At 40.6% G+C, this 60,948-nt stretch overlaps 3 protein-coding genes across 7 annotated transcripts; 1 reads left to right on the top strand and 2 right to left on the bottom strand.

The window, feature by feature from the left end:
* Positions 1-5,270: 5,270 nt before the first annotated feature.
* Positions 5,271-13,182, bottom strand: LOC124278608 (glutathione peroxidase-like). Of its 2 annotated transcripts, none has more exons than XM_046714360.1 (3): positions 12,777-13,182; positions 6,441-6,578; positions 5,271-5,739 (listed from the first exon to the last, which is right to left on the bottom strand). In XM_046714360.1, the coding sequence occupies exons 1-3, from the start codon at positions 13,086-13,088 to the stop codon at positions 5,527-5,529; spliced, it is 663 nt and encodes a 220-aa protein (XP_046570316.1). In that variant the 5' UTR covers positions 13,089-13,182; the 3' UTR covers positions 5,271-5,526. The 2 variants fall into 2 exon arrangements, with proteins under 2 accessions (XP_046570316.1, XP_046570315.1); XM_046714359.1 differs by lacking the exon at positions 12,777-13,182 and adding an exon at positions 7,083-7,434.
* Positions 13,183-14,725: 1,543 nt separating this feature from the next.
* On the bottom strand, positions 14,726-34,225 carry LOC124278607 (tax1-binding protein 1 homolog B-like). 3 transcript variants are annotated; one of them, XM_046714354.1, is made up of 17 exons: positions 34,079-34,225; positions 28,454-28,751; positions 26,178-26,404; positions 25,566-25,775; positions 25,045-25,188; positions 24,060-24,290; positions 23,787-23,924; positions 23,435-23,563; positions 22,950-23,123; positions 22,150-22,294; positions 21,772-21,852; positions 21,163-21,434; positions 20,790-20,855; positions 19,547-19,895; positions 18,948-19,047; positions 18,460-18,501; positions 14,726-17,890 (listed from the first exon to the last, which is right to left on the bottom strand). In XM_046714354.1, the coding sequence occupies exons 2-17, from the start codon at positions 28,746-28,748 to the stop codon at positions 17,683-17,685; spliced, it is 2,811 nt and encodes a 936-aa protein (XP_046570310.1). In that variant the 5' UTR covers positions 28,749-28,751; positions 34,079-34,225; the 3' UTR covers positions 14,726-17,682. The 3 variants fall into 3 exon arrangements, with proteins under 3 accessions (XP_046570310.1, XP_046570313.1, XP_046570314.1); XM_046714357.1 differs by lacking the exon at positions 34,079-34,225 and adding an exon at positions 33,866-33,947; XM_046714358.1 differs by lacking the exon at positions 34,079-34,225 and adding an exon at positions 31,374-31,507.
* An 8,139-nt stretch (positions 34,226-42,364) lies between these two features.
* LOC124278606 (glycerol-3-phosphate dehydrogenase [NAD(+)], cytoplasmic-like) lies at positions 42,365-59,104 on the top strand. 2 transcript variants are annotated; one of them, XM_046714352.1, is made up of 9 exons: positions 42,365-42,695; positions 50,031-50,211; positions 50,480-50,620; positions 52,166-52,304; positions 55,167-55,279; positions 55,616-55,736; positions 56,117-56,226; positions 56,618-56,724; positions 57,447-59,104. In XM_046714352.1, the coding sequence occupies exons 1-9, from the start codon at positions 42,544-42,546 to the stop codon at positions 57,541-57,543; spliced, it is 1,161 nt and encodes a 386-aa protein (XP_046570308.1). In that variant the 5' UTR covers positions 42,365-42,543; the 3' UTR covers positions 57,544-59,104. The 2 variants fall into 2 exon arrangements, with proteins under 2 accessions (XP_046570308.1, XP_046570309.1); XM_046714353.1 differs by lacking the exon at positions 42,365-42,695 and adding an exon at positions 42,774-42,836.
* The last annotated feature ends 1,844 nt before the right edge of the window (positions 59,105-60,948 follow it).

The following is a 60,948-nucleotide window of genomic DNA, read 5'->3' as shown; positions in this document are numbered from 1 at the left end:
GACTGTCTATACTACACCTTCTACAGTGATAGTCCATATAACACCTTCTAAAGTGACTGTCTCTACAACACCTTCTACAGTGACTGTCCATACAACACCTTCTACCGTGTGACTGTCCATACAACACCTTCTACAGTGACTGTCTATACTGCTACACCTTCTACAGTGACTGTCTATACTACACCTTCTACAGTGACAGTCCACACACTACCTTCAACAGAAACTGTCCATACAACATCTTCAACAGTGACAGTCCACACACCACCTTCTACAGTGACTGTCTATACTACACCTTCTACAGTGATAGTCCATACAACACCTTCTACAGTGACTGTCTATACTACACCTTCTATGGTGACAGTCCACACACACCCTTCAACAGAATCTGTCAATACAACACCTTCAACAGTGACAGTCCACACACCACCTTCTACAGTGACTGTCTATACTACACCTTCAACAGTGACTGTCCATACAACACCTTCTACAGTGACTGTCCATACAACACCTTCAACAGTGATAGTCCATACAACACCTTCAACAGTGACTGTCCACACAACACTTTCTACAGTGACTGCGCTTACAACACCTTCTACAGTTACTGTCCATACAACACCTTCAACGACTGTCCATACAACACCTTCTACAGTGATTGTCCATACAACACCTCCTACATTGACTGTCCATACAACACCTTCTAAAGTGACTGTCTATACTACACCTTCTACAGTGATAGTCCATACAACACCTTCAACAGTGACTGCCCATACAACACCTTCAACAGTGATAGTCCATACAACACCTTCTACAGTGACTGTGCATACAACACCTTCTACAGTGACTGTCTATACTACACCTTCTACAGTGATAGTCCATATAACACCTTGTAAAGTGACTGTCTATACTACACCTTCTACAGTGACTGTCCATACAACACCTTCTACTGTGACTGTCCATACAACACCTTCTACAGTGACTGTCTATACTACACCTTCTACAGTGACTGTCTATACTACACCTTCTACAGTGACAGTCCACACACCACCTTCAACAGAAAATGTCCATACAACACCTTCAACAGTGACAGTCCACACACCACCTTCTACAGTGACTGTCTATACTACACCTTCTATAGTGACAGTTCACACACCACCTTCAACAGAATCTGTCCATACAACACCTTCAACAGTGACAGTCCACACACCACCTTCTACAGTGACTGTCTATACTACACCTTCTACAGTGATAGTCCATACAACACCTTCTACAGTGACTGTCTATACTACACCTTCTACAGTGACTGTCCATACAACACCTTCTACAGTGACTGTCTATACTACACCTTCTACAGTGAGTGTCCATACAACACCTTCAACAGTGACTGCCCATACAACACCTTCAACAGTGATAGTCCATACAACACCTTCTACAGTGACTGTGCATACAACACCTTCTACAGTGACTGTCTATACTACACCTTCTACAGTGATAGTCCATATAACACCTTGTAAAGTGACTGTCTATACTACACCTTCTACAGTGACTGTCCATACAACACCTTCTACTGTGACTGTCCATACAACACCTTCTACAGTGACTGTCTATACTACACCTTCTACAGTGACTGTCTATACTACACCTTCTACAGTGACAGTCCACACACCACCTTCAACAGAAAATGTCCATACAACACCTTCAACAGTGACAGTCCACACACCACCTTCTACAGTGACTGTCTATACTACACCTTCTATAGTGACAGTTCACACACCACCTTCAACAGAATCTGTCCATACAACACCTTCAACAGTGACAGTCCACACACCACCTTCTACAGTGACTGTCTATACTACACCTTCTACAGTGATAGTCCATACAACACCTTCTACAGTGACTGTCTATACTACACCTTCTACTGTGACTGTCCATACAACACCTTCTACAGTGACTGTCTATACTACACCTTCTACAGTGAGTGTCCATACAACACCTTCTACACTGACTGTCTATACAACACCTTCTACAGTGACTGCCTGTACTACACCTTCAACAGTGACTGTCCTTAAACACCTTCTACAGTTACTGTCCATACAACACCTTCAACAGTGATAGTCCATACAACACCTTCAACAGTGACTGTCCACACAACACTTTCTACAGTGACTGCGCTTACAACACCTTCTACAGTTACTGTCCATACAACACCTTCAACGACTGTCCATACTACACCTTCTACAGTGACTGTCTATACTACACCTTCTACAGTGACAGTCCACACACCACCTTCAATAGAAACTGTCCATACAACACCTTCAACAGTGACAGTCCACACAACACCTTCTACAGTGACTGTCTATACTACACCTTCTACAGTGATAGTCCATACAACACCTTCTACAGTGACTGTCTATACTACACCTTCTATAGTGACAGTCCACACACTACCTTCAACAAAATCTGTCAATACAACACCTTCTACAGTGACAGTCCACACACCACCTTCTACAGTGACTGTCTATACTACACCTTCTACAGTGATAGTCCATACAACACCTTCAACAGTGACTGTCTATACTACACCTTCTACAGTGATAGTCCATACAACACCTTCTACAGTGACTGTCTATACTACACCTTCTACAGAGACAGTCCACACACCACCTTCAACAGAAACTGTCCATACAACACCTTCTACAGTGACTGTCTATACTACACCTTCTACAGTGATAGTCCATACAACACCTTCTACAGTGACTGTCTATACTACACCTTCTACAGTGATAGTCCATACAACACCTTCTACAGTGATAGTCCATACAACACCTTCAACAGTGACTGTCCATACAACATCTTCTAAAGTGACTGTCTATACTACACCTTCTACAGTGATAGTCCATACAACACCTTCAACAGTGACAGTCCACACTCCACCTTCAACAGAAACTGTCCGTACAACACCTTCTACAGTGACTGTCTATACAACACCTTCTACACTGAAAGTCCATACAACACCTTCAACAGTGACAGTCCACACACCACCTTCAACGACTGTCCATACAACACCTTCTACAGTGACTGTCTATACTACACCTTCAACAGTAACTGTCCATACAACACCTTCTACATTGACTGTCTATACTACACCTTCTACAGTGACTGTCTATACTACACCTTCTACAGTGACAGTCCAAACAACCACCTTCAACAGAAACTGTCCATACAACACCTTCAACAGTGACAGTCCACACACCACCTTCTACAGTGACTGTCTATACTACACCTTCTACAGTGATAGTCCATACAACACCTTCAACAGTGACTGTCCATACAACACCTTCTACAGTGACTGTCCATACAACACCTTCTACAGTGACTGTCTATACTACACCTTCTACAGTGATAGTCCATATAACACCTTCCACAGTGACTGTCTCTACAACACCTTCTACAGTGACTGTCCATACAACACCTTCTACCGTGACTGTCCATACAACACCTTCTACAGTGACTGTCTATACTACACCTTCTACAGTGATAGTCCATACAACACCTTCTACAGTGACTGTCTATACAACACCTTCTACAGTGACTGTCCATACAACACCTTCTACCGTGACTGTCCATACAACACCTTCTACAGTGATAGTCCATACAACACCTTCTACAGTGACTGTCTATACTACACCTTCTATGGTGACAGTCCACACACACCCTTCAACAGAATCTGTCAATACAACACCTTCAACAGTGACAGTCCACACTCCACCTTCTACAGTGACTGTCTATACTACACCTTCTACAGTGATAGTCCATACAACACCTTCTACAGTGATAGTCCATACAAGACCTTCAACAGTGACAGTCCACACACGACCTTCAACAGAAACTGTCCACACACCACCTTCAACAGAAACTGTCCACACAACACCTTCAACAGTGACTGTCCATACAACACCTTCAACAGAAACTGTCCACACAACACCTTCAACAGTGATAGTCCATATAACACCTTCAACGGAAACTGTCCATACAACACCTTCAACAGTGATAGTCCATACAACACATTCTACAGTGACTGTCTATACTACACCTTCTACAGTGATAGTCCATACAACACCTTCAACAGTGACAGTCCGTACAACACCTTCAACAGTGACAGTCCATTCAACACCTTCAACAGTGATAGTCCATACAACACCTTCAACAGTGACAGTCCATACAACACCTTCTACAGTGACTGTCCATACAACACCTTCAACAGTGACAGTCCATACAACACCTTCAACAGTGACTGTCTATACTACACCTTCTACAGTGGTAGTCCATACAACACCTTCTACAGTGACTGTCTATACTACACCTTCTACAGTGACAGTCCACATACCACCTTCAACAGAAACTGTCCATACAACACCTTCTACAGTGACTGTCTATACTACACCTTCTACAGTGATAGTCCATACAACACCTTCTACAGTGACTGTCCATACAACACCTTCTACAGTGACTGTCCATATAACACCTTCTACAGTGACTGTCCATACAACACCTTCTACAGTGACTGTCCATACAACACCTTCTACAGTGACTGTCTATACTACACCTTCTACAGTGATAGTCCATACAACACCTTCAAGAGTGACAGTCCACACACCACCTTCAACAGAAACTGTCCATACAACACCTTCTACAGTGACTGTCTATACAACACCTTCTACAGTGAAAGTCCATACAACACCTTCTACAGTGACAGTCCACACACCACCTTCAACAGAAACTGTCCATACAACACCTTCTACAGTGACTGTCTATACTACACCTTCAACAGTAACTGTCCATACAACACCTTCTACAGTGACTGCCCATACAACACCTTCAACAGAAACTGTCCATACAACACCTTCTACAGTGACTGTCCACACACCACCTTCTACAGTGACTGTCCATGCAACACCTTCTACAGTAACTGTCTATACAACACCTTCAACAGTAACTGTCCATACAACACCTTCTACAGTGACTGTCCACACACCACCTTCTACAGTGACTGTTTATACAACACCTTCAACAGTGACTGTTTATACAACACCTTCAACAGTGACTGTCCATACAACAACTTCAACAGTGACTGTCCATACTACACCTTCTACAGTGACTGTCCATACTACACTTTCTACAGTGACTGTCCATACTACACCTTCTACAGTGACTGTCTTTACAACACATTTGTCATTTGTTTTATAATTGATAAATCAAAAACAACACATAACTAAGTGTACAGAGGTCGGTTTTATTCACGTATATCGTGCGTGCCATGTTAAAGAAGACGTAACGACAGCAGGAGCCATCAGAGAGGGATCGAATGCACGAGATCCCAAACCGACAGCTTCTTCTCGAGATACGCCCACAACATGTCTTGTTTATGGCGCATCTGTCATTCGCTGTTTAACTTCTTGACCATGGCAAGCACAAGATAACATAATAAACAGCTTTGATTTGTTTGTTCATAACATGTGATGTCCGAGGTTAGCCAACCACAGGCACATGGCGTCCCAGCAAGGCCTCGATGTCGGGCCGGATGTCAATGGGCTGGACGCTGGGGCTGTACCGGAACTTGACGTGTCCATCTGCCCCAACCAAGAACTTCTCAAAGTTCCAGTACACGTCCCCAATTTCCTTGGGTTGGTAGAATAGCCAGCTGGACGGCCGATACTGGGTCCTGACACTTTCGCAGTAACTCTGAAACGAGCAAAACATGACCATATTGTGATAAGATGTTTGTGAAGACCTGTCCGTGAGCACATAGGGCAAGTTGAACGTCCAATCAGACACAGTGGCGTGCCGACTAGTAAAAGAGGGCCCTGAACATCCCAAGTATTAAGTGTCGTTATGACCGGGGTCTTATTTGGTTAAGATACTAGTTGATATATATATTACAATACTCGCATGTGTGTTATATTATTTTACAAAAAGAACATCAGAGCATATTTTCCGACCAAGAGCGAGGATGACACATGAACCCTTCGACGAGTTTCGTTAAATCAATATAACAGTCATGCGAGTGTAATATTTTCCTAATTCTTTTGAGGGCCCCTGGTCACGAACGCCGTCTTAGGCAACCACAGGTGTTGATTGACGTCGTATCTAATGAGACGTCATTCTAATCCTACGTCACAATAACTTTCGAATGATGTAGACAATACCATCCGAGTGACGGAAATGCAATACATTTGTGTTCGAGAAGGGATAATTTCCTAGGGACACATACGATGTTTAGGAACTCGGTTATTTCTGATGTTGATAAAGAAAATGTGCATTGACGTCATACGGATTCACGAGACGTCGCCCGCCTGTGAGAAATGACTGAGTTCATCAACGTAGTATATGTCGAAATAACAGAGGCGTTGACCCAACCCACTCAATGACCGCCTTCAGCCTACCTTGAGGAACCTGTAGAGGGGATGCTGATACTGGCCGTTCACGTCTATCTTCTGGGTGAGGTTGAAGAGGGGCGTGAGGCGGGGTCGCACGTACTTTACACCGTTCATGATCTCCGTGCCGTTAGCCCCAGGTTCTTGCTGTACAGGGACAACTCGTGTTACAGAGAGTAATCTACAAGGTCATGCGTATTCTAACGTTAGGGTAAAAAGCTAATGCTGAAATAATTGGACAAGAATGATTGAATGACTATTGCTTTACGCCGCATCAACTTGACAAGAGCATAGGTCTGGATGTGCAGGTTTTATTTTGGGGCTGGTTTTACAAATTTCAGCACAAAATGCATGACTAAAGATGGCCGATCTTACATAAAACCTACCATTTTTACTCTGTTATGCAAAAGACGCCAAATATCCTTGAAACAATATCATTATTTTTTCTTGCTTCCGACGAAAATTGAGGAGATGAAAATGTGGGTCGAAAATGCTCTTAAACACTCCAAGACGCAAACACATTTTGATATCTGATGAAGGTTCGAAATATGGCCAGGTCGTCGTTATCTACGGCGTTCTTTAAAATTATCGATTAATTTAGACAATTTACAATATCTTGAATTTATTAAATGCACACGTGATTTTACATACCTTAAGGAATTGGTTACACGGAAGCCCTAGAACCAGGAAGTCTCCTTGGCCAGCATAGTCGGTCATAAGTGCATTCAGACCGTTATACTGGGGGGTGTGGCCTCAGTAGGTAGCGACGTTCACAACGAGGACAACCTTGTTGCGGAAGTCGCTGAAGTCGATCAGTTTTTCATCGAAAACATCGTTGATCTTAAAATCATAAAAGGTGTTCATGGTTTTTGCAGGTGTATGACACGTGGCCTTCTCGCCACGGACACCGCACAAGGCGATGACCAGCGTTGCCAGTCCCGCCGTCCACGACGTCGCTCCTGCCATTACAAGAGTCTGGTGTGGAGTGACGGGGAATGGGAGAGCTGTGTTATCTAGCCAGCTGTGGCTGGACAGATGGGTCACACATGACGTCTCCTTTGCCATGACCTTCGCTATCTTGAACATTACACATGGCACTATGGGACTTACTGAGGTTACTTAGCAGCTTACTAAGCAGCAAAAGAAACGTCAGTTTGGAAGTTTCCTTCGCAGAAACGGATAACTGTAAACTCATTTAATGTTTTGATTGTTTTTGATAACATCTCCAACTTTACCTGAGCAAAGACATTCCTTCCCAAACTCAGAATGGAACCAAGGAAATGGTCTCAAAAACGCAACCTGATCTCGGAGATGGTACGGTGTTCTCCATGTTTTTCATGCACGTGCTGTTCACAAGGACCAGCTCTATAAATGCACCCCCAAACACGGTTGAAACATTCACATTACAACGTCAGCAGGATGCCGCGACTCACGACAGCTGAGAGGAACCAGGCGCTAGGAAGACTTGAAGCTGGTCACACTGCACAAGCCGTTGCCAATCACTTCCAGGTCAACGTTCGGACCATCTATAGGCTGCAGCAACGTTTCCGGGCCACCAACACCACAAATGATCGCCCCCGTACTGGCAGACCAAGGGTGACCACAAGACGACAAGACCACCATGTTGTGACACAGCATGTACAGAATTCCTTCATGCAGGCATCCGAAACAGCACAGTGGGAACAGATGAGAGTCGGTACTGCGTATCAACTGCAGATGGCAGAACAAGAATATGGCGACGACGTGGCCAGAGTTACTCAGACCAATGTGTTATGGAAAGAGACTCATGGGGAGGTGCAAGCATCATGGTGTGGGTAGGAATAGGCCTGAACCAGAGAGTGGGTCCTGTGGTGTTCCAGAACCTTAGTCCAGGTGGAGGACGGTGTTCTACATCGACCAAGCTCTCGGACCCCACGTCATACCACATTTCGCACGTCACCGGAACATCATTTTCTAGCAGTATGGGCCCGGGCCCATACTGCTAGAGCTACACGGGACTTCCTACAGCAGAATGGTGTCAACATTATGCAGTGGCCAGCCCTTAGTCCTGATTTAAAACCCAATTGAACATCCTTGGGATGAAATTCAGAGGAGACTGAATAATGTCATACCATGAAATACACAATGCCATTTTTTAGGAAGTGGTCAAATGTAACATATATTATATTTGGATTACACTTTCTTTGTAAAGTACAGATTCGAGTCCCATCCGGGATTCGAACCCACAACCTCAAGAGTCAGGCACCTAATCGCCAGCACACAAAGTCAGACGCCTAGACCACTCAGAAAAATGGCATTATGTATTTCATAGCTTTCGGCCGTGGGAGCCGTGCCAATTTATACTTATCAGAGGGATACACAATGTCCGCAGTCCAGACTACAAGTTGTCCGACTTCCATTTTTGTGGAAGCCACGGTGGCTGAGCGGTCTAGGCGTCTGACTTTGTGTGCTGGCGATTAGGTGCCTGACTCTGAGGGTGTGGGTTCGAATCCCGGATGGGACTCAACCCAAAAAGTACTAGAATCTGTACTTTACTAAGAAAGTTTAATCCCAAATATAACATATGTTACAATTTCATACCAAGGCCGAACACAGCTGATTTATTGCGCCAGGCCTTTCTCAGAATGTGGTTCAAGGTGCCAATTGCCGTCATCAATCGATTGTTGCACCCCATGCATAGACGCTGTGCTGCAGTTATTGCCGCTCGTGATGGTCGAACTAGATACTGAAGTCAAGGGTCTGAATGGACTGCAAACGTTCACGTAATGTCTTGAAATTGTGCTGAGTTATTCATTTATGTGTCAAGATATTGTACACAAAAAATGTTTTTGATCCGCTTATTATGTCCATTTCTGTAATGATTTGATTACAGTGCCTATCTAAGTTTGAATTCGTACTGACGTTTATTTTGCTGCTGAGTATATATTGTTTAGCTGTAACATTAAAGGTCACATGCAACCAAAAAATCAAACATAATGAAAACACAATTATCACTTATTCATGACATATAATATACATTGCTGATTATGAAAAACATATAAACAAAAGTATAAGCGTATAATCGCAAATCAAAAGTGCAATATTTTGTACTTGGGTTTACTTCCCAAGAAACGAAGCAGCCGGGATACCGAACCCAGTCAGAGCGGGTGGGTGTGCACTCAAGTGTAACGGCTGGTTCATTTGCAGATGCCCTCACGGCTAATTGTGTGTGTACATGCTCATTTTTTGTGTATAACATTTTGCAATCAACAGACATCATAACATGTCATGTGTACAAGTATCACACCTGCCTGTCTGTGTAATTACATAAATCAATGCGTTTTGTTTATGGTGTATAGCCTGATAGGTGTTAAGTTCAAATTGCATGTGGTTAGTGATCGAAGTTGTGTATTGAATATTGTCATTAGCAGACAGGCAGGCAGACACACAGGTGTCAATAAAACAGACATTGAGTTTTGTCTGTGACAACGACATATCTATATCACAGTTAGAAATTCTGTCAACGCTAAATAATGACATTGCTTTTGAGTATCGAACTGAGAAAGTGACTCGGTAAGAAGAACGTGTGGTGAAATATACAAATGAAATTATATAAACAGTTAAATCGGTAATCTACTGTCATAACATATAAAAAGCTCGCGCCTGTGAAATATCAACAAAACATTAGAAAAATAGCTCACACCAAAGCCTTCACCGAGTATTCACTGGACAACCCGCTTCCAAGCTGCGCGAACCTACTTCACTGTGCATGTGCTATGAGCGCAGCCCAGCTGATGAAACCACTTTTCCCCCAAGCGCTGGGGGAAAATTAGTGAATCGTTTGAACTTAGATTTCGCGCGGTTTTTTTCATCGCGTTAGTTTTCAACTTTATAAGTTGAATTTGCATTTTTGATGATTTGTTTCGGCAAGTCCATGCCGAAAGGTATCAGAATCTGCAAAGTTGTGTTTTACGTTGCATGTGACCTTTAACAATCCAATTAACACTAACAGGGTGTCTGAACGTTATCATAGTCACAAATACACTTATCATAGTGCCACTAAACTATAAGAAAATGAAACGTTATTCTTATTTACTCCTGAACCATGTATATATTTTCACACCTGTTCAGAGTGAGGTAAGGCCTTATAGTAATGTAAGGGTTCTAATCAAAGACGTACATGTACTTTAAGTTCTAATCGAGAGTGCCGTGTACTGAGTGCACCTTGCGATACCCCTTCAACCTGTAACTGTCTGATTCCCATCCCGTTGTAGTACCATATGTCGTCATTCTCTGGATCATGGCACTTCACGAGTGTAATCAACATTTGTTGTTTCACGTGTAATATAACTTATCTTAGACATGTGTCCTCTGTTCTGCGTTGGCGTTTCACGACGCCTTCCTGCACTATCATCAACACGTAGTTAGATAATACCCTATAGGTATAAATGTATACCACATACTAGTATAGGATATATATGATATATACACACAAACACATGCGATGTGAAGCTTTCGTTCAAGTATTACGATTTCAAGATGAAAGATGTTTTAGACTTCCGCAACAAGGTTGTCCGCGTTGTGAACGTCATTACCCACCAAGGCCGCACCCACCAGTATATCGGTGTGGATGCAGTCATCACCTACTATACTGGACAGGGAATTTCCGGGTTCTCGGGCTGCCGGGTACCCAGTTACTAAAGATTGGTGGACAAATTTCAAAACTTCATATATGGAAGAAATCTCCAGATCAACTGACTTTTTATAGCGCAAATCTCCGCAAAGGATAAGGCTCAATTTCACCTTGTATTGACCCCGACTGTACTTCAAAACTTCCATATGGAAGAAGGTGGAAAGGCTCATTGTTAGTCGCATGGTAATGTCGGCAGTCATATCGAACCAAAGTAATTTGGTCAGTTAGAAACTGACTTTAGTCTCTGCAACCTTTGGCCCTGACTGTATCTGTCCTGACTCAATGGTTCATAAAAAGTCAGATATTTTGATCTTATGATCAAAAGGAATCAAATAATAATAATTTCAATAATAATAGCGCCACGACACGTAATGGATCGAAGTTCCAGCATTCTTTATACCGGGTCAAGACGCATCACTGGAGTTATATCTGTATTCAAATGATGGCATCAATTTGATATTTTCATTTGACTTACTGACGGGTACCACTGGTGGGTCAAGGATAATGCCAGGAATCATCACTTTTGATTAAAAATTTCACCTTGATATATATGATATAGTATCCCTGACTGTAGTTTCACAAAGCTCTAGAATCTTTCCTCGTAGTGCTGTTTAGGCCTTAAGATAAGAGCCTCATGAGCCCATCAATCAGTGCGTTTGGTTATTTTAACTATGATATCATTGGCGATTGAAACCACTGACCCTTCATCCTTCCAGATTGCTAGTCCGCGAGCCTAAGGACGGACATGAATCCAGTGATGGGCCTAGTTTAGGGAGAGAATCTCAATGTCATATTTGCCAGTTGACAGAAAAAGCACCAGGTTCCTTGCTAAAACAGTGAAGACAAGTGAAATAAGACAACGGTTTTAAGAAAAATGTATGAGCTGACATCTATCTTTACAACATATTACAACGTACAGACCTTGAGATACAACCTTTTTGAATGAGTAGGAACGATGCCGGGACGGACATGAATAAGGCCGTTCAATCTCTGTCCCGTTAGGGAAACAAAAGTCTTTAACATTTAGGAAGATACGATGCCTAGAGCATCTTAGGGGCAGTTCATAATGTACTAGAACATACTAATTCACTTCATCGTTTTTGTAATTTATTTGTTCTACGCTTTTCAATGCTTGATAATGAACTGAAAGCTACATCATTACCCCGGCCCGTGGATCAGTCACACTCACATTTCCATCTCAGCTCTCTGGGGAGTATACAAACCAAGCTGGAAGGTTACAATCAGCCTTATCCATCCCTTCCGGGTACCCATTCACTGCCCATACAAATGTGCTTCAGTGTGGGACAGGATGGACGTCTTATAAACTCAAGAGTTAACTCCAGGTTCGCTGGTTCCAAGATTTACAGCCGTTTTGGCAAATTACCGGATTTCATATAGGGCTGGACTCGGCTACTCAATCGATCTCGCAACAGTATTAAAGTACGACACTTGTAACATAAGCCGATAGGTCGTTATACCAATAGATAACTGACCTAAAGGCGGCATACAACCCACACCCTTACTAAGGGAGATTGAGGTGCACTTCTGCCCAATCCCTTTGTCATGTTGGACATTTACAAAATGTTTAAAACAAATACACTCAATCATAGAGACCAACACAACAAGTGTGCTCTCACACTTTCTCTGTCACGCAATCACTCTGTAACACTAACCAGATTAAACTGCTGGCAGGGTACCCCCAACACGTGGAAGTCGCCGTTCCCCCCAAACTGAGTCTGCAGTGCATTCAGACCGAAGTACTGGGGGGTCTTGCCTCAGTAGTTAGCGACGTTGACGACGAGGACGACGTGGCCCCGGAACTGCTCGAAGTCGATGTCGTCCTTGTTGTGAATGTCCTTCACGGTGAAGTCATAGAAGGAACCGCCAGCACTCTTGGGCTGGTTGCAGGGGAACTTCTGTGCGCGCGAAACACACAGGGCCGTGCAGATCGCGGCGAGCCCGAGGGCCCATGGGGGTGCTTGCATGGTGAACCTGTCACCTGTACTGAAAGCTACTCTAGGACAGAGTTGCACCTGGACCGTTCCTATCTATTCCTGGAATATATGGACCTTGATAATACCACGTGTTTGCGTGACCTTTTATCTGACCGACTGCTGTTTATGATCGTACAGCTGGTTATTTTTTTTTGTTTAATTCAAGACACCGATATGTGAATTGTCTTAAAGGCATGTTTGAGTTAAAATAAAAATGAAAACGATGTGTGAATGATAATGACGAAAATATCGGTATTTAACTTCGAAGATTTCAATTGACGATATTTGCTCTTTTTATGCTACTTATCGCATGTTCTAAGTGTCACGACAGCAAAATACTTCCATGATGCAGGAACTTATAACATTACTGTGACATTTTTGTTGAATGTATCTTACTTTACATTCTTTCGGATATGTTTTGCAGTTAAGGATGCTAAGTGAGTGAGTGAGAAGGTGAGCTGATTTTAAAGGCCGCTTTGTATTATATATTTGTTATATTATCTCGTACAGCGCCCTATGTGACGTAGTTATCGGACTTCGGTGAAACCCAAGAACACGAGTGCCGCTGATCAACTAATATGCTCTCAGTATAGTGCCGGAAATTCGAAACATTATAAAATTTTATCCATGGTGTTCATGAGCGCCCATCTTTGTCAGTTTTCACCCCCGGGATGTTTATTACGGCGAATGCGGTAAGTATTATAGTGAGTGAGTGAGTTTGGTTTTACGCCGCTTTTAGCAATATTTCAGCAATATCACGGCGGGGGACACCAGATATGGGCTTAACACATTGTACCCATGTGGGGAATCGAACCCGTTTCTTCGGCGTGACGAGCGAACGCCTTAACCACGAGGCTACCCCACCGCCCCGGTAAGTTTTATATGTTTAGATGTTCAAGAGTGCGCACGAACGTAGTCTTACATTTAGGCCAGTGCGTCAATGACTTTATATACAAATTTTCATTTATTAGTAGATCTATCAGGCCTACGGCGCCCTGATTTTTGTGTATATTTGATATGGTAGTAACTCCGTCTATCAGGTACTGAAAACAGTGACGTGAGACGAGGTACGTGAAAATGTCTGCAACGTTGCCTTGAAGTTTATAACATTTACTTAGATATCTGCATACGTAAGCGCTGCGTGCGTGCGTGCGTGCGTTCCTGTCTCCGTAATGCCGACCGCCAGGCTTGACAACAAGAATTACCATCTTTTAACGTCTTTTTGCATGAAAGGGTCGGGGTTTGAACCACTGCTCCCGCTCTCCGGACATGTGTTCTATCCATGGATGCGGTTTTGCATTTGTGGGTGCCACTAGTCAGTACAGTGAACAGAGTCGTATCTCTGACGTAGGCCGCAAGTGAGGGGTACATGTCGTAAACACATCAAGCCATTCCGAATTGCCAGTTAGTGGTAACAGGGACAGGATTACATACAGATAAGGTCCTGTCTACCAACTGATCTCAGGGTGACATGAGTGCATCAGTAACCTCCAATGACATACAACCTTCTCTCATAATAACCTCAAAGATTACTTTGGACCTGTTAAGACATGGCAACATTTCCTATAACGATACATGCATCTCTCCATCCTCACTCCATGAGGAAGCTCACAAGCAAACATAATTTATACAGTGAATGACTTTATTCCCATTAATTTAGAGTGTAATGTTGTACAGTGGTGAGAAGAATTGAAAGTACATTTGACCTATTCAGACACCACGAAGATCAGAAGCACCTACAGCCAACAAGAAGCAGGACTCTGGGTGTTGAGGACAGATCATATTGATACATAAGTCGGTCAAGTACGACTAATTATTGTTTGCACTAGATGTGGCTCATCATCACCATGAAAAACTACCCACTGATGGTGATTCTTACACATTTAATGTATCAAGCACCCAGGATGTAAATAGTTTCAAATGTTCAAATCTTCATGAACAAATGACGTCTTACCGATCTTAATAATTAAGTGATACACAAACAGATTAAATGCAAAGAGGAAGATTGTTTTTAATGTAGTCAACATGAAATCTTGTTTCAAAACAACTGGGGGCATTTACTGGAGAGTGTTTGATACATTAAACTACAGCATGTACCAGATAGACAACAAGAGCAGTTGTCTCTCACATGGTTTATGGAATGCCTCATACAACCAACTCAAAGGTGGCTGATGTCTGGATTCAGCACTAGGTGACAATATGCAACAAAATCATATCACAAATTAAACCAAACGTGGACACTCTTGGAACTCTTGAAAAAACAAAGCCAAACAGAACAAGACTGAACTAAAAGTCAACATGTGATCTCAGAAAATATCTATTTTTATATTATAAAGAAACTATTTTTCATGTTTATCAAAATATTGCAAACAAACTCTTCATTGTCATAATGTTAAGAAATTATATTGTCATGATCATGTCAACAACTTAATTATCACCACAATGTAAAAAAGTAATTATTGTAATGAAAGGTAACTAATTATAGCTTTTGACAGGAAACACTCTCAAACTCCACACAAAGCCTGCCACATCTGGTACCAGTATGTACCACTCACTGACTTTGCGTCCTTATGTACCACATCCACACACAGTACACTGTCTCTACAGTTACAATACAATACATACTGCATCAAGCACCATGTTTATTAACATGATCGGTCCAGGATAAACATCTCCCTAACATCACGAGGCAATATTGCAATAGTACACTATTTCTCCAGTGTAAACATATTGCCGTGTGACAAGCCCTGCTTGCTGACAAACGCACTGTACAGTATTGTGGCTGATCAACTCTTAAAAAAGTCTCAAAATTATCTTCCGATGTCAAAAACATTACAAGATATTTCTCTCACCCTAAGTTGGGCCTCACTACTTATACAAGACAAACAGTAAATACTATTAATGTCATCCTGGTTACAGGAAAAATCTATATCCAAAAACAAATATTGGTCAAATATGAAACATGAACAACAAAGGTCTACATTTGACAAATCTGGCAAAAAAAGATAAATAAAAAAGTTCATATAAAGGACAAAGAAGCCAGCTATGGATGTGACTAAAATCAGCGTGAACATGAGCACTAATAACCATCATCTCTGAAAGACATACATATTGTTTGTAAGGTAAATTTAACAGTAATGGAAATCTGGAAAATTTTGTATCATGAAAATATTATGAGTGGTAAATAATAGCCTAACTATTAGGTTCTGCAACTTCCAATTGATAAGATTACAAATCACAGTTACTTTTGCACCTATCAACTTCATCAATGGGAAGTGGCATGGTGAAAAGTATCTCAGTATTTATTCAAACTATTGAACTGATCAACAATGTGTAACTATGGCAACAGGACCTGAGAGATTAGTTTTTTAAATCATCTTCTACTGCATGCTACAAACTCTGGAAGTGAATAAAAGAACTCTGCCTCCTCCTTCCATTTTTTTACTTGTTGGTCTGCGAAAATAGGTTTCATGAAACTGTTGATGGTTTGTGTTGCTTAGAGTTATTGTAACACTCTCCTGCTCACGAAACTTTCCAGATTTACACTGTTATACATGATACAACTCTTGAAGTAAGGTAAATGATAGGCTGAACAAGACATTAATCATCAAGGGTGTAGTAGATTCTAGTGCCTCCATCATGACCCCAGGTCAAGACTGTGTCGTGATACAGAAACGTTGTCAGTGTGTTGCCAGGGTAATTATCAAATGTAAGATTAGTTGAACATCAATCTTGAGATTAAATATGTGCATGACGTGCAAAATCTGTACAGATAAACCTGATTCTAGACTTGCAGGAGTGTAATGTTGAATACCTCTGAAGCCATGTTTTACATCATTATAGATGAATTGTAACCCACGACATAGTGAAACAGTGCAGGTAAAGAAGCCAGCTATGTACAGGAGTGGTGCAGTAGACCTCACAGTATTTAATACACTAGTTATCACAGATGATAATACTTTAACTGAGTGCTACACAACTACAACAATATCCTTAATTCTGTCCACCTTAAACAACCATCTCCGATCATACATGAAGCCTATATCTGTATATGTAAAACAGACTGCCCATTACAGAGTACTAACAACCCTGATATACCAATATATGATCCCCCAATAATGAACCAGGAATCTGTCTAGTAATCTGGAGTTACTATTGCTGCAACAGCAACATCATGGAGTGAACAGACATGTTACACTCTGTAGACAGATGCCAGTCAGTGTGGCTCTAGCCATACCAGACAAGTCATGTACTTAACAGTGCCTGACAAAGCACACCCATGTCAAATCACCCAGCCATAATCTAATACATCATTAAAGAAGCTGTTAACAGGTATCTGTAAGATAAGAGCAATCTGCTTGGCTATGTTTAACACAGAATGACTTGTCATTCTTAGTACTTCATGATTAAGTCAATAGTATGACATGTTTCACAATATATAACAACACTGTTAGTGTAATCAAAATGATTTTAAACTATATGTAATTTTAATGACACATATCTCACAAAAAACATCACAAAAGTTATTCTTCAGTTATACAGCTCACCATGAAAAATCATCACCATGGTAACCAAACCTGAGGGATCAGTTGGAGCCCTCACCGATGCAGCAATGCACGTGATATTCAAAAGTGCTGCCGTCCATGGTGTCGTCCACCTGCTTCTTACACAGACGGGCAGATGCGCCCATGTGACCCAAGACGTGTTCCATGAAGTCCTCTTCCTTCAGCTCTGCCGGGAACACCTCTGAACACTGTGGACATTTCCGAGTCTCACCGTTTGCATTGATCAGCCTGACACAACAATACCAGAATAAGACTAGTCAAATGTGTCTGATTATACAAGTGAATTGGTTGGTTAAAGCTAACACTATTCTACCATGAACTTGAAAAAATACTTTAGTATTAATTAATTAGAGATATCAGACCACAAAAATCACTACTGACTGAAACATTCAGTTCGAATAGTTCTTCGATCTCACTATTAACAGTAGACATATTATTAAATGTTACCACTGTTTTGTAATCATAGTCTGTAAATAATGAAGCCTGGACCAGACAATCCAGTGATCAACATCGATCAACTTGATTGGGATATGATGACATGTGTCAACCAAGTCAGCGAGTCTGACCACCCGATCCCGTTAGTCGCCTCTTAAGACAAGCATGGGTTACTAGAAGACCAATTGTAACCGGGATCTTCACAGGTAGTTTCAGGAGGTTATGAGAGAAGCAGTCATATCTAACGATGTAACCCTCAAATCTACTGATATAAAAGAAGCAGGAACAGAAAAGTTGTAGAATGGTTATTCAAGTCCATAAATGTTGATATGACACTGCCGGCCCAGATACTAACAACTCACCACTTTCCATTGGCCATCTTCACAATGATGTCGTCCATGCCACTACAACAGACAGATGATAGTACAGGTTATACATACTAGTTCAGGAGATGAGAGTCATACGTCTGCTTGTTTCCAGGAGCTAACTCAGCATGATATTGTCAGAGCTATGATAATAGTGATGATTTTCTTTTTCTTCAAAACACTGGTTGCACTTCAAATCTCTACTGTTCTAAATTATTCTAAAAAAGTATTTCAAACCCCCAAAACTAGAGATTCTTAGCCAAGGGTGTTTTAGTAATTATTATAAACTATGAATAATGTACAATGTAGATATTAATACTAATAAAATTGTTAATTAAAACGTAGGTCATGTCAAAATCATTTCAATTTCCGTTTTAAATATTCTACGCATGATTTGATACAGCTTCAAAATGTTTCTTGATACAGGTAAGTGTGTATCATGTATTGTATAATTTATTATTCAGTGTAATCCTTGGTGACAATACCTGTCTGAATGTGTAGCGTAGGAAGGGGGAGCTGATGGCATGATCCCTGATCTGTTGACTGGCATCCCGTAGCAGTGGCCATCCAACTCATCTGAGCCATCTGGTGAACAAAGTCACATAGAAATCACAATTCCGAAATACTGACATATTGAGAAATAATCATGGCATCTAAGAAATTAATTTTCTTCAAAAAGCTGTATCACTAGCCAACTTGTATTCTGATAGCAAATCCAACAAACACTTGTGATGGGAACCTGAAGCATGAGAACACCACCAGCTGCAGACACAGCGCAGTGAAACTTTGGGTTCAGCATCATGGAACTGAATATCAGCTGTATCGCAGGATGCCATCTCAATCTATTAGGCAAGTGGAGAAAGTTATTCATGTAACCTACGACCTCAGGTAAATGGTAACTGATAAAGAGCTCTGGTCCCAATAGCCCCAAGTATTGCCTCACCTCAGACCAGTGGGCAATCTGTGTCACATCACTTGTACCACGAATGATCAGACAGTACTTCACACAACCTGTTCTCTGCAACACATACACACATCCTTTCACTCACAAATCATATCCCCAGCCACAAACATATGAGCCTACCTGTCTGTGGAAGTGTTGCCTTGACTGCTGCCAGTTTGGCCTCAGAAGTTACTTCGGGTTCCATGGGTCTGGGCAGAGGAATGAGACACGCTGAGGCATCCACAAACACCTCCTCTTGTTCATCGTATCGACTCATCTGTTGAGTCTGTGGGGGGTGGGAGACGGCAGCAGGGGTGCACATTGCTGCCTGCTCTTGGAGGGTCAGCTTCTTGGACTCTTCCTTGTACGGGTTGCCGTAGATGAGCTTGGGTGAGGAACAACAGGCCTCACTCTTCACTGGGCACACAACCTCTGGCTCTGTCTTCTTTGGGATGGTGCTTCTCTTGGCTGGCTTAGGCGTCTCACACTCCTGAAATGGTTGTCATGCTTTGGAACACATACTGTTTATCTGGCTGTACCAGATCAGTGAGAACACATTACACTATCACTATCAGCATCATAGCAGGGGATAGCAACACTGAAATTCACATATTACACTCATGTTGAACCATTCACATATTACACTCATGTTGAACCATTCACATATTACACTCATGTTGAACCATTCACATATTACACTCATGTTGAACCATCACATATTACACTCATGTTGAACCATTCACATATTACACTCATGTTGAACCATCACATATTACACTCATGTTGAACCATTCACATATTACATTCACATGTTATTACATTACACTCATGTCATGTTGAACCATATCACATATTACACTCATGTTGACATGTTACACCATCACATCATGTTGACTCATGTTGAACCATTCACATATTACACTCATGTTGAACCAGTCATACATTACACTCATGTTGTTAAGTGAAGCAGTCCTTGACATCACAGTTCATGCTTCAGCTCTATCGTACCACATGAACACAGAAATGCTTTGAGTGGTGCATGTTTCCAGAAAATAATATAAAACTTTCTTATTTATTGACATATGCAATTTTAGAAGAAACTGACATTGATATGTATCATGCAACTACATCTAACTCTGCTTATGGCTGTTGTACTAGTACAAAGACTGCCTTGTGGAATAGGTCCTTTCACAATAGAAGAGCTTTGAGCTTCTCTACTACTGGAACCTCCTCAACATAGCCACATGTCTATATTGTGCAGAGGCATACCACCCATGTATCATGATGACAACGATCCAAGAAGTTAGACAGAAATATGAACTGGTGCAGTAAACATGGTCAATTATTCCATCATTCACTGATACATTATTCATCAGATGCTCACCAGTTTGACATCTCGGAGTTTCTGGTTCAGCTCATCAATCATCTTCTGCTTTTCCTCCAGGTATTTCTGTCAACAGAGTCAACAGTGTCAGTGATGTCACATCAGTGGTGCCGTAATGTCAGTGATGTCAAGAAGTCAGGGGCATCATAATGTCAGTGATGTCACAATGTCAGCAATGTCATATTGTTTGTCATTTCACAATGTCATAACATCTATCACATCATTAAATAAGTATGACAACATCACCTAAATGATAACATGGTAATCTCACAGGACTCACAGGAGTTTGTCAATAATCTTATAATCAGTCATGGACAAATGGGTCTGCATGGCTCACTGAGTAGTTATCAAAATTGATCCAAGTATTGTGTACCTCTAGAGACATAACCTTCTGCTGCAACGCTCCACTGTCTCCAGATTCCGAGTCTCGGCCAGTGATGAGGTGCTTCAGTCTGGCAATTTCCACATCCTTGGCCTGCAGCTCATCGTGATAGTGGCGACGCAGGGTCTCCAAACGCTCCTTCTCCTCACGGTGCTGCTGCTTGTAGCGGTCCTTCTTTTGTTTCTCTGTGGCCAGCAAGGCCTGGAGCTCTGACCCACCCATTACTGATGTCTTGGCCACAGCATCACATGATGTACTGCGCGCTCTGAAACATACAACATGGAAGCATGCCATCCGACAGTTCTACATTGAGATTATGGGAGTTATCACCATCAGCATCCCAGAATCACATCAACAGGTTTGGGGGAGTTACCTGAAGGTCTTCTTGTCGTCAAAGAATTGTATGAAAGTATCCTACCACCTAGTAATGGTATCACACGGTTGACAAAATCATTCAGTGCATTTTAACAACTTAAAATACTCCCATGTACCCCTCCTGAGGTGTGGAGGATACGTGGATTCACACGTTTGAGCTTTCCGTACGATTTCATGCTGGATATCTGGACACCATGTGGTCTTATAGGGAGTCATGTTACTTACCTGGGCTGGACTTGCTGGAGGATGTCTGTAGTTTCTCAGTGGTCACACTCTCGCTCTCGCTCTGTGTGTCTCTCCATCTCCCTGTTGAAAGTTATTTTGTCTTGAGGGTTTAACTAAGTCTACATCAATCTGAACACAATGTTTTCCCTACATAATGTCACATATTTTATAAAGCAGTTAAGAAAGACTGTTTGTAGAGGTGACAAAAGCACTGATTTAATCTTAAAATCAATGGAATTGAAATCTATTCCGTTTCAGACTGAATGAACAACTAGAACCAAACAGCACATTCTGATGATGCACCCCTCCTCCTTCACATTACAGATGGGTAAAGATGAGCTGGGGATGCAATGATTAGTTATCTTTGAGCTAACTCACGGTGTCCTAAAAGCTTGTCTGTTCTCTTCTGCAGTTTCTTGTTCTCCTTGTAGATCTGCTTGTACTCTTCTGAGCACATGTGGATCCTCTCCTTCAGATCCACTATCTCCCGGTTCAACTCACGCTCGCGAACTCGAGCTTGTTTCTGATAAACAACATATCCAACACATTCAACAGCACTGTTGACACTGGTCTGGCTCTGTACATGGCACAGGGCACACATGGCAAACTATAGTCAACAATCACAAATTATTCTAACATCCTCAGTAGTGATAAGATGTTTTTTGCAATCTTCTTTATGCATTTAAGTTGTTAATCCAAAACAGTGACATAATTGAAACCAACATCACCACACGGTACATTCTGGTGGCCTTGACCTTTCACAAAACTAACTAAAGCCACAACAACTAGACAAAGTGAATACAAGTGTCAGGTGATTACCCTGCAAACAAGTGTTGAGCTAAAACTAGATGTCAGTCAGCCAGTCAATCTTACACTTGCGAAATCAGCAAACTTCCAGTCATGTGACAGTTGCGGACAAGACAAATAAGTGATTGATATTATGGCCTTCAATCAACACTATCTGGGTAGGACAACAAGTCACCAAGTCTAACAACCTGATTCATTGTCAAGTGTTATCAAGATGTTTGTATAACACAATATACTGCAATGATAGACACTAGTGAAGGGCATGCAGACCAAACAGGACAAACATAAGAGTTCCATGTAGACGTGTGTTATGACTATGAGAAGAAGTACAGTACATGTAAGCATCATGGTATAAAGACTGTAAGTGCTACCTTCTCATCTGTGAGTTTGTTGTATCTTTCATTCAGGTGCAGGAGTCTCTGCTTCAGTCCGTTGTTGGCCTGTTGTAGAGCAAACATTGGCCCCTCTGTACACTCCACATTCTCCTGAGTCTTGCACAGTTCATCTTGCAGGGAGCACACCTGGGCCTGGAGGACCTCCTTCTCCTGAAACACAACACTGACTGTGTAGTGTCGGACACACTTGTCTGTACTGGTCACAAACATAATGATGCTGCCAGCAAACCATGGAATCATAGTCTCACTGACCTGAGGTGAGGTGAGATGGGGTTTGCAAATGTCAATGGACATGTTTTGGCAAGAAGGCTCAAACATGTATAATGCAGATAGGAGATCAGTGTGACTGCCACGGCTGTGTCACCTTTACATCAATTAGAATACGTCAATGATAGATCGGACTGAAGATTGCGCATTTTCCCTTTCAGCACAACCCTTTTATCATCTTTGACTGTTCCTACCTTGAGAACATTCTCCAGGTCTCGGTGAATGGCCGAGTTCTCTGACAGGAGGACTGTGTTCTCTTGAGCAAAGTCTTCTTCCATGCGACAGATCTGTGTCTTCATCATGTGACATTCTGACTTACTCGCCTGAAATGGAAACAAAACAGTTAAAGCACCTCATTTGACACTGACTTACCACCATAGTAGGGACACATTGATGAAGCATCTGTTACTAACTGTGATTTACAACTGTGGACTCAGTATCATGCAACAACAGTCGATGTTAAAGATGCACCAATTTAAGTACCTCCCCTGAAATGTGTCTGATAAAATATGCCCCAGTCCCAAGGGTAACCAGTGAAGTACTCACTGCAAGGTCCTGTGACATCTTGTCCTGAGCATCCCGGAAGTTCTTCAACTCCTGCCTCATCAACTCCTTGGTGTTCTCCTCTGTGGCCAGCTTGTCTTCAGCATTGCGCAGCTTCTCAGTCAGTGCAGTAACATTCTCCTGGATCAGATGATCAAGCATGAGACGAATACCACTTACTTACTGCAGAACAGTCAGCTTTCTTTTATAAGTTTTATACATTCATTTTACAGTATTCAGATACATGAGATGACTTTGTATCCCTGCCATGTTCACCTGCTCTGAGTGTGTAACGTGGACCTGCTCCATCACACGCCGCTGCTCCTGGTGGAGTTCTATCTTCACCCGAGCAAGTTCCTCGCGGCAAGAGTCCAAAGCCTCATCCTGCTCCTCTATCTTCCTCTGCAGCTTGGCAGTGACCTTCTCGCTCTCTGCAATACCACTGGTCAGTTTCTCGATCTCCTGTACATGACCACCCACTGATGTCTCTGACTGGCTCAGATGGTTCTGAAAAGGGATATTTCATTAAGATGATGATAATTATTGGCAAAAACTACAATGAAATCAGCAGACTCAACATGCCGGTGGCTGATATGGTTATTGTCAATCAGACAAACTGATGTATGATTAAAGATTTGGCTCACCACTTTGGTAAGCTTATGTACCTATATGTGGTTCACATGCAGTGCATAAAATAGGGATTCCATCTTATCCATATTGGAGGAAACTGACATATCTTCCATGTCAGCTTCCAAAGCACTGAACCTTGAATGAGCCATGTTTCGGCACTGAGAGGCACCTGGCCTATTCTCCAAGAAACCCTGCAGAGAACCCCCAAGTCTGTATGCCTCTGATATAGGACGAATGTCTGGCCCATTTTGGCCAGCTCTCCCAGATATTTCTGCTAAACAGAGGGCCACCGGTTGTGTATCCTGGAGGATACGAGTAGCTATACTTAGCAGGGGCGGATCCAGGATATTGGAGAAGGGGGAGTGCACATAAATCATGGAGTCCAAAGGTAAGGGGAAATGCTCCTAAGGGAAAATATTTTCGGTGGGAGAAGGTGCTGGGTGTGGGGGTGCACACACGCACCCTTGCACCCCCATCTGGACCCGCCCCTGCTTAGAGCAACCTGTATCCTCCCAGAGGATACAACTACTAGCAATTTTATTGCCTACTCTCTCGGAGGACATGAGTGCTATACTGATGGCTACCTTTCCAGACAACTCTCCTGGAGGATACAAGCCCTTCACTGACTGACCTTGTACATCTCCATCTCCTCCTGCAGGGTCCTGTTTCTGCCTTCCAACTCATCCTTCTCATTCAGCAGTACCTTCATCTTGTCCTGGAGTGTATCCACACTTCTCTGCAGCTTTGACACGTTCACCTCCAGACTCTGATGCTCCTACACAATCACTTCACTACTTCAACTTGTGTATCCTTATTTCATTCATCATAACGAAGACTTCACTCAGACTCAGTAGTTGATGTATGACGGGCAATATACCACATTCAACCAAATGTGTTATTCACCTACAGGTCTTATTCACTAGCAACATATTAGCAGGACTGGATATTTCAGTCACTGATTATGTTTAATGACAAAGAGAGGGATTGTGGATGAATTATAAGGTAAAAGCTATAACAACAGTGGACACAATGAACAGCTGACACATGTAGCCATGTAATGGAATTACTAATAGTCTCCTTCAGGACATGTGATAATGTTAGTCCTGGTCACTGCACACACCCCATACCCACCACAAGATCTTTAAAACATACCTTCTCCTTGTCATCAACCTTTGACCGTAGCTCATCGTGAACCAGTGTCATATCATTAGCATCCGACAACATTTCATCTATTTTCTTCTCGTTGGCCTTGTACAGTTTCTGCACATCTCTTTGTTCCTGCTCTGACTTGTCCAGCTTCTTCTGCAGCTCCGTGATCTTGTCGGCCAGACTGGTCACCTCCTTGGACATGGTGTCTCGGTACTGTAACAACAAACATTCCATCACTACAGACACATTCAGTCTGTCCACTGCAGTTCACTCACGACCTTTTGGTCTTACAGTTTTGCCCTAAAAGGCTTCCACTACTGGGAACTCACTTGATTTATTACCTTATAACATCTAACTTACTTTCTTGACATATTTTTCAAATTTCTAACAGTATCTTTCTAAGTTTCCCAATCTTTCTACTTTGTCCAAGAATAAGACATAGGAACGGAATTAATCCAGTTTTAGATTTTTGCTGATCAGGATGATTATTGCTAAGTACTGCTATATACAAAATGTCATGTTTTTGTATTATGACAGAACCAAGATTGTCATTAGTAACAACACAAACCCCTGGTGATCCTCTGTCGGCCAGTTCTCACTAAGTTTGTACCATACCTTCATGAGGTCTTGATTCTCCTCCTCTTTCTTCTTGAGATGCTCCTGCAGGACCAGCGTGCGTGACCTGATGATCAGCATGTCTGTGTCTTCGTCCTCCACCTCTACGAAGTCACCAGCACACGGTCGCTTGAACTGGAATGGTGTGCTTGCACCACGGATCTGTCCAGCACTTGACACATAGCAGAACTGGTAGAATTCCCCATCATCTTTCGGCAAGGTGTGAGCTGTCAAAAACATCCACCCCATCAACATCAACAACACTGTCAAGATAATTAATGCCATCAACATCATCAATGTCATCAGCATCATCCAGTTAATTTAATACCATCAACATCATCAATGTCATCAACATCATCATCAAGATAATCAATCCCATCAACATCATCAAGATGGTCAATCTCGTCAGCATCATCAAGATAATCAAATGTCGTCAGCATCATCAAGATAATCAATGTTGTCAGCATCATCAAGATGATCAATGTTGTCAGCATCATCAAGATGATCAAATCATCAGCATCATCAAGATGATCAATGTCATCAGCATCATCAAGATGATCAATGTCATCAGCATCATCAAGATGATCAATGTCGTCAGCATCATCAAGATGATCAATGTTGTCAGCATCATCAAGATGATCAATGTCAGCATCATCAAGATGGTCAATGTTGTCAGCATCATCAAGATAATCATCAGCATCATCAAGATGTCAATGTCAGCATCATCAAGATGATCAATCAAGATGATCAATGTTGTCAGCATCATCAAGATGATCAATGTTGTCAGCATCATCAAGATGATCAATGTTGTCAGCATCATCAAGATAATCAATGTTGTCAGCATCATCAAGATCAATCAATGTTGTCAGCATCATCAAGATCATCAATGTTGTCAGCATCATCAAGATAATCAATGTTGTCAGCATCATCAAGATAATCAATGTCATCAGCATCATCAAGATCATCAATGTTGTCAGCATCATCAAGAGATCAATCAATCAAGATAATCATCAGCATCATCAAGATAATCAATGTCATCAGCATCATCAAGATGATCAATGTCGTCAGCATCATCAAGATGATCAATGTCGTCAGCATCATCAAGATGATCAATGTAGAGTCAGCATCATCATTAAGATGATCAATGTCGTCAGCATCATCAAGATGATCAATGTTGTCAGCATCATCAAGATAATCAATATCGTCAGCATCATCAAGATAATCAATGTCGTCAGCATCATCAAGATGATCAATGTCGTCAGCATCATCAAGATGATCAATGTTGTCAGCATCATCAAGATGATCAATGTTGTCAGCATCATCCAGATAATCAATGTCATCAGCATCATCAAGATAATCAATGTCGTCAGCATCATCAAGATGGTCAATGTCGTCAGCATCATCAAGATGATCAATGTTGTCAGCATCATCAAGATAATCAATGTTGTCAGCATCATCAAGATAATCAATGTTGTCAGCATCATCAAGATGATCAATGGTCAGCATCATCAAGATGATCAATCAGCATCATCAGGATAATCAAATGTCATCAGCATCATCAAGATGATCAATGTCATCAGCATCATCAAGATAATCAATGTTGTCAGCATCATCAAGATGATCAATGTTGTCAGCATCATCAAGATAATCAATGTCATCAGCATCATCAAGATGATCAATGTCATCAGCATCATCAAGATAATCAATGTCGTCAGCATCATCAAGATGATCAATGTTGTCAGCATCATCAAGATAATCAAATGTCATCAGCATCATCAAGATGATCAATGTTGTCAGCATCATCAAGATGATCAATGTCATCAGCATCATCAAGATAATCAATGTCATCAGCATCATCAAGATGATCAATGTCGTCAGCATCATCAAGATGATCAATGTCGTCAGCATCAAGATAATCAAATGCCATCAACATCATCAATGCCATCAACATCATCAAAGTTGTCAACACTGTCAAGATAATCAAATCCATGAACACCATCAACATAATCTAAACATCATCATGCTAACCTGCTAAATTTTGACTCGGCTAATAAATTGTCCTGAGGACAAGTAAAAATGCAATTCATTGATCATGCTGATGTTTGATTTAAGCTTGTCCTCTTCTACTTGATTTTTGATTTGTTGTTTATGGTCTTGACAAACAAGGCTCCCTTTGTCAGTTTTCTAATCTCAGCTCTCAAAAACCACTCATAACAGGATAGCTTGTGCTGAATAACAAGAACAACACTGGAAATATTTTCCAATTTAATAAATACCTTGGAAAAGTATTGTGGCCTCTGTCTCCTTCCCTTGTTCATAGTTCTTGGGTAGAGGGGACCACTCGTAGTAGATGTAGTCCCTGGATGACATCCATCCCACCTTGTAGATGCCCACCCAGTCTCGGGTGGAGGGGATGATGTCGGTGGTAAGTGTGAATGAGCATTCTACATGGGCATCTGCTGGGTAGGTGTCAGCGACATTGTGAAATATGACAGATGCAAACTCGGATCGCTGGAAGCGGACTTCTTCATTCGATACCACTTCAATCTTCTCTATCTCAGAGTCCGACATGATCTGGAGGAAAACAGAAAATTATGTCACCATTAGAGCTGAACAGTGTTACCGGTATACTGCAATGTGGTATATTGGGTAAGAACATATGAAGTTTTAATGATTAGCTTTATGGTTTTAACTAAATATACATTTCTAGTGGCCCAGATAAGATGCGTATCCGGGTAAAATACCCATTGAAAATTTCCAATTACGCATTGAAAAATACTTGTTGCGTACCAATTACGCATTTAAAATGTTACATACGCAAAATGTTTAAAACAAATGCCTACGGAATATATATATAAAAATCGCTTGCGTAATGAAAAAGGCATCGATTGCTATCAAGTTGTACTGATAATATAGGACTAGTGTTGTACTGTCAGTATAGAATGAGTGATTTTTTTTATGAAATCATTTCCATTATATTTAAGTTGGTTTTGATTAGGTATGACATAAGGCAGAACATACCTGCTTAGTAAACTTACTCAATGACATAATACTTAGGTTAGTAAAATGATCGAAATACGCACATATTTGAAAGCTGAGGGTTACTCACTCAACATTCATAATACCCACTCCAAGAAAATACAGTGGGTACAGTACACACATGAGCTAAATCTTATCTGGAGCTCTGCATTTCATTCACAGCAAATGTTTTCCTTCAGTATCCAATGACAAATCAACATGCTGTAATTCTATAAATTGTATAAAAAAGAAAATAGAATCTCTGACTATGCAACTTAATTTGGAGACTGCTGTTATCACAACCATAACTTATATGTTTGGGGACTTATGATGTACAAAATAGGATTGACATGCACACTTAGTGTCACTCACTGACAAACATTTAAGTTCCCAACATATTATTATTGCAATACGTATCACAGTACAGGTACCTGAATCGCAATATGTTGCAATAAAATTTAGTTGCCAATACACAGCCCTACCCTAGTAACCATTGTCAATGATGTCATCATTACGCAATGGTATGACTACTTGCAGGGCCTGGTTATTCACTAGTTCAGTATAGGGGAGCTGGTGACACCAGGACAGAAGGATCTGACAACAAGATGATAAGCGAGGTCATCAAAGAATGATAGTTTTTAAAATACACTTTATCAATATGAAATAAGGCCATAGAAAACTAGAATCCATTCCCAACTTTTCACAGTGACAACTGCTGACTAGCAAGACAAGTGGTAGAAGTTCACACTTAAATCATGGTCACCTTATCATCATGACTTGACCTTTGTACTTGCTCTGTATTACAAGGGGATAAGCACATTGAATCATACAAATGAAACCCCCAAAACAAGAAGGGTTTGATTCTACGGTAGTCTCATCACATACCGCACGTGCATTTGTTTCACTGTTCCAACTACTGTGCGTACCCCCTTGTAATACAAACCAATCATAGCGACTTGAAACTATGATCGTTTGTTAAACAACTTTTCACCTAAGTTGAATAAACTTCTGAGATTTAAAAATTCAATTGGCAAGGTAAAGTTATGAGGATTCGCAATCTTAATTTCACTTTATTTGATTTACTTTTTTGCTTAAAGTGAAATTCATCGGTACGTTTTCACTGCAAACAGACTATAACTTTAAAAGTTGACGAGTATCCCCTGCAGTCAACGGTCGACGGCATCCAGTTCTTTGTCAATTTTCTGTGCTTCCACGTTCCAGAAATCGCTTCACAACACTGTAAACTGTGTTCCGAGGTAAACCAATATCCTTGGCAATTTCACTGTATTTTTGGTGCTGTTGGAACTTCGCAGTAATGAAATCTTTAACAGACTGTGAAAATTCTCTTTTTTTCCCCATGCTACCAGGAAGTGGCCTGCGTAAACAGGTAAACAGGCAGACGACACAAAACGTCACGTGACTGTCACGTGCTGATAGAACAGGGTTAAATTTAGTATCCTGTTCAATTTCATGACCGTACATCACCTGTGTCATACAGAATTTGTATTTTAAATGAACCGTTAAATTTCATGATTCTCACTATTTGGATTTTTTTCATAAACTTTTGGCACACCGCTGTACATTGACTTGGTAGATGAAGTTAAATTTCAAAATGTTTTTATTTGTTATCATGATAATGAAGATGTAAATATTTATGGGTACAAAAGATGACTTCATTTTCCAAGTAATTGCAAGACGAAACTGCATTACACCCTTATACCAAACATTGCGTTTGCAGGTGGCAAAGCAGAGAAAACAACCCAGTCAAGAAATCTGGGATATCATCCGGGTACTCGCTGGGGGAAAACAATAACATAAACAACAAGTCCCGGGAAATTGCTCTAGATCAGTGTCCCTTTAAGCAAACTGATATGATCATCACTCGATGACTCCACGCCCTGCCACACAATGGCAGAAGTTGGGTTCAGGCTAAAATGTCACCACAGCAAAACAGCACCTGGCGAAAACAGCACCATTTGGACATAACGGAACCTCGACTTGGCGAAAACGGCAACAAATCTAAAGCTAAAATCTTATGGGGAAAACTAGTTTGTCGTTAGACAATCGGATTGCAGAATATTTAAATGCGTCTACTCTGCTGACAGTGATTGGAAAGGGCATCCCAATTTAATGTGAAAACAACGCAACCTTTGATATTTTTAAGTACATTTACTCAACTGAAATCGCCCAAACTCAGTGCGTGCTGGGAGGGACTTTAAGATGGTGCCTCTTGTCTTGTACACATGTGTAATGTGTAATGTTGACAGCGTTGTTGTTATTTTAATCTTGTTATTTCAATGAAATGAGTATGGTTTTACGCCGCTTTTAGCAATATTCCAGCTATATCACGACGGGGGGCACCTGAAATGTTAATGAAATGAACTGTAAATTAGATCTCAATGTTTTATATATGTTGATATACAATCTTGCTAATGTTATAATGAAATGAAATAAAACATAAGTCAACGTCATACTTTGTTATATATATGTTGCTATAATCTTGCTAATGTTATAATGAAATGAAATGAAATAAAGGAGCACCTTTAAAATACAGCACCACAACTTCTCGTGAGGACGATCTCTGCCGTAGGTCACGTGTCATTAAGACAAGCAACCAGTTTGTGAGAACCCGTCGGACGCGAACCCACGACCTTCGGATTGTTAGCTCAACAGCTAACCGACTGAGCTACGTCCACACTGTTGCACAAGGTGCAAATTTATCGAGTCATTCCGGTGACGTCACGGAAATGAACGGAAAGAGTCGAATAGGCCACGGACAATTACGAAGGTTACGGGTAGACTTGGTGTCTCGTGATTTTAATCAACAGACAATTGCCGTATGGACCCGATGCCATTTGGCACACTCGTCCCATTCCGTAATCTGCAAGATAACGTGTGGCGCGGAATGAGCCGATATGCCTCAAACTGAAAAGGGTTGTTGGCGTCAGGCGTCAGGCGTAGATTTCCGCGGTGCATGCATGAATGACGCTTTTATATAAATCGGTGATTTTGTGACAGAAAAGCGATGTAGGGAACACTGTAAGGATAATGTGGATCGCACTAAGGAACGAGGGAGACATGAGCATGTGTAGTGACGGCACGAGGGTGAGTTAGCCTTCGATTCATTACTGAACAAAATTTATGTTGCGTGTGAAAGAGGCTTGAGTGCAAATTCCAGGCCAATTTCCATTAGCCCAAAATTTCTACATTAAACCATTTCATAGTGTACTTTCGACGCTTTTGTTTCCCGTTTTTGTGTGAAAAAATATATTAAATGCAAAAGGAAAAACAACAAATGGTACTCACGTATTACACCGGACATGTACTTACAATATTGGATTAGGTCCCTCACCCTAAACCATCAGCCCTAACCCTAATCCCTTGAAATAATCCTAATAAATAGAATGCATTGACCGAACTGGCAGTATTAAAATGCAAAAGGAAAAACAACAAATGGTATTCACGTATTACACCGAACATGTATCTACTATATTGGATTAGGTCCCTAACCCTAACCCCTAAGCCCTAAACCCTAGCCCCTTGAATAAATACTAATAAATAGAATGCATTGACCGAACCGGCACAAACATGACTGACGTGTCCAGTGTAATGCATTATTACCGCTTCGAAAAATAAAATACTAATAAAAAACTTTTCTATGTAATGATGCAAATTACTGAATGACAAAAATATATATGTAAATTTAAAAAATACAAAATACAATAATACACAAAACATAACACCTCAGCACCCCGTGATACAAATAAATATGAGCGTATTCGTGAAAAAAGAAAAATATTTCAAACTGGTGCTTGCAAAATATTGAGCATCCGCCGGTATACAACTACTGGAAACTCTCACCATCGTTGGGCTTATGCAATGACATAGCTCGTAGAGATGAAAACCAGTGGTGAGCAGCTGAGCTAGACAACCGTGTTCGCTGAGCTCATAGGGCATTGTTTCGAGAACGTGCTTTCGAACAAAATCACATTACATTACGTAAAAGGGTATTATGACGTATTTTTAAAGTTTGTGGTGCTGTATTCTAAAGGTAGGCCGAAATAAAACATAAAAGTCAACATCATACTTTGTTTTATATATGGTGCCTTTGTAGCCCAGAAATCAGTAGCCGTTTACGCCAATATGGTGCTGTTCTGCTGTGGTGCCGTTTTAGCTATAACCCCAGAAGTTAACCAATGCTTTTGTTGTAAAAAAATGTACTTCTAGAACCTTACTGGTTTCTCATTATACCATTGTCAATCTACGGATAGAATGCACTTTACCGGGCGCAGCCGTCTCCCTTCACTTGCATCTTTAGAGTCAAACAACCCTTAACGATCCTTAGGGTTAGCGTTTAGGGTTAGGGTATGGCACCCTTTACGATCTTTAGCGTTAGGGTTTAGGGGCACCCTTTACGATCCTTAGGGTAAGGCACCTTTTACGATCCTTAGGGTTAGGGAAGTTAAGGGAACCTGGGAAAAAATGAGCCCGGTAAACTGCAGTACTCCCCAATCTACTAACAAGGAAGTCAAAGGATCACTTACATACTCTTGATCAAATCAATCATGGTAACCATAAACAAACATTATCTGTATTCATCAATCTGTAATTCTCATGAATAATATTATTTCACTGGAATATGTAATAACACCACAACACGGTTTACCTACCAACAACGAAGTCACTGAGCAGGTTTGAAAGTCTTACACAATGAGGCCCAACGAAGACTATTTTAGTCTTATTTTAGATCCACGTCATTCTGAACGCCAAACTGACGACATAGTCATAACAGTATGGAGTCCGACATATTTTTCTTTGACAATGAAGAACGACTCCAGACGTTCGGTCATCAAGATCAACATAACGTTTCAATCAGTACCTACCGTATGATACTCTGGACAATGAACAACACGTTTCCAGTTCAAGTCTTCTTGATCATTTCCCTAAACCAGCAAATATTCATCGAAAAATCAGCCTTGGAGGGGAATTTGCACCTTCTATTTTGGTTTTGCGATGTCAACATTACAACACTCAATACTATCTCTGTACAACTTATATCATTAATTGTATTTATGACAACAGTTATTTGAGTTAGAAAATATTTGCTAATGGTATATATACACATATTTATACACATATACATACTTATATATTTCTTTATATGGTGGGAAATGATTTTGGCATGTTTTGGGCCAGTATTGGATTAAATAACATAGACCTATAGTTAGTCGTATCTAGAGTATTTTTTCAACACGGAAGCGATTCATCCGTCACTTCTCGTCGTATCCGGAATCTTCCATTCGGTTTATTCCGGAATAGATCGGTTACTTAAGTACCGTCGGAAATAGAAAAATAAAGTGTTTTCACATTTATATTTACATTTTAGGTAGTTAATATGTGAAAGTTTGAAATATCTGTTAAACTAAGTTCGGCCTAACTACAGTCGCAGTGGGAGGAAGATAGGGAACGTAAAAGAAGGATATTACTGAGGTGAGATTAGTGCAGAAATGAACAATGCGGGTTTTTTTTTTTTATAAGTCCAATGCGACTTATTCAGAACAGACCATAGCTTTATGCAAATTAGTGTGCGATGATATTGTATTACAATGGGCACTTTTTCAAATGATCATTTTGAAATTAGTCTTAGCTTCGTTATAAACCATATCAGACGTAAAAAATAATAACTTTAACACTGAAACTATTAAGGATGTATCTACCATGGCGTCTCACTATCACTATAAAATGAAACAGGTAGGAGGGGTCGTCTCAAAAGCAAAACCAGGACGGGTGTCGCAGACGGTGGTTGGGGTCGGGCTGGGGAACTGATATACTAGGCACATAAAGAAACTGTGCATACAAAAATTTAAAATCAAAATTTATCAAACCTGTGTAGACATATAAGGATTTAAACTCAGAGATTAGTGACATGTATCCAACATACATGCACGTGCCACGTTCCGTGACGTCAGTGGGTTCGTCCTTGAGACGTGCAATACGTTGTTGCACGTGCATTCCGGGAAAGAGAAACAGAGCAAATGAATGCCACACAATACTGTCACTTTGGAAAGCTCAACCCCTGCCCTTGCGATCGTTCAAAAAATTAAACGGCTATTGAAACGCATAGCATGCCAAGGCTCACGTCTGCACAACGTCATGAGGCCACTGGGATGGTCCGTGGGGGAATGTCTCAACGACAAGTGGCTGCACATTTCCACTGCCTCCGGAACACCATTTCTGCACTGGTGAGAAGCTACCAGAACACAAATGACGTCATCGATCGGCCACGTTCTGGACGTCCACGTGTAACAACGCCAAGACAGGACAGATGGATAAGGGTGACCCATCTTCGCCACAGGTTTCAGACTGCAGTGATGACTGCCCGAACCATCCCAGGACTTCGACGTATCCACCCCAACACAGTCGACAACGTTTACGTCATCACGGGATCAGACCACGACGTCCCTCCATACGGCCTATCCTGACACAACGTCATCGACAAGCTCGCCTAATGTGGTGCCGAAATCATGTCCGCAGACCCTTGTTTTGGTGGAGAAATGTTGTTTTTACAGATGTCCAGGTTTAACATTTCCCATAGCGATGGACGTCAACGTGCCTATAGACGCGTAGGAGAACGTTATGCACAGGCCTGTGTCTTGGAGAGGAATCGCTTTGGTGGTGGTTCCGTGATGATTTGGGGTGTAAACAGCACGCCAAAGAATTCCTTTGGTGATTGTTCGGGGCAACTTAACTGGTGTGGGCTACAGGGATCAGATTCTTCGACCTGTGGCAATTCCTTTTCTGCAACGTCATGGCCCTGGGTTAACATTCCAACAGGACAATGCCCGCCCTCATACGGCAAGGGTTGCTATGGATTTCTTGCAACACCACAACGTTGACTTACTGCCTTGGCCTGCAAATTCACCGGATCTCTCCCCGATAGAGCATGTTTGGGACGAGATGGATCGACGTCTACGCCGTCTTCCTCATCCGCCAGATAACGTCCTTGACCTTGCAACAGAACTTGAGAGAATCTGGCGTGACATCCCACAATCCTTCCTTGCACGTTTGATAGGCTCTATGCGTCGTCGATGCACTGCTGTTCTCAATGCCGATGGTGGACATACCCGTTATTGAGCTTGTGACATGGTCGTTTGACCCCTGTCCCGCTTGTGGACTCGTGACGTCATTGTGATTGACTTTTCATTTGAAATTCTCCAGACTTGTTATGGTCTCATGATCCCTCCATTAAAGTTTATATGTACCTTTGACATTGTTATCGTACTTATCAACTGGGATAATATTTTGACAATGCACAGTTTCTTTATGTGGCTATAAATAGTATATATTAGCTAAGATAAGATAATCAACAGAGACATATTCAATACACATGAAAAAACATAAAATATCTTTGAGATGAACCCTGTCCCTGTGGGCAGCACGTGCATTTCATGCCATGTGAGTCCACGATCCGTCGTCATACCTGGCTGAGCGACCTAATTGCCATCTATAGTTTGATCTATTGATTTCAGCAGCTATTCGGTTTTTTTCTAAGTTTTGTCCGATTTTACGAGTAAACATGCTTTTCTGGATATCCTATTACGCATCCCCCTGAACGCCCAGTTCAGTTCGACATATGCTGTTTACAATTGTGTAAATTTTAGTGATACAGAGCAACAGCCTAAAACAGTTTTTTTCTATTTCCGACAGTACTTTAGTGTCCATTCTGCACGTCCCTGAAAAAGCACGACATCATATCTGTTTTCGCTTTATACATATAGAGTGACATTCGTGAATTAAGTATGTCGACACGGGTAGAACCATGTCGACCTACACTTATAAGTATTGGCATATCATTGGATTGTGATAATATCTGTGGACAAAACACATTACAAAAAATATAGAATGCTTGTGCTGTGTGCGTGCGTGCGTGCGTGCATGCGGTTGTATTATTGGTTCCCACTCAGCTTGTAAATGAAAAAGGTGGCTATATTGATGAAAACATGTAGATGTGACGTTAACTCACAGAACGGACCCACTAGAAAATACAATGCCTATATATGCCGCACCATCAGTTTATTCGTACTGTACCATTAATCACACGAATTTCTAAGCTTGTAAGGGAAATGTATTTCAGAATTCATATATTACTATTTCACGGGTCGGTTTGATTAAATAGCAAGTGTGTTAGGATTGTTGCATTTCTTATGTCCTAGCAATATATAAGGAACCTATAGGCATTACAGTGAACAATTGTTTCGCTGTTATACCTCGTGTACAGCTGATGTGATTCAGCTGAGTGCATTGTTTAAAACAAGGAAATCAGTATGTTTTGCTCGCGGCACATCTGTTTACTCTGTGTAAGTTTGCTTGAAGTTAAAGCCAATGAATAAACACAACTGAACAGACATGTACACAACACACGACATGTAAGTCCCCTGTATGACTGACTGACTGAGTTTAGTTTTACGCCGCTTTTAGCAATATTCCAGCAACATCACGGTGGGGATACCAGAAATGGGCTTAACACATTGTGCCCATGTGGGGAATCGAACCCGGGTCTTCGACGTGACGAGCCAACGCTTTAACCACTAGGCTACCCCACCGCCCCTCCCCTGTATGAACAATGGTAACAAAGATCCGTTAGCTGAGCGGGGCAGAGGGGTTTCGGTACAGGCACTACTAACCCGGATACAGAAATGTACCCTAAACAAAGTCAAAACATTGAAACGTACCCGGTACCCGAATCGGCGGACGAGTCCATTCCGCAACCAAAAACCGAAACCGTACACTATGTAGTTGTTGCAAGTGGTGGTGTGCATCGCGAAATATTCGTTACTGTGTACGCTCGTTTCTTTTCAACGCAATCAAACGCATCTAAAACAACAGTATGACAATTCCGATCAAGAAAACGGCAAAATGAGGAATGGAATCGTCCTAGGGTACTTTTCTGTATTCTGATTTTGGCTAGGGTACGTTACTGTTGGTACAGAAACGTACCTGGGGTACACAATTGTAGTACCCGTGCCGACAACGACCCCTTCAGCCCACTATCTCCCACTTATTCGAGACATGCAGCGTCGAACCTTTTCTAACTGACTACAAGACGACAAATAATGAGAGCGAAATCGACTCTACCAGAAGCGCTCGTAAAATATCCAACATCAACATTATTATTTGCCCAGATTAATACCCGTGACCATATGTTGGATACCATTTCGATAGTATAAACTCATGTCCATTCTCTGAAGATAAATGTATAGGTAGCCGTACTCGAGACTTGCACACCAAGAAATAGCTGAATTTAACAGTTCCTTAAAATCTCGAAAATATTCCTTGGTCAGTCAGAGCCTGGTGCTTCACCAAACAAATGAGTCAGAAATTGCCTAGGAGCTGACCTCTGGCCTCGTGGTTGATTCCATAATCACAACTTTAGAAACAAACATGAAAGTCTTATAAAGTGTTGAGCATATAAGACTTATAAAGGTTTAAAGCCGCATTCACAAATATTCTAACAATATGACGGTGGTCTTAAATAACCATGCCTAGACAATCCAGATATTGATATCACGAACATCGACTTATACAGTTGGGATAGGACGATGTGAATCACTCGATTACGTTACCGAGCCTGGCCACCCGATCCTTCAAGTTGTAACGGTTACTGAAGATAAATTCTAACCAGAATCTTCACGAGTCATTGCACTATATAAAGTTATTTCTAACTCGACAATTTAGCATTGTCCGTTCTGCCTGGCCCGCCATAGGTATCCAATCTACATTAGACCATGCTCTTAATGATAACTGCATTGCTGCGGGAGAAAAATATATACACATGGAACTTATTTCAGCAACCCCTAATACATGTACATTTCATCATAGTGATGTAGCCATTGATGATAACGATATGTCAGTGATGTAGCCATTGATGATAACGATATGTCAGTGATGTAGCCATTGATGATAACGATATGTCAGTGATGTAGCCATTGATGATAACGATATGTCAGTGATGTAGCCATTGATGATAACGATATGTCAGTGATGTAGCCATTGATGATAACGATATGTCAGTGATGCCATTGATGCGATATGTCAGTGATGTAGCCATTGATGATAACGATATGTCAGTGATGTAGCCATTGATGATAACGATATGTCAGTGATGTAGCCATTGATGATAACGATATGTCAGTGATGTAGCCATTGATGATAACGATATGTCAGTGATGTAGCCATTGATGATAACGATATGTCAGTGATGTAGCCATTGATGATAACGATATGTCAGTGATGTAGCCATTGATGATAACGATATGTCAGTGATGTAGCCATTGATGATAACGATATGTCAGTGATGTAGCCATTGATGATAACGATATGTCAGTGATGTAGCCATTGATGATAACGATATGTCAGTGATGTAGCCATTGATGATAACGATATGTCAGTGATGTAGCCATTGTTTACTGCCACATGTTAGGTAATGAAAAACAAGAGTTTGTGAAGCATGCTATCCATTCATATCATGAAAAGGAGTGTCTCTGCCTGGCTGTTCAAGGGTATAAGACTTGTGAAGATGCCATTCGTTTCATACGCGTTAACATGGCGCAGTGAAGACTTTCATTGGGTCTGAGATAGCAGATAGAGTGTATGTATGCAGCCTTCATGTCATTCAAGGCCATCAGGAGTCATCTTGGTTACTGCCCCTCTGCCATCAGTAGAAGCACCCGGAAACACCAACAAAAAGGCGCTGTCAAGGACCGACCAAGCCCAGGGCAACCCAGGAAGACCACTTGTCAACCAAGACCGTGCCTAACCCTCTCAAGGCTCTTGATTTGAGGTCTTGAAGTGTGATCAGGCGTCCAGCTCTGACCCATGAACATCAAAGGCAACATCTGCAGTGGTGTTCTGCTCACGCCGCGTTAATCTTTGGATCTGGAGACAAGTCCATTTGTCGGACGAAAGCAGGTTCCTGAATACGGGTGGTCGTCTGACAGTTTGCTCATTTGCCAAGGAACATTAATCCTACTGTTCCCATTGGCGGAGGCTCAGTTTTGGCGTGGGGATGTAAGTTGACATTGGTGACTGTACAGGGAAATCTGCAGCGCTGCATCAAGGACATTCTTCATCAAGTTGTTGTGCCTCATTTTGATAACTACCCATTGGTTACCCGAGTCTGACCTATTTTATGGACAGAACAACGCCAGGCCACATCGTGAGTTCCCGCATCCTCGATAATCTCCAGGGTATCCGTTCCAATAGTGGAGATTTATCGGAACGTATACCCTGGAGATGATCAATGATGGAGTTCCCGCAGAATATTGCTATTGAGACTCTCCCTTGGCCTGCAAGGAGCAGTGATCGGAACCCCATCGGGAACATCTGGGACATCTTGATCGTCCTTTGCAGGTCCTGTATAAAATGTGGGTGAATGTAGGGCAGCATTGCACGAGAAGTGGTGTCAGTTGCCTCGGGAACGCATCCGCAGGCTTATACTGGCGACATGAGAAGGGTGACACGTGGCGGATACACGAGGTACTGATGACAAACGCCTCGGTAGATTTCAAGGGACCTCTACAGACAGCAAGATCCAGCACTGCCTCATCATGTGTCGTATTCAATGAAATACTTTTCCACAAAGTCAACAGTGTTGGCATTTCCCATGGACAGAGCATACAAATTAACATATACTGCCTACATTTTGTTGTTTTTCTGTAGTCAATTATTCAATCTTCCATCAGATGATCAGGCGTTACTGCCCTTCTAGAAGTAAGAAAGTTCTGGCACCTTTCTGTTCATATCACAGTTCCAAAACAGGAAGGTGCTTCTCCGACTTGCAAATGTAAATACAGATTCTGTGACATTGATGCGAGACGGTGTTAGGCTACAGTTCCTACACTGTTTATAGCAAGCGTGGCAATAGATTTCACTTCGAAAAACAGGACGAACAAATGCTAAGAGAGTGTATACATGACATACCTAACAAGAACAGGACTTGACTTTGCCTTTACTCCATCGCTTACTGCGACGTCATGTCCAACGCATACAATATGCTTTGATGTCTGTCGAACTCTATGACGTCACAATATAGTGTTGCGCACTACCCAACTTGGACAAATAGTATAGGACAAATGCCGCTTCAATCATTTTCTCCAGTGGTGTCAGTTTGAAACACTTAACGCCGGGCTGAAAATATTATGCTCAAACGATGCTTCACCATATAACCAGTTCCACAATAACCAAAGGCTTTGCGATTGTTTTGAGTCAATTAATTTAACGAACTGTTTCCAATTTTGTGTTCCGAACGTAGATGAGATACACCTGTACTGAGTACTGTACCGTTTTCAAACTTTAAACAAAGCAGCCGCCTTAGATTGCGAATGACAATTGCAAGTATCAAATCAACGTTCGAAACCTCTTAATTGAAAATAGTTTAACCCCTAAATAAACGTCCCCATTTTCATGGTAAGGTAACTGTTAGGGTATGTGAAAGCAGTGGTACACTCCGTCTCGATCGTTTCTCTCAAAACCAATCGAATGTACAACACTAAGGGTGCCAGTCAAATCGCCCCAGCTACAAAACGCCCCAGCAAATTTGGTCAAAATGCCCCAGAATTTTTGTCAAATCGCCCCAGGGGGTAGGTCAAAATGCCCCAATTTATTTAAAATGGTTAAATATATCCCATAAATGCATAGTTTTTGTCAGCGCAAGCGTCCTCGTGCTTTAACTATAATAGTTCAGGGCGAAAGTGCTTTATTACACTATACATGGTAGAGCGAACTGTATTTCTTAAATAATATTATATGAAGTAAATAATATGAAAGTTGACAAAAACTATGCATTTATGGCATATATGTAACCATTGTAAATAAACTGAGGCATTTTGACTACCCCCTTGGGGCAATTTGACCAAATCTGGGGCATTTTTACCAAATTTGCTGAGGCGTTTTGTAGCTGGGGCGATTAGACTGGCACCCCGGGGGCCAACACTAAAACCTAAGTTTTGAGTTATTGGTCCGATGTTTCAGTCGTATCACTGTATATTTTGGCCTTTTCCCTGCCTTGCCTAGAGAGGGCTGGTATATGACGGATGCATTATTCTAGATCCGCGTTCTGTTCAGCTGGACGCGCATCCAACGGAACGCAACCCAACTTGTGTGTGGTTCAACATCTTCAAAGAGCAAAGTTCACTCACGCATAACGTCTCTATAGTTCCGTTACTGAGAACAGGTCCGCGCTATTTGAGCACGCGCGCGTATTTCCATCTGCATTTGGAGTCGTTTTAAGTTGAATCGACGATGATATATCTGTCTTTACCAGTTACCATGCATCTGATCGAGAACTGAAATGATCTGGTGGTCAACCAGTGTCGCTTTATACCGAGTTGTGTCCCCTGGAAGGTGTCTGCTGTGGATTTCCCGGCAGGAAAAGAAATATTTTTGCGCCAGTAGTTTCAAGATGGCACCAAAATCAGTTTGCATTGTCGGATCCGGGAACTGGTAAGAAATGTGTCTATGTCTCTGTATAGACCTGTATGTACTTGTTTACGCCTCTCATGTTGTATCCCGTGCCTTTGCTGTTAGCTCAAGGTCACCTATGTCATTGCGGTCATGGACACACTCAGTGTATCCTAAATTCGTGTTAGTCAAGTGATGCAATCGAAATGCAACTATCTATTCGATGCTGAGCTTTACGTTTTAAGATATTTGAGTTTTGTTTTGGTTTGTGGTTGATTTATGGTTATTTGGCACATGCAGGATGATATTTATCATAATGACATATTGTTCTACAGGTCGATCGTGTCAGTTATACAAATACTATCCAAGTTAGTTGCCAAGTATGGTGTTAATGATCAAGTAAATTCTGAGTTTTTTATTTGAATCTCGTCTCAAATAAAACTTTATCAACATGATATATAGGCATAATTAGAATTAGAAATGTGGTTTACATAATAACTTTTTACCATGATGAAATTCTCTTAGTTCCAGTGCTTTATCCTGTTTTCATGATGCTAGGAGTGTGTCTTAATAGATTGAAATGTAGATCTACCTATTGGGCCTTATTTCATACATTGCTTATGTAGGCTACATACTGCTGTATGGTGAATAAATCTATTTGCTGTTACTAAAAGCAAAGACGTATATATGTCTCAGCTAAAATATACAGAACTTAAGAGACAAGTTTGGGCTGGTAGGCTCAATAGACAATTTTTGACAAATGTAAATATGTCTCCAGCTATGCTACCTAATTGTATGTATGCAATGTACCCAGTGATTGAAATAATTTTTCAACTCAACCTCACAGCCGGGCTGGTGGCCCATAAATGTTGCCTGCCCAACTTGAAAGTTGCCTGCCCACTTTTTTAATTTACATTTTTGCAATAACTGACAAAAACAAACACATATCATTCTTAAATCAAATTTGTATTGATTAGGCAACATATTATGAGTGAGTGAGTTCATTTTTATTCCACACTCAGCAATATTCCAACTATATGGAGGCGGTCTGTAAATAATCGAGCCTGGAAAGCAACTTATTATGAACAATAACTTAATGAACCATTAAATATTTACAACCTGTGCACTGTGTGCTTATACAACTTTGAGCTAGATATCAATGTCACAGTCAGAGTAGTCACTGAGACAACAGATTCTTCAGAATCATAACAACTATCATCAGAACTGTCAGAGTCCTCTACTGTTGCCTTGAGAGCTGGATCTTGCAGTTCTGTTTCATTCTCAACATAAACAGTATCATTGTCATCTTTAGCTGTGAGAGTGGTGAGTTTTCTTTCTAGGTGTCGTGTTCTCGCGGGGTTTTACTGCAAGAACCAATGATGGATGGCCTGAGTTGCATCAGTAATCTTCCACCTCTTCAGAATTTAGTTGGACTGTCAAGAGATTTGACACTGTGGAGCTGCTCAGTTTGTTTCTGATTTCTCGCTTTGATAATTTTTAGCTGAGAAAATCCACGTTCACATTCTGCTGTGGAGCCAGGTAAAGTCAACAGAAGGTCAATCATGTGCAGACAATTCTTGTGTGTGTCTCTCCATAGGTTTCCCACACAACATTCCAGGACAGTTCTGAAGGCTTGTGACTGAAAATAACGATATCACATTTTATAACTGAATGAAGGTTATCATTTTACTTTAGGCAGACTATATTCAAAACCTTACTAACATAAACATTTCTTCTTTACTTTCTTTAGTAATTCAACATAGCTGATGTTTATTTCCCATGTTAGTTACAAGCATCCATACTTGACAGTTCCCTTTTGAACATACCTAAACTGTAGATATGAAATGCAATGTACATCACCAAGTGTATATAAGCCTTTGCATTCATAGAGTGAGTGATAACCCTGAATGATACTTTCCACAGCATGCATCTTGTATTTGTCTATAGAGACTATAAAACACAAGTGCACTGTAATTGCTGATGTCTATACAATAAGAAGAAGATAAATCATGGCCTGCAATTGTTTTTCTTTACCTATTGTAGATCTTAGTTTTTAGACTCATCCACTCCTGGTCAATCAGATCAAGCTCAATGTCAATACGATTCGGTGAGGAACTCTCTGTAGTGGTCTGTGATGGCTGTAAGTTTGTCTGCTCCAAACTCTTTGAAAAAGATCACATTTGCAAAAATAAATGCCATATGGAGCATTTGTTGTTTCATGATTGCAACTGACATGTTTCATGAATTGTATTATGAAATCATCATCTGTTAACATATTAATGACGTAAAAAATGCCTCACATACTAGAATGCCTCTCAAAAGTTCATCCATGACATAAATACTCAATAAATTAGGAGTTTTGCATAATATACAACACACCTGAATCAAATGTATCTGGCCATGACTTCAAATCTGCAAGGGAGGATGCAGAAAGTAGAGAATCAGTTATGTCGGAGAAACGACTTGACATGGATATGATGACTTCATTGAGCACCTTTTTCAGAGTGGACGATGAAACAGCCCTCCAGACAGTGACTGGCCATGGAAAGTGTTCTTATTCTCTACTGCGTAGATGAAATCCAGGTCTAAAATTAAACACAGTGCAAACTGTTAATAATGTAATATGCAAAATCAAAACATAGATGAATTTGCAATATTAAAAAAAAAAATAAAACAAAAAACTTTCTCAACAAAATGACTTACTTTTCTTTCATCTGTTCCAGAGTAGCAATAGTAGCCTTTAACTGTTAAATTGGCACTCATGGATGGTCACATCCTTTCAAGTGTAGTTCTGCTGATAGTTTGCTCAATGTGTTCAGGGCGTCATGAAGGAAATGAGCATACACTATAAGTGATCTCTGTGTTAGGAGCTTGAAGAGGGACTTTGCTTTGATCTGAGCAGAACTGTCTGCACCACTGCCAGGCCCTGCTGTCTGTAACAAGATTAACATGAACACTGAAATTAGTAACATTGGAACTTGATAATTTATAGCAGTAACTCAATATTGTGCAAGATGGTTTTAAACAGGTGAGCTGCTTGTTTAGTTTTGAATTTTAGTTTTTCGTTTAGTCAGTGCCGAACCGCAAAGAAAAGTTTGATATTTTATTAATATCTTTAAAAGATGCCAGAGAAGTTTGATGTTTCACAAATATCATTACTTATGTTACAGAAATATTACCTGGCCAGTATGGTGAACAAAAGCTTTATAGCCTTTCCCACAACTGCTGCAGAGCTGTGACAGTATGCCCAACCCATCTGGTGCCCCCAATCCTCGAGAGGGCATCACTGGTGCAACACCAAGTGATTCAAAAGATCCCTTTAGCATTGATCTGAATCAAAATTTTTATCATTAATAAAACACATAATAAGTTTGACAAATTCAAACAACAGTAAGCTCAACATCTAATTTTTATAACTGTCAAACACTGACTGTCACTGACAAGCAGAAAATTTAGAAAAAGAACATTTGCCAAACTTATGCCTCAAAGAAGCCATTATAATCTGATTGTATGATATTTTAAACAGTACTAAATTGATTGAACTCAATACTGAAGCAAAACTAAAAATAAACAAACCTTCAACCTTGAACTTGCAAGTAGCTTAATGAAATTATGAAGTTTCATGGCTGTACAATTTACTGAAATTAAACAAAATAAAATTGGTGTACAAATTATAAATTACAAAAACAATTATAAAAAGCAAAGACAATAAAATTATGTACTTCATGAAACAGAAGTTTACAAAACTAAAAAATTACATAGTCAAATTAAAAATTTATGAATAAATAAGGGTAAATTAAACCAACAATGAATGTGAAGAACTGAAGCCTTAATTCTTAACCGTCATTACAGTTTTAAAAATGTATGCTAACTGCCAAGTCCTTCAGATTTTAATACCTTTCAGTTTGTTGGGGTAAAATTAAACACCATGTGTTTTTAGTTATTTACAAGAGCAATTGAGAACATTTAATTATAATAATCATTTTCACAAATTTGAATTACTTAAGCTGCATCTTATCTTAATAACAAAAAAAGAAAGGATTGACATTAAAAAGTTAACTTACCTTTGAGATAACCCTTGTAGAAAGAGTAGAGAAGATGAAGCATTTTCATAACGTCTGCATACTGTTTTGATGTTTTGAAAGCCGCCTTCAGCTAACAATTCCAATCTGTGGGCCATGCAGTGAATCATGACAATGGCAGAAGAAATGTTTTTTCTGAAGATGGACGATGACACCATTCTTTTTCCCAGTGTTAACAGATGCACCATCACAACCAAAGGCAATCAGCCTATTCTGACTGGAATATCTGTGAAAGTGTTCATTGCTTTGAGCAATGCTTGATAAAATGCCAAGAGAATCTGCTCTTTGACATGGATTAACTTGACTAAAAATACAAAGATTTTTCCTCTGATAGCACATCTGAGGTAGACAATTTCATTTTCTTGTGTGCTAACATCTGTGGAGCCGTCACCAATATTGAAAAGAAATTGGCATCTTTAATCTGTTGTTCAATTTTCAAATTCTCAGTTTCTGCAATAGCTTGTGTAAACGAAGCAGCAGATTTATCTGATGCATATGCTTTACCAGTTTCAATTCCTTTTCTGGCATCAAGTTTTCGTTGCCAAACGTAATCCATAAATGGTCTTGAATTTTTAGCTAGGGCATGACAGCTGCTAAACAGTGTATTCAGGGTTTTGAAAGCTTTTGCATTCAGTTTTTCCATCGATTGCTCCGCTGGAGATTCCCGGGTCTCATTTCCTTCTGCTTTGTGAAATTCCACGGCCCTAGTATGACCAAATGACAGATGATGGGTTTTAAAGCATCGTGTTTCAAATTGAGACAACCAAGCACAAAAGGTCCACGTTTATATCTATCATAAGAGGAAGGAATCCCTTGTTTGCGACAGCGGGCCGTAACACGATCTGCATATTTTACAAAACAGAGATTGTTGGTCGGTTATCAACCAGGGAAATTCACCGCTCCACTTACTCTGGTATTTACGTGTTCGTTGGGTTGTTTCATACTCTTACTCTTTTCTTTCTTCTCAATATCCTTTTCTTCTTGTGTTTTGGTATGAAAATCTTTACAATTAGTCAAAAACTGAATATTTTGACTGCGACATCGTGGTCTCCCTCACGCCGCCATTTTGTAACCAATACAAACGAGGTAACGCCTTTGATTGGTTCTTTTAACCATGTGCCTACTGATATCCAATCATAGCGTAGCTTTTTACTAAACCAGCCAGTTTTAGTGTCCTATTACTATCTTCACTGGCAGAAGAGTTGTCCATGTATACTCGTGGCTTCCATTCATCTTTCTTAAATCTAAATATGACATGACAGTTAAAATGGAATGATCGTCCTGAGTGCGAACTGAAAAATGTCAACCATAAAAAATTCCAGCCAGACCATCGGGCTGGTGGAGAGAATTTCCAGGCAGCCCGACTCAACGTTTACCGGCCACGGGCAGTCGGGCAGGCCGTTATTTCGATCACTGAATGTACCATGACTTTCCTTTTGAACACGAGCTTGTGACTGGCTGCTGTGGAGGTGCCAGGGGAGTTTTATTGTCTGCTCTTGTTGGCCAAAATTTATAATCAGGGTACATGTAGATATATTGAAGCAGATACAGGCTACAAAATGAAAGTACACAGGTCAAGAGGACAATGGCAGTAATATTATTTATGTACCGAGCAGAAGTCTGAAAAGCTGGACTAACAGCATTGGCAGTTCAAGTGTTTTGAAAAAGTCATAAAGTGAACAAAAAGACTAATAAAAAAATAGGAAAACAGAAATGTCTGTCTAAGCCTGAATGTATTAATATTTGTCTGCAAGATGCAGGCAGTACAAACTGAGATTAAGTAACAAGTTCAGCTAGATGTTTCTGCCTTATGGTATCAATCTATTATCAACAAGTATTTCATGTGAAAAACTATTACAGGATCAGCAATCAGCTGTGATATTGTAAATGTCTGTAATCTGCATGCTTGTTATTGGTCATAGTTTGCTGCTTGTTGTTAACAAGGTGATTTCCGAGCTGAAATATAAAAACTAACCCTGAAATCAGTAGGTACAGAACAAAATTGTGTCATCAGTAATTGATTACGTTAATGTGTAAGCATCACGTTACAGTGAAACTCAGTTTTAGGGTCACTGTATGACAATACAATAGGTGAAATGTGTAACAGTAGCAGTAACATGCCCTAGAATCAATGTGACAACGGTACAAGAATCTGTATCAAAACGTCGTGCACTGTCTGCTTGTCTCGTAAGTAACAGAAACAGAAATGTACTGATACTTGAGTATGATAGACTTTTAATTGCTTTTGAATCAGTGAATAACTTTTCTGACATAAATTGTATTTTTAAACATGACCCTTTAATATATGCATATGACTCCATTGAAGACACAGAGTGAGTAAAGATGACTCCCATATTTGGTAGCCTATAATCATGATAATAATCCTGTTGTTGCTCATATATATACAGCTGACATAATAAATTCTGTCCCTTCCCGAAATTTCTGATCCATCAATCTGAAATGTTTGTCAGTAATCAGGAACTAGATTTTCGAAGCTCTCCTAGTGTTAAGATGGTCGTAAGTGCCATACATTAACATTAACTTATGACTATCTTAGCTCTAAGAGAGCTTCGGAAAGAATTGGCCCAGAGGAGGTAAAATCTACTGCACAAACAGCAGACAAAGATTTATGAGTACTTCAGTCATGTGCTGACAGTCACTGCAAATAAACTTTCAATGATCCCACAGCAACATGACACTGTCAAATAATTTACTGATTGAAAACAAATTTTCTTCAGGATAATTAAAGAAAATGAACTAATTTAAAACACCTCCATCACATAACTTGAATATTGCCGACTTTTGCATAAAGTATCATTTCACCACTCACTCTTTCATTTTTATGACCTGTGTCCTGTATGGACTCCTGGTTACTTAATTGTGAGTCAGCCGTACACTGTACATGTCCAGGAAGGACTTCTTCAGACAGGGACACTGTCATCTTGTCTGTGGTGAGTCAGCCGTACGCTGTGCATGTCCAGGAAGGACTTCTTCAGACAGGGACACTGTCATCTTGTCTGTTGTGAGTCAGACGTACACTGTACATTTCCAACAAGGGCTCCCTCAGACAGGGACACTGTCATCTTGTCTGTTGTGAGTCAGACGTACACTGTACATTTCTAACAAGGGCTCCCTCAGACAGAAACACGGTCATCCTGTCTGCTGTGAGTTAGACGTACACTGTACATGTCCAGGAAGGACTCCTTAAGACACCTTCTGGGCTTTAAGTTGCCGCTGTGCATGTTATATTGTATTGATATGATATGCTCTGACACAGCAGGTTTGTTTATTTCAGGGGGTCAGCAATAGCTAAGATTATTGGAAATAATGTCCAGAAACAGCCAGATGTGTTTGCGAGAACGGTGAAGATGTACATGTATGAGGAGATGGTGGATGGACGGAAACTGACAGAGATCGTCAACACTGACCATGAGAATGTCAAATATCTCCCAGGAATAAAGCTTCCTGAAAATGTGGTAGGTTCATAATTGAGTATTTGTAGGATGCCTTGATATGCTTAAAATGTTGATCACTGTGGCATAAAAAATAACATCAATGGGCCCAGTTTATTTTTCTGTTACTGCTTGTGTTCAGTTTGAAAATCTTATGTGACCCAACTACATTTATGTCAAAGGTCAAGGTCATCATTGAGATTATTGGTAAAAGAAGGCTGTCTCTTACCTTTATTGAATATGGCACAAAAATATTACTTATTCCACTCTCACAGTGTATGTATGTATCCAGGTGGCTATCCCAGATGTGAAAGAGGCATGTACAGGGGCGGACATGTTGGTTTTTGTCCTCCCCCATCAGTTTGTCAAGAAGGTGTGTGAGCAGATGAAGGGGAACATCAAACCAGGGGCTGTCGCCATTTCCATGATCAAGGTTAGTCATAGGTTCCACAACCAATCTCAACCCAAACATGCTGATTTACACTCTCTGTTCAGGGGCAGAAACCAGGAATTTTACCATACATTGGGTAATCACTGATTTTGGTGAACATGTCATTTGTTTGTTTTTTGAACATTTGTTATGATTTTATCGCCTTTTGACTCACCATTGTCAAATCTGATTAAAATCTTGAGAACACTTTGAATTCAAGCTAGTCATTGTCCTAGAAATGTTATTATTCAGCATCTTCTTTCAATACAGTGCTTATGTCACTAGATTTGGGGAGAAAAAAAATAGTTCTAGATTTTCACCGCATTTGTTTGTTAATATACTGATGGTATTAAGAAAGGGAAGACATCTGGAAATTCTGTGACCTTCGTTGAACATGAGGCTGTAAGTTTCCATTCTGTTTCATTTTGAAGTGTTTCCAGTGTCCATAGGTGTACTAATTCTTATGCAATATGTCTGGTGACATGAATCTCATGTATAAGGCCAAAAACAATATATGTCTGTTTCGTAGTATTACATGCTTTTTAAAAATAGGGTAGGTGGGTCGATTTTATCTTCTTCTTTTTTTTAACTTTTAAAAAAAAAATTCAAGTAGCACCAGGTGGGCACCTGAGAATGTCTTCAAGGATACCACATGATGTTGTTACAAGGCCTTGTGATGAAATATTGAAAGATTTCTATATCAAATCATTATTCAAGTTATTTATATGCAGGTTTTGTCTGTGAGAGCCCATTAAGCCAAATCAATGTAATCCATTTTAGCCCTATGTACACTGAAAAGCATGAAAATATCATACTCGATTTGGATGAAAATGATGAGTTGAAATGCACTCCAGGGCTACAGATAAGGGGTGTACATGCGTAATGTACGCCTCAAAATCAATTAAGTATGACACAATATAAGATTTCAAGCGTATCGTGTACGCACATAAATACCTTCGTACGTCTAACATTTAATTTCCGTGCGTATCGTGCAAATGGAAATCTATTTCGGATAAATACTTGTTGTCAAGAGTTTCTTTGCGAAACACGATTTGACACATAAGGAAACCCCGACAGTAGGAATCCCTTGCGTTGCCATGCAACGATATGCGTCACTATTTTTCGATTGGCTAAAAACTACACTGTTCCTATGTATATCCAGTCGGACCTGACATTTCGAGCATCACACAGTCGCTCAGTAATTTCTCACGCGTCTTCAAATACAAATACATGGTTGGAAATAGTAATCGATGAATCGTCCAGACAAACCACATCTACTCGCTGACACAAACACATGTCAGTACTCCTTCAAAATTCTCAGTACACCTCCACTTGCAATATGATGTGTAAGTACACTCACACCCCCAAAAGTTATCTGGAGCCCTGCACTCCAGTCATGATTTGGATTTGGTTAAAAATAGATTTAGGGTCGGGGGGTTAGGATAGGGTTTTTCGGGTAACCGTAAACAGACATACATGTATTTTGGAGGGGGGCCTTTTGCAAAACTTGACAATAGTGAATTGTTATACTTCCATTGAATGTTTCAGGGATTTGACATATCAGGAGGAGGTATTCAGCTGATATCTAACATCATAGCCAAGGAACTAGGTACTGAGTGTGCTGTTCTCATGGGTGCTAATCTTGCTAAAGAAGTTGCAGAGGAGGAATTCTGTGAGACAACGATAGGTAGGTTTATAGAAAACTGGTTTCATCTTGTCCAAAACTGATAACAAGCAGTAATTGAAGACAGGCCTGCTACAGACACTTCAGTGTCACATCCATGACCTGCCTGTCTTTACTGGGAGTATATACCCGTGAAGGTCTGGGTTAGAATTGATTGAGAACACTTTGAATTCAAGCTAGTCATTGTCCTAGAAATGTTATTATTCAGCATCTTCTTTCAATACAGTGCTTTATGTCACTAGATTTGGGGAGAAAAAAATAGTTCTAGATTTTCAACACATTTGTTTTTTAATATACTGATCGTATTAAGAAAGGGAAGACATCTGGAAATTCTGTAACCTTCGTGGTACATGAGGCTGGAAGTTTCCATTCTGTTTCATTTTGAAGTGTTTCCATTGTCCATAGGTGTACTAATTCTTATGCGATATGTCTGGTGACATGAATCTCATGTATTAGGCCAAAAACAATATATGTCTGTTTCCTAGTATTACATGCTTTTTAAAAATAGGGTAGGTGGGTCGATTTTATCTTCTTCTTTTTTAACTTTTTAAAAAATTCAAAGTAACACCAGGTGGGCACCTGAGAATGTCTTCAAGGATACCACATGATGTTGTTACAAGGCCTTGTGATGAAATATTGAAAGATTTCTATATCAAATCATTATTCAAGTTATTTATATGCAGGTTTTGTCTGTGAGAGCCCATTAAGCCAAATCAATGTAATCCATTTTAGCCCTCATGTACACTGAAAAGCATGAAAATATCATACTCGATTTGGATGAAAATGATGAGTTGAAATGCACTCCAGGGCTACAGATAAGCATGTACATACGCGTAATGTACGCCTCAAAATCAATTAGAGTATGACACAATATAAGATTTCAAGCGTATCGCAGTGCATGACATAAATACCTTCGCATCGTCTAACATTTAATTTCCGTGCAAAGCATGGAGTGCAAATGGAAATCTATTTCGATAAATACTTGTTGTCAAGAGTTTCTTTTCATAAACACGATTTGACACATAAGGAAACAGACCCCGACAGTAGGAATCCCTTACTGCGTGCCATGCAACGATATAAGCGCCACTATTTTTCGATTGGCTAAAAACTACACTGTTCCTATGTATATCCAGTCGGACCTGACATTTCCACAGTCGAAGATCACACACACAGTCGCCAGTAATTTCACTGGCGTCTTCAAATACAAATACATGGTTGGAAATAGTAATCGATGAATCGTCCAGACAAACCACATCTACTCGCTCACACAAACACATGTCAGTACTCCTTCAAAATTCTCAGTACACCTCCACTTGCAATATGATGTGTAAGTACACTCACACCCCCAAAAGTTATCTGGAGCCCTGCACTCCAGTCATGATTTGGATTTGGTTAAAAATAGATTTAGGGTCGGGGGGTTAGGATAGGGTCTTTCAGGTAACCGTAAACAGACATACATGTATTTTGGAGGGGGGCCTTTTGCAAAACTTGACAATAGTGAATTGTTATACTTCCATTGAATGTTTCAGGGATTTGACATATCAGGAGGAGGTATTCAGCTGATATCTAACATCATAGCCAAGGAACTAGGTACTGAGTGTGCTGTTCTCATGGGTGCTAATCTTGCTAAAGAAGTTGCAGAGGAGGAATTCTGTGAGACAACGATAGGTAGGTTTATAGAAAACTGGTTTCATCTTGTCCAAAACTGATAACAAGCAGTAATTGAAGACAGGCCTGCTACAGACACTTCAGTGTCACATCCATGACCTGCCTCTCTTTACTGGGAGTATATACCCGTGAAGGTCTGGGTTAGAATTGATCTTCAGCAACCCATGCTTGTCGTAAGAGGCGACTAACGGGATCGGGTGGTCAGGCTCACTGACTGGGTTGACACATGTCATCGTATCCCAAATGCATAGATCGATGTTCATGATGTTGATCCCTGGATTGTCTGTTCCAGACTCGATTATTTACAGACCGCTGCCATATAGCGGAATATTGCTGAGTGTGGCGTAAAACTAAATTCACTCACTCACTCACTTCTGGGTGTATAGCAACGCATGCCATGAACTGAGGGACCATGAACTTCAGTGGAGCTTGGGCATCATCTACAAAGGGGACATAACTCTGTTGGATCAGTTACTGGTATTGGCCATTTAGGAGATAAACATCATGTGTTGGGCAATTTCCGGGTGTTATTGAGTATTTGAAGCACAGGATTCATTTGGAACCGACGGCGTCAGCTTCAAATGCTCAATTACACCCGGAAATTGCCCAACACATGATGTTTATCGACATTGTAAACACAAAAGTAAACCAAAAGGTCCACACACGTTTTTGTGTCTGCACTCATTGACATTGAGTACGGGTACAGCAGTGAAATGTAACCAGCCGGCCGTTTTGGCTGTCTCCCATGGTACCATCTGGAACTGTTCATTTGTGACGTCATTCGGACTTTACGTCACAATATGATTTTAATGACGTCATCACAGCTGACGACGTAACAATACAATGATGTGAGCGATGTTTGAATGTATTAATACGCAGCGAATTTCCGGGAATCGAATACCATTTGATCATGTTTTTCAACCAATCAGATTAAAGAACACAGTGACTTTTGGTTTACAATCAATGTTGACGCCTTATAAATCATCTCAATCCTCATGGTGTTCATTTATTTGATACTGTACATGAAGGTCTTGTTGACCCATGGCCATTAAGTGCTTCACACTGTCACATACTGATATCCAGATACACGAACAGTTCAAGTAATATAGGACCAGCATCTTCAGCAAGGTGGTGCTATTGTTTATTGGAGTTCTTGTGTCCCAGACATGGGTTGTTGAGATATGTTTGTATTGCCAGGATCTAAGACAGACTCAACTGGCCAGCTGTTCAAGGACCTAGTGGAAGCTCCATATTTCAGAGTGGCAGTGGTGAAGGATGCAGACACAGTGGAGATGTGTGGAGCTCTCAAGGTATACAAATCATTGTACTGATAACAACTGTGGTAAAACTGAATTATTTCTATGTAGGTTTGAGTGAGAGAGTATTGTTTTATGCTGTCTGTAGCAATATTTTGGAAGTATTTGGAAACTATATGCAGATTTGCTTATTCTCAATAATTGGCCACTGTAATGACATTTTCTTTGACAGTTAATTATGCTGATTTTTAAAAACAGTATCATGGTATGTGATCAGATTGTATCTTGTCAAACCTGTTGAAATTGTCATCAATTAAAATTATCATCCCAACTTTCTGTAGTTATACAGTAAATTAATATATGTATGAAATGTGTCCATGTTGTCTCCAGAACGTGGTTGCCATCGGCGCTGGCATTGTGGATGGCATCAAACAAGGAGACAACACTAAGGCGGCTGTCATTCGGCTTGGGCTAATGGAAATGATCAAGTTTGGTGAAGAGTTTTTTCCAGGTAGTGTATTCAACTTATTTGTGCAGGATTGGAGTAAAATCCTGAGAAATGGTGGTTAACTGACATGAAGTCTTTGTTCAAACCTATTGAATCAGAATCTGAATCTTTTGAAGTAGATTTTAGTGTGATTTTGTTTGTTAGCAAGAGTTAACCTTGACACAAGGCCACAGACCGATGCTGCAGACTGGTGTTAAGTGAAAACTTCTACTTCTTGAGTGTCTCCTTGAAACTACACCTGGCCTTGAAAGTAGAAAAAGAAGTGTTTTCCTCAAATAATGTGATCCATCAAGTCTGGGGAAAAAAACAATTGATGAATAGAAAGGATATGATGTGTCCCTTTAATTTTTCTGCTTTTTCAGAGATATCTTGAATGCTTTCAGGGTCAAAGAGAAATACCTTCTTTGAGAGTTGTGGCATCGCTGACTTGGTAGCTACCTGCCATGGTGGACGCAATCGCATGTTGGGGGCAGCAGTTGTGGAGTCTGACAAGGTGAGGGGTATCATTGACTTGGTAGCTGTGTGCCGCAATCGCACGTGGTTCGGTTAGACAAGGTGAGGGTTTGGTTGGCTGGTTGTTGTTTAACGCCGCACTCAGCAGTATTCCAGCAATAAGGCAGCAGTCTGTAAATAATCGAGTCTGGACTAGACAATCCAGTGATCAACAGCATGAGCATCGATCTACACAATTTGGATACAAAGTGTCAACCAAGTCAGCAAGCCTGACTACCCGATCCCGTTAGTCGCCTCTTACGACAAGCATGGGTTTCTGAAGACCAATTCTAACCTTAGATTTATAGACTATAAACCTTTTGTGTCTTTTTTTTTTAGAATGTGACTTTTACTTTATGTATGATGACACCAACAGTGTTCCATACTTTCAGTCAATTAAAGTTCTGGAGAAGGAGATACTGAAGGGTCAGAGTTTCCAGGGACCTCTTGTTGCCAGGGAGGTATATGCTATGCTGGAAGAAAAGGGACTGTGTGACAAGTAAGTGGTCCCCTCATTACTGGAGTGGTTCAGAATTGGCAGCAGTGCATTCTGTTATACAGGGCAACATGTGGTCTATTGTAGCTAACCGCCTCCGTGGTATAGTGGTAAGAGCGTCCACCCAGAGAGCGGTAGGTGGCGGAGTTCGATCCCGACCCGCCGCCATACCAAAAGACCATAGCCGCAATATCTTCCAAAATATGGTACTTGTTGGTGCCTGCCCTTGGCCTTTGATAAAGCAGTGTTGTTTTGTCCTTCAACAGCCTTTTAATATGGCCAATATAATGTCAAGGACTGGTCTATGGCGTCACTCAGAGTCGTTAAGGTTGAGTATAATGTGCCTGATAATGGGGAGGGCCGTTTCATGATAATTCCATGGGGTACTTGTTGGTCCCTCATGCTTACAACAAGGACGGAGTGTATAATGTGCCTGAGTGGGGTATTCATGCTTCACTGTGGCATGGTATCTCAATTTCACCTCACCTCACCTCTATTGTAGCTAGGGATAGAGAGAGTATGTGTGATAGTGAAGGGTCTGTTCCTGGGATTCCTTGTAGTAACAGATAGAGAGAGTTTTCTTTACTATTAGTACTATAACTCAGTGTTTTCACCCAGATTTGAAAGGCCAGCATTCTGTCTCCCACACTCAGTAGCCATGATGTACAGGTCCTATTGAAGCAGCAATAAACCCAAGTTACTCCCTCACTCACTTCTTTCTTCAGGTTTCCAATGTTTGTAGCAGTACACAAGATTTGTCAGCGAGAGATGGACCCGAAGCTCTTCATATCTTGCCTCAGGAGTCACCCAGCACACTTGTAGAAGAGACGACTCTCCACACGGAGCAGCAGCCATGTTGAACAAAGGCAGATACTTACTATAATGCACACAGATTAGGATGATGTCTCAAGTTGTTTTGTGGAGAACTGTAGTCGATCAGGGTACACACTTGATCTCATGCTGTATTGACGTCACCAGTGAAGTATCAGTAAAATGGACAGTCAGGAACTGAACCGGTGGATAAAGTGGAACAGTATTTGTAGGACATGTCATATATTGATTACAGAGATACATGTTCTGATGAGATTACAAGACAACGATACAGGCGTGATGGGCGTCAGCTGCTAAGCATTGACAAAACAATACTGGTATTATGAGCACTGTTACCAGGGAACTGTTTCATTCATGAAGACATCTGCTGATACATAAATTGATATATGTGCATCCTTCCCAGTGTGTGGCAGTGTGATTTAGCTAATGACCCATTCTCATTACTTCCAGCTGCTAGGGATGGCTGTGTATACTAGTTAATTAAGTTAGTTAGCTGTTGCCAGTAGTATCAGTTAGTGGACTAGTTCCTGGAGACCTGTCACTAACTCTAATGTCACCTTAACCTAGCAGGCATGAGGTGTGTGTCAGATGAGGCTTGCATTGCAACACTTACATGAGCAGGTAGTTTCTAAAACATACCAGTCCTTGTCAGAAATATTTACACAAAAGATCACGGGTGAATATTTGGGGGAATTTGTTAAGTGTAGCTATCATTTATATAACCCTATACTCTATAAGAAGTGAATCTTGTTCCAGTACATGTTTGTGAATAAGTACTCAAACAAAGTTATAAGGACCACCCATTTCCATCATGCTGATATGGTTAATTTGTCATGCTATCGGGACAACCTAATTCTTTCATATTACTTTTGTTAATTTGCAATACCTTGACATATTTAGCTATAGTAATACTTTTGTTAGTTTGCAATACTTTTGGACAGTTTACATACTGTTCATGTCCTCTTCATTTATGAGACAAGGTTTGTTGTATATGATATTGGTCTATTGTAATCTTGATCAACGGTCATGACTGATTCATTCTCTTGATTAGACCCATTGCAATTATCAGTAAATGAATTGACGCTTCAGTTGATATACATAAGAAAGAATGATCCTGTGTATCTTGTGAAACTGGCGTTAGTGGAAACTCAGCTAATCTTGAAACTGCTTCAAGTCTGTATTGTGAACTCACTCAAATAGACCATTGACCTGATGCTGCTATTACAGACTGATGAGGAAGTAAAACGATAATGTGTAATAGCTCTTGTATTAACTTTTGTTTTTGTTTTGTTGTGTTTGTAAAACAAGAGTTTTTAGTCTGGTGCTTGCACAAAGGTTTCCATTGTTGTTGCCGGGCTGTGGGTGTGGGAGCGCAGCAAGGAGCTCACAAAATATTGGGCTCAACATTTTTTACATATTTTGCATATTTCAGTTGGCCATGACAGTGTCTTCTCCTTTAGGATATTGGTGTACTTATATCCTTTTTGTCAGTGTATATGCTGAATTTACTTGGTGCCATACCTCATAAGTAATGTAACCATTTTGATGTGTTTGTGTGGTGAATTTTGTCTTCTTTGACTACATGTTTAGCCCAGTGAAGAGATTATGTAAGTTACAGTGTTGCACCAATGCCGATAAGCAGCAAACTGTCCTCACCTTGCCTGCCTTGCTTCAGTCTGTACACCTGACAAATTACTACTTACCCCAGCACACTGACTGAACATTAGGCAGGGACATGAAACCTCAGATTCTGACTAAACAGGTCTAGTGTTCAAGATGTAAATGTTTGCCAGTCATCACCCTAATGCTAAAGTTATATGTTTTTTAAAATGGGAAGAGTCTCTTGATTAAAATAATTATGGCAAAAAATCCAACAAAACCCTTGGTTTAGCTGTCATTTCTAACACTGTTAAGTAACAATTACCACAACTCTTGATCATGTATTGAACAGGGGCATTATCTATGATTCTTGGTCAGTCCGGAATACTTGATCTGTTCAATCCCAGATCTTGTATTGAACAGTGGATCTGTACATTTCATCAACACTTAATGGGTGCATTCCTTCTACCCCTAGTAGAACCATCTTGCCATGAACAAGGATTGATTCCAGTATTTATCAACTATGTTTCAGCTGTTTTACTGGCATTTTATATAACACATGTATATATATATATATATATATATATAACGTTATGGATAACAGCTTCTAGCTTCTTGTATTTAGTTACATTTTAATGTGGATTCCTATATCATTATCAAACTGGAGTCGTCAAGTAATGAGAGGTATATATATGAAATAAAGTTGTGTTAAGTAGCAGATCAACATTAACGGTCAGTGACAATGGATAACAAATAGCACAGAGACAACTGGATGAAGCCAGGTTTTGAGTTAAGAATAACTCGGCCAGTCAGCCTTCTCAGACTGACAGCCTAACTTCCCCAGCCATTACCTTCAGTCTGACACAGTCCAAACCATTGTACCAAACATCTTCTATGAACGAAACCTCTAGGAAGCCATAAAAATCAGTCGTCACAAAAATCAGTCATCACAAACAATTCTAAGGCCAACGGTCATGACAACTTGTCGTAATTTTTTAATCCTTTAAAACATTATCCTTCTATCCATAAAGTTTCGGGTGAATTGTTGTTCAGCAACCCATGCTTGACATCAGAGGCGACTAAAATGATTGTGTGATCAGGCTGGCCGATTTGGTTGATGCATGCCATCATATCCAGTGGAGTAGATATCACGCTCATGATCTCAGTGGATCGTCTGAGTAGACTTGGATGCCATCATATCTCAGTGGAGTAGATATCGAGTCCAGACTTCTCACTTGATGTCGCTCATGATGTCAATCACTGGATTGTCTAGTCAATGCCACATATCTCAGTGGAGTAGATATCGGCTCATGATGTCAATCACTGTACGCCATCATATCTCCCAGTGGAGTAGATATACCATGATGTCTCAGTGGAGTAGTCCAGACTACGATATGCCATCATATCTCAGTGGAGTAGATATATGATGTCAATCACTGGATTGTTCAGTAGTTTGCTGCATGCCATCATCATCATATCTCAGTGGAGTAGATATACGCTCATGATGTCAATCACTGGATTGTCTAGTCCAGACTTGGCTAATTACAGACTGCCATCACAAAGCTGGCAAATCACTACCATTATGTTTGTTTACCTGTGTGCTATTGTTATCAGTACTGTACTTCTGGCATCATGCAGTTTTCTGTGGTAACTTTGCTTTCTGTGATCTGTTGTTAATGTTAACCTGCTGCTTACCCCAACATATCATGTTTATGCCTCTCATTATTTGGTTGAAGATACTCCAGCTTGATAACAGGCAAGAATCTACATCAAAACTAAATGCAGCAAACCAGAAGT

Source organism: Haliotis rubra, unplaced genomic scaffold (genome assembly GCF_003918875.1).
Source record: "Haliotis rubra isolate DU_JTF1 unplaced genomic scaffold, ASM391887v1 Scf24, whole genome shotgun sequence".
Taxonomy (NCBI): Eukaryota; Metazoa; Mollusca; class Gastropoda; order Lepetellida; family Haliotidae; genus Haliotis; species Haliotis rubra.
Note: the sequence above shows the minus strand (reverse complement) of the source record. Positions and strands in the feature narration are given on the sequence as shown.

Bases quoted from the DNA above. Each gene is read 5' to 3' on its own strand.
- LOC124278607 (XM_046714354.1), bottom strand. From the start codon at position 28,748: ATGTCGGACTCTGAGATAGAGAAGATTGAAGTGGTATCGAATGAAGAA. The intron at 21,435-21,771 runs GTAAGTAACATG...TATGTTTCAGAG, and splicing joins CTCCAGCAAGTCCAGCCCAG to CGCGCAGTACATCATGTGAT. The intron at 18,502-18,947 runs GTATTGTCACCA...TGTCTGTTGTAG, and splicing joins TACGCTACACATTCAGACAG to TGGCATGGACGACATCATTG.
- LOC124278606 (XM_046714352.1), top strand. From the start codon at position 42,544: ATGATCTGGTGGTCAACCAGTGTCGCTTTATACCGAGTTGTGTCCCCT. The intron at 55,280-55,615 runs GTATACAAATCA...TGTTGTCTCCAG, and splicing joins AGATGTGTGGAGCTCTCAAG to AACGTGGTTGCCATCGGCGC. The intron at 56,227-56,617 runs GTGAGGGGTATC...CCATACTTTCAG, and splicing joins CAGTTGTGGAGTCTGACAAG to TCAATTAAAGTTCTGGAGAA.